Here is a 72089-nt window from a genome sequence, read left to right as displayed (position 1 = left end):
CTCCACACCCCTGACCATAGGGTCCTAATGCCCACTGCCAGGGCATGACAGAAGTCAGAGCTGAATCCATCAAAAGAGGGCACTAGCCTACGAACTACTTGCTCCCCCTTGTATCAGCGGTACAAAAGGGGGTGGTGATGGACGGAGCATCTGAATAAATCAAACACTCACACCCAGTCAAAAGATCTGGGTTTAATCCATCACCGTTCTTTAGCCCACTCTGCCACCCCAGTTAAAACATGGCTATATGCAAATTAGTCTGACCCTGTGCCTCATGGGAACAGTCGAGCTCGAACTGCCAAGCCATGTCTTCCCTGGACCGGAAACAAGTTTCCGAGGACCTGTTTATGGCATTCCAGCCGTCTTCAGCCCGGCTTGCTTGAATCCAATGGCAAAGTGAGCAAGGGACTCACGTCTGAGCATACCCTGCCACACTTATGGCGACCAAAACCGGTACAAAAGGGGATGGTGATGGACGGAGCATCTGAATCAATCAAACACTCACACCCAGTCAAAAGATCTGGGTTTAATCCATCACCGTTCTTTAGCCCACTCTGCCACCCCAGTTAAGACATGGCTATATGCAAATCAGTCTGACCCTGTGCCTCATGGGAACAGTCCAGCCCGAACTGCCAAGCCATGTCTTCCCTGGACCGGAAACAAGCTTCCGAGGACCGGTTTCTGGCATTCCAGCCGTCTTCAGCCCGGCTTGCTTGAATCCTGTGGCAAAGTGAGCAAGGGACTCACGTCTGAGCATACCCTGCCACACTTATGGCGGCCAAAAGCGGTACAAAAGGGGGTGGTGATGGACGGAGCAGCTGAATCAATCAAACACTCACACCCAGTCAAAAGATCTGGGTTTAATCCATCACCGTTCTTTAGCCCACTCTGCCACCCCAGTTAAGACATGGCTATATGCAATCAGTCTGACCCTGTGCCTCCTGCCCGAACTGCCAAGCCATGTCTTCCCTGGACCGGAAACAAGCTTCCGAGGACCAGTTTCTGGCATTCCAGCCGTCTTCAGCCCGGCTTGCTTAAATCTAGTGGCAAAGTGAGCAAGGGACTCACGTCTGAGCATATCGGGCTGGACTGTTCCCATGAGGCACAGGGTCAGACTGATTTGCATATAGACATGTCTTAACTGGGGTGGCAGAGTGGGCTAAAGAACGGTGATGGATTAAACCCAGATCTTTTGACTGGGTGTGAGTGTTTGATTGATTCAGATGCTCCGTCCATCACCACCCCCTTTTGTACCCTCCCTTGTATCGGCAGCACAATGTCCATCAAAACTGCTCACCCATACGGCTTCGCTCGCTGCTGTACCAAAAGCGGTGACAGCTATTGTTGCATCTGAAATGTTTGCCAAGTGGAAAGCTCTTTTCATCGGCGTTTCTGTTCATACTTCAACTCATACTAGGTTGTACAGAAATATTTCGCAACAGAACAAAAAAGGTTACTTTTTGAAGTCGCTGATTGCGGAGTTCCTGGAGAAATGTGCGCAGCTCACTTATTTTTAATTGCACTAGATGAGTGAGAGTACGTGATTCAAGAAAAACCACTTGAAACCCAGACAACGACCTATCCTTCGAAATAAGATACTAAAGGAACAGAATATAACTACTATAATGTCCACTAGGTGACACCAATGGCTCATGTACACGCTAAAAACAACGTTTCTAACTATTTTACCTCGTCATGTAAAACAAAAAAAAAAGCGCTCGCGCGGCAGCAGTGGGGAGCGATTCACTTGCGGGAGCGATGATTGTGACCAGATGGGCCGCGCGCTCCCACGAGTGGATCTCCTGACGTGAACGCGTTGCCATTGAAGGCAATGGCAACGCGTGCACGTGCTTGGCTGAAAAGCCTAAGCCCTTGGAATAGGTTGTTTTCCTTTGCAGCGCATGCGCTGCGAAGGCTCGACCTATAATTTCATGGATTTAGTGCCTTATTTATGGTAAGCGTAAAATTGCGATCCTGCAACCAGCTTCCAAACACACACAGCTGCACCCGAGTACTTCACAGGTCTTTAAAAGGCATTTTGTTTGTTAATGGGGATTTGCTGTTTTTCACCCCTTTGTAGAGCCCCTGCAGCTCCGCTCTGTCGTTTGCTTGAAGAATTAGCCACCCCCTCAAAATTTGGCTCTACTTGAGCCTCTGGGGAGGGTGTATGGCGTTATCCATACATATCTTTACTTAGACAGTGCCCCTACTTTGGATAGGCCACACCCCATTGAGAGGTTTGCCCTGCCCCTTTTAGAGCACCCCCAGTTCTTTTTTCCCACCTAAATCCCTGGGGGGAGGGGAGGTGTGGTGGTGGTGGTGGTGGTGGTGTGTGCACACAAGCGTGTGTGTGTGTGTGTGTGTAGCTCAAGGCACAAGGCAGGGTGCAATATATCTTAGTAGATATGGTACTGTTCTCTCGTCCTTGGATATAATGCAGTGCAGCAAGATTAGTCTTGCCCCAAATAATGTCATTTCACCTTTTATACTCAAAAGGTGAAGAGATATATAATCCTCAAGGGCCCGTCTACATCCGGAATCCATGTCATTTTAATTCCAGGGAATGTGATGTCAATTCGGACAGTTTTTAGCAAATCAGGGGCTGTCACTGGTGCTCAAGGCAGCTTATTATACTCAAATGAACATAGGACATAGGGGTGAGACATGGAGTCATATACTGGAAAAAAATCAAAGATCTTTTTGCAAACTGAGGATAAATGTCCTTTTTGGACATCAAAGAATAAGTCTACAGTGCCACAGTGGACAAAAACCGACAGAATGGAATGCAGCCCGGGTGATCCCCAGTGGGTCCCTCTCTTGCCACAGTAGAGGCCATAAGTGTGACGAATGTGTCCAGACGCAGGTGTCGGGTTCCCTCCGGCACAGGACTCAAGCTGTCCCTCTGTGGGAACCTGGATGCGGTCTGGGATTGCTTGCGTTCCCGTCTATAGGAGACATGGCTGCCAGTTCATACACTGAGCCTATTGGGGTAGGGCATGGGTACTCACAAACTTTCACTCGGGGGCCAAATTTACAGTGCGGTTTGTGTCCGAGGGCCGCACCGGTGGGGGAGGTGGGGTCAGTGGGGAAGGGTGCGGGGCTAGAGCAAAAAAAACCTGTGACCATGAGGTTGATCACAGGTCCCTGCAGTGGACGCCTCCGTCCACTGAGCCACCAGACCCGGCATACACACTTTTCTCTCTCTCTCTCTCTCTCTCTCTCTCTCTCTCTCTCTCTCTCTCTCTCTCTCTCTCTCTTCTTCTCTTTCTCTCTCTCCCTCCCTCTCTCTCCCTCTCTCTCTCTGTGTCTCTCTGTCTCCCTCTGTCTCACTCGCTCTGTCTGACTCTCTCACTCCCTCTCTCCATCTCTCCATCTGTCTCAGTCACTCTGACTGTCTCACACCCTCTCTTCCTCTGTCTCACTCACCCTGATTGTCTCACTCTCTCTCTCTCTGTCTTCCTCTCTCTCTGTTTGCTTCTCCCTCCCTCTATTTCCCTCTCCCTCACTCTATTTCCCTCTCTCTCCTTCCCTCTCCCTTATTCCCTCTGTCTCCCTCTCTCTCTCTCTGTTTACTTCTCCCTCACTCTATTTCCCTTTCCCTCACTTTATTTCACTCTCCCTCACTCTATTTCCTTCTCCCTCACTCTATTTCCCTCTCCCTCACTTGTATTTCCCTCTCTCTCCTTCCCTCTCCCTCCTTCCCTCTGTCTCCCTCTTTCTCCTTCCCTCTCCCTCATTCCCTCTGCCTCCCTCTCTCCTTCCCTCTCCTGAGGTCTCCCTCACTCTAAGTTCTCCCTCTCTCTCCTTCCCTCCCCCTCATGCTGAGCTCTCCCACTCTCTGAGGTCTCCCTCTCTCTCTTTCCCTCTCCCTCACTCTGAGATCTCCCTCCCTCTGTCTCCCTCACTCTGAGGTCTCCCTCTCTCTCTCCTTCCCTCCCCCTCACTCTACGTTCTCCCTCTCTCTGAGGTCTCCCTCTCTCTCCTTCTCCCTATCTCTCTCCTTCTGTCTTCTCTCTCCCTAGCTCTGTCTCCCTCACTCTGTCTCCCTCCCTTGCTCTACCTCCCTCGTTCTCCCTCCCTCCCTCGCTCTCCCTCCCTCGCTCTCCCTCCCTCCCTTGCTCTCCCTCCCTCGCTCCCCCTCCCTCCCTCCCTCGCTCTCCCTCCCTCTCTCTCGCTCTCCCTCCCTCTCTCTTGCTGTCCCTCGCTTGCTCTCCCTCCCTCCCTCGCTCTCCCTCCTTCACTCTCCCTCCTTCGCTCTCCCTCCCTCTCTTGCTCTCCCTCGCTTGATCTCCCTCCCTCGCTCTCCCTCCCTCGCTCTCCATCCCTCGCTCTCCCTCCCTTGCTCCCTCTCTCTCTCTCTCTCCCTCGCTTGCTCTCCCTCCCTCCCTCGCTCTCCCTCCCTCGCTCTCCCTCCCTCGCTCTCCCTCCCTCGCGCTCCATCTCTCTCCCTCCCTCGCTCTCCCTCTCCCTCCCTCACTCGCTCTCCCTCCCTCGCTCTCCCTCCCCCGTGCTCCCTCTCCCTCCCTCGCTCACCCTCGCGCTCCCTCTCCCTCCCTCGCTCTCCCTCGCTCCCTCTCTTGCTCCCCCTCCCTCTCCCTCGCTCTCCCTCCCTCGCGCTCCATCTCTCTCCCTCCCTTGCTCTCCCTCTCCCTCCCTCCCTCGCTCTCCCTCCCTCGCTCTCCCTCGCTCCCTTGCTTGCTCTCCCTCCCTCGCTCTCCCTCCCTCGTGCTCTCTCTCCCCCCTCGCTCCCTCTCTTGCTCTCCCTCCCTCCCTCGCTCTCCCTTTCTCTCCCTCCCTTGCTCTTCCTCGCTCTCCCTCCCTCTCCCTCCCTCCCTCTCCCTTCCTCTCGCTCCCTCTCCCTCCCTCCCTTGCTCTCCCTCTCCCTCCCTCCCTCGCTCTCCCTCTCCTCTCCCTCCCTCACTCTCCCTCGCTTGCGCTCCCTCACTCTCCCTCCCTCCCTTGCTCCCTCGCTCTCCCTCGCTTGCTCTCTCTTGTTCTCCCTCCCTCCTCCCTCGCGCTCCCTCTCCCTCCCTCTCCTTCCCTCCCTCTCCTTCCCTCGCACTCCCTCGCTTGCTCTCCCTTGCTCTCCCTCCTCCCTTGCTCCCTCGCTTGCTCTCTCACTCTCCCTCGCTCTCCCTCCCTCGCTCTCCCTCCCTCATGCTCCCTCTCCCTCCCTCCCTCGCTCTCTCTCGCTCTTCCTCCCTTGCTCTCTCTCGCTCTCCCTCCCTCCCTCTCCCTCGCTCCCTCTCTCGCTCTCCCTCCCTCACTCACTCTCCCTCCCTCCCTCTCCCTGCCTCGCGCTCCCTCTCCCTCCCTCTCCCTCCCTCGCTCTCCCTCGCTTGCTCTCCCTCACTTGCTCTCCCTCGCTCTCCCTCCCTCGCTTGCTCTCCCTCCCTCGCTTTCCCTCGCTCTCCTTCCCTCACGCTCCCTCGCTCTCCCTCACTCTCCCTCCCTCTCCCTCCCTCTCCCTCACTTGCTCTCCCTCCCTCCCTACCTCACTCTCCCTCCCTCACTCACTCTCTCTCCCTCGCTCACCCTCGCTTGCTCTCCCTCCCTCCTTCTCCATCCCTCGCTCTTCCTTCCTCGCTCCCTCTCTCTCTCTCTCCCTCGCTTGCTCTCCCTCCCTCCCTTGCTCTCCCTCCCTTGCTCTGCCTCCCTCGCTCTCCCCCCCTCGCTCCCTCTCTCTCGCTCTCCCTTGCTTGCTCATCCTCCCTCCCTTGCTCTCCCTCCCTCGCTCTCCCTCGCTCGTGCTCCCTCTCCCTCCCTCGCTCTCCCTCGCTCCCTCTCTTGCTCTCCCTCCCTCCCTCTCCCTCGCTCTCCCTCTCTCGCACTCCATCTCTCTCCCTCCCTCGCTCTCCCTCTCCCTCCCTCCCTCACTCTCCCTCCCTTGCTCTACCTTGCTCTCCCTCGCTCTCCCTCCCTCCCTCGCTGTCCTTCGCTCCCTTGCTTGCTCTCCCTCCCTCCCTCGCTCTCCCTCTCTCGTGCTCCCTCTCCCCTCTCCCCCCTCGCTCCCACTCTTGCTCTTCTTCCCTCCCTTGCTCTCTCTTGCTCTCTCTCCCTCGCGCTCCCTCTCCCTCCCTCGCTCTCTCTCTCCCTCCTCACTCTCCCCTCGCTTGCTCTCTCCCCCTCGCTTGCTCTCCCTCGCTCTCCCTCCCTCTCTTGCTCCCTTGCTCTCTCTCTCTCGCTCTCCCTCCCTCCTCCATCGCGCTCCCTCTCCCTCCCTCTCCTTCCCTCCCTCTCCTTCCCTCCCTCTCCCTCACTTGCTCTCCCTTGCTCTCCCTCCCTCCCTTGCTCCCTTGCTTGCTCTCTCTCACTCTCCCTCACTCTCCTTCCCTCCCTCCCTCACATTCCCTCCCTCACGCTCCCTCCCTTGTGTTCCTTCGCTCTCCCTCCCTCGTTCTCCCTCGCTCCCTCTCTTGCTCTCCCTCCCTCGCTCTCCCTCCCTTGCTCCCTCGCTCTCCCTCCCTCGCATTTAGGACTCCTAACTTCTGTTAATACCGAAATGAGTAAGTTCCTTCTGTGAATACCAAAATGAGTAAGTGCCTTCTGTGAATACCAAAATGGAGGTAAGTTTATGATTTTGTCTTAAGTTACTTCTGTGAATCAGACCCACAGTCTCAAAACCTTTTCCTCTGTTGCCAATGATGGGCTTCGGCACAAACAACACTCCCAGTTGCTGTGGAATTGTAAATTAGTTTCCCTTGAAGTATGCACCCAAATGTGAGAAATGGAGCGGTCATTATCCAGGGGCCGAAGGTCACAGATCATGCCCCACAGGGGTCAACCTTGTCTCCTCCTCTTCAGCATTTATAAAACCCCTTTAACTGACCCGTTCTGCTCCCGCCATTTCCACGTCTGCTCCTCGGCAGACACCACACAGCTCTACCGAAAAGCCAAGGTCCTTCCACCCAATTTGTAATTATAAACACAGGTGAGTATCCTTGGGTCTTGGTGGCTGGGTCTCACTCTTAACTCTTGCAATGTGTTTGCTGCGACAGGCGTCTCTTTCATATTGTCAACTGGATGTAAGAAGATGATTTCTGCTCTGGTATCACTTCCTGATTTATTATATTTGGCCTTGGGTTCTTTGTGAATTATTTAGAATTCAGTAGTATAGGGGTTGTTTGGGTGTTAGACTGGCTGTTGGATGCAATCATGTCCTTTCTTCAGTATTTCTTTTTCTGCTCTATCCAGAATGGAGGAGAGATGAACTCTCAACCTTGTCTTTGGAATGGCTGCTCTGCTTCTAATTCACACCCAAATGCCCCCCTGGTTTGTAGTGCTTTTGGTGTTTGGTTGGCGTGCTTCTTGTCTTGGTTTTTATGTGTTCCTATAAAAAATTAAGTCTATTTTTTAGGTCGAGCCTTTACCATTCCGCAGGAATGGGAAATGGGGAGAATTCAAGTCGGCTATTTTCTCGTCAAACCAAAGGGCTTTCAGCCCGCGGTTTTCATGCAGTGCCCGTCAACATGCACGCGCATCGCATGCAAGCCCAGCCCAGTCCTCCCCTCATTCACGCCCACCCACCAGGCTCTCCCGCCCCATCAGGCTTCTCTCCCAATCCGCATGCAAGCCCAGCCCAGTCCTCCCCTCATTCACGCCCACCCACCAGGCTCTCCCGCCCCCATCAGGCTTCTCTCCCAATCCGCATGCAAGCCCAGCCCAGTCCTCCCCTCCTTCACGCCCACCCACCAGGCTCTCCCGCCCCCATCAGGCTTCTCTCCCAATCCGCCTGCCTCCCCTCGCGCATTCACGCCTCCCACCAGGCTTTCCCGCCCCCATCCGGCGTTTCATTTTGTTTCTGGTGTGCCTTCGCCACAATTATACTTCTGTGCGACCGTCACTTATCTACGCATATATTTGAATGCACTCGAGTGACACATATCAGGTAATCAGCCTCCCTCCCACAGCTCGTGCGTGCGCTCTCACTCTCTAGCTCCGCTTTAGATTTCCCATTTACTTTCGCTTTCCTTGTTTCAGGAGCATCTTCCCATTAACTCTTCAACTTGTTAAAACATGGCACGATGCTTCTCCCTTAGTGTTTCACGTGATTATGTTGGTTGTTACCTCTTAAACATAAGTGCCTTATTGACCGACCTATAGCTTGGCTCTTTTCCCTTCCTTCTCTTAATAGTGTGCCTTCACCACAATTATATACTTCTGTGCAACCGTCACTTATCTACGCATATATTTGAATGCACTCGAGTGACACATATCAGGTAATCAGCCTCCCTCTCACAGGCAGCTCGTGCGTGCGCTCACTCTCCAGCTCCGCTTTAGATTTCCCATTTACTTTCGCTTTCCTTGTTTCAGGAGCATCTTCCCATTAACTCTTCAACTTGTTCTTGTTGCTTACATGTTTTGTGTGTTAATGACGCTCGCTCGCCAATGTCCCTTCCACCCTTCCTTTGATCTCGCTTTTCTTTGAACTTTCAGGCTCCTCTCCGCCCCCTTCCTTTAATGGCCCTCTCCCTCCCCCAGCAGAGAGCGCGCATCGCTTGTTAAACCCTGCCCTTGTAACTACGTTTGTGTTCTCGCACACTGCCCCTGCCATTCCAATTGAGGAACTATAAGCAAGCTAACGGTCCGATATCACTTCCTTGGATTCATAAAGCATCTAACATGCCTTTCTCTTGTGGAATGACCTCTATCACTGTCAGTCATCGGTTACCCTATCCCAACAGCACGTACTGCTTGTGTGCTTCTCGGCACTTTTGGCTCCCTGCCTCCCTCCCACAGCTTCCCCCAGCTCCCTTCTCCTCCCCCCTAATTGTTTGTTTTTTTCACGGTCGCCAGGCCGTGAGCTGCTTCAAAGTGATCCGCTCCGCCCCCTGCTGCACCCAGCGCTGGCCTCACTTCTCCCCCCCTAATTGCTAACCAGCCATGTCACACACCACCATTTGCTGTGCCTCGCATCTGCATCAGACCTTCTCTTTCCCCTCATTAACAGGCTTATCTCGCCTGCTTTCCTTGATTTGACCTCTGAAGTCCGTCCTCACTTGTCAAGGCTACGTGCCGATCCCCCATTCACGCAGACAGCTGCTGATAAAAAATGATGCACTAAAATTCATAAACAACACACTTTTCAGTCTTGGCAGTTCTAACACCCCAACGTTTGATCCAGTTTCGGCTGATGTTCATAAGGGCAACTGAAACTACAAGTTCCAGCATGCTTTGTGCAGTTGCCTGACAGACATGAGCTGGGTGAAAAAAAAATCCCCCTCGTGATTCATAGTGTTGTCAGCTATATCACTACAGAAAAAGTGAATTATTATCCCAGAGGCTTAGCTGGTAACAGTGCAGCAGGTGCAGCGGCACCGGACCTAGTGACCTTATGTTTAAAGCCATATGAGTTTTCCAAGGATGCTGAAGGGCAATGCTACCGGCTCTCACTGTACAGGGGCACCCGCCCCTTTAAGAGCGCAGGCCGTAGCAGCAGAGCGCATTGAAACTGATGAGACAAAGCTATGGCAACTCGGAGCCCAGCTCTCTCGTTAACAGCTGCAATCATTATATCATTTCAGGATAAAACCTCAACAACAACAAAAAACACAGTTTCTCTTTCTGTCTGCAGCAGCATCTGCTTTGCTTTGACCCCACCACTCCTGCTCCGTATTTCCCTTCTGTAGTAGGGTGTGTAAAAGGGCGTGTAAGCAGGCATGGGTGTCAGCATACTAGGTGAAAAAAAATTCTGAGGAGCAAAGGCTGCTAAACTGGGTTTTCTCTGCCCATCAAGCTCCCTCCCGTCCAGCATGTCCCCTTCACGAGCTGAGCTGAGATGAGCTGATGGACGGCCTGTTACTCAAACCAAGCAGCAACAAACCCCTCTGCTCACCCGGCTCCACAACCGGTGCACACTTCTGGGAAACTGCGGTAACCGAGGCAAGGAACTACCCGGGAGCTTCTAACACGGCGGGGGGTTGGAAATGATCACGATCTCAACACTGCGTCCACAGATTACTAACCAGTATATACAGTTATTAAAACGTCAATTAATGTGTTCTTCTGCTCATTGCCAGGCACCGTTCCATGGCAAAAAGGATTTCTACCACAAGACACGTGTTCCACCGCCAAGGATAATATTTTTATAGAAAACCAAGAGTGAGTGTAATATTACAGGTTTACCATTCTGTGGTAGTAAGAAGCTTAACCATGTGTATTAAATACAGCAAACAGCTACTACCGCCAGCGCCCAAGAGGGAACCAGTGTATACTGCACCATAAGGCATTGATTCACAAAGGTACTTACCTGAAATGCTCCCTCTCATATTTTTCTTCTGTGCACTGAAATGCAATGTTTGTGGGCACACGTTTATTGCGGTGTGGGAGGGGCAGTTTCGGTTTGTTGGGTATCTGCTCTCCCCCACACATCTCTGTTCCCTAGACCCCTCCCCGCTAAGCGTGCACCCACGGCCCCCCAGCTCCTCCCACAAGCCCCTTTGTGTAAGCAGGGGGAGCTTCTCACCTTGTTCGTAAAACCTGTTCTATAGATATGTGTAAATCAATACCCCTCCCCTCGGCCCCACTTCCGCTTACGGCCTGGAGGGCTGGGAGCCTTCCTTCATTCATTAACTCAAAAGTGCCCTCTTCCAGTGCCCCTTGCGTAAAAAAAGAAACCCGCTCCCTCCGCTTCGGGCATTCTTGAGGACAAGGAAGAGGCTGGCGACGCTGTACTTTTATTAAAACCCTCGCTCTGAACAAAAGCCTCGTAATTGACTTCTGGACTCTGCCGTTGATCTTTCCAGCCCTCCGAGAGCTGCTGCGCAGTGAGTCAACTCCTTTGCAATCTGCTGCTACTGGGGACAAATGCGCAGGTTACCAGCAGTTTAACAACAATCGTCCCGCCTGACATCCGGGCCGTGTTTATTTGCTGGGCACTGACATCACCTTAATGAGATCTCATTCATCAAGGTCTGCTGCTCTGCAAGACTGTTGTCGTGGAAGGGGATGGTGTGTGTGCCTCTAAGTATGTGTCAGTCTGTGTGTGTGTCTCTCTGACGTGCAATTGTGTGTCAGTGTTTGATTCTGCCCGCACGCCAAAGCTGGTCGGTCTTGCTTTAATATACTAATGCAGCCAAGATTTTTTTTTTTTAACATACAGTGGGCTTCTGGCCCAGCCCCTTGAGCTCCCTACTTCCGGTCAGCCCCCTTCAGCCATTGCTTTGTGATCATGTTGTAATGCGCCACAAGTGCCAACACCTAAAACGGCTGCATCACTCAGCGCAACCCCTGCATCACTCAGCGCAACCCCTGCATCACTCAGCGCAACCCCTGCATCACTCAGTGCAACCCCTGCATCACTCAGTGCAACCCCTGCATCACTCAGCGCAACCCCTGCAACACTCAGGGCAACCCCTGCATCACTCAGCGCAGCATCACTCAGCGCAACCCCTGCATCACTCAGCACAACCCCTGCATCAATCTCTGCAACCAATTAACAACAACTGGTTCAAATATGTTCTCTCAATGTTTCAAGCTTTATTACAAATGTCACAAAAAAAGTTAATATTTCATTTCTGTTCTTGGATTTTCATCACAATAAAATACACTGAACATAATCTTCACAAAAGTTATTTACAGAAGTTTAAGCTATTGCCATTATAAATTACAATCACTTTTATTTAAGTATTAATTATTTTAAAAAATTAAAAGCCATTGTAATTTGTAATATCAATACGTCCAAGTCACGTAAATACAAAACATGTTGCATTACAAATGCTATAGGTATCCCATTTGCAAACGTTATAACTATTGGCATTGAAAATGACAAAGCTATTAATTTAGCTATTTTCAAAACCAACACATAAATAAAAAAAAATGTCATTTACAAGACCAATAGCTCAAACTTTCCTACTGCGAGACCTATTGGCAACGCCAGTGCTTGTTGAGTTAGAGGCTCCTTCTACTACACTTCCCTTTTTGATGATAATGTTGATCTGTGGCCGTCACCACTGTATCCAGGAGGCCCCCGATCCACCAAAAATACTTGCCAAACTGAGCTCCTACTGTCTGGGGGTGCTGGCTGTGAACTGGGCGGAACTGCTCGATTTTGGGCCTAGCTAATGAGCAGCCTTACTAAGGGTGAAGCGTTAGACACTAAGGGGCAGATTTACAAGCCTCTTGCGCCACTTTTGCGTCACTTTTCCCATGTTAAAAGTGACGCAAAAGTGGCACAAGGGGCTTGTAAATCTGCCCCTAAATGCATAGCGCTCTGATGGAGCTCATAGCCTCCAGGGGGAGGCCATCCCTTGACTCCTGCGGCTCTCCTTACCTGATAGCGGGCTACATTCTGCAGGGGCCTGGCACTTACCCCTCCCTGCGCATAGCACTGCTCTGGTGGATGACAACTTGATGCACTCAACTGTCCTGAGACGCTGTGCCTCCTGGGGAGGCATCTTGGTGGCAGGGCCCAGACATCATTGAAGACCCATTGGTGGCCACAGAGGGCTGGAAGCGAGCTGCTAGTGGTGTGCCCTGACTTGTGACATCCTCATCTTCTGGCCTTTGCACCAGACCCCACTGACTGCACGTGCTGCCATTGGGCAAGCGGGTTGGTGGGCCTGATTGGACTCACACCAGAATTGGTGTTGGCTCCTATCTGAAGACCTAGCCGTGGAGCTGAGATTGTCTCTGGATATGGGGGAAGGGGCACCTCGGGCAAGCTGCTCGTGCTGCTGTGTGGCAAGCGGGCCTAAACCCAGCGGTCTTGTTTTCTGTCACCTCTTAATGGAAACAAACTGGGGGTGGGCCACGGTAAGACTCCTCCACCCACATCGGCTAAAGCCATATGGATCAATACACTGTCCCCCTTTGGATAATAGAGAGGCTGCAGAGACCTCTTCGTCCATGGCCACACCCCCTCTGTGGCGTATCTAAGCTTAATCCTTAAAGGCTGTTCAAAATTCGAGGGAGGCAGTGAAGCCTAAAGGTGATGGCCTCTGAATTGACTTCTCAATGCTCCAGCAGGTCTTAAGTAAAGTAGCAGGAAGAGTGACCGAAAACGAGAAGCAGATCTCTTCGACTGAAAATGAAGTCACCACACTCAAACGACAGGTATCGAAGTCAATTGTGACCCTTGATGCAAAGGTTGAAGACGCCAAAACTCGCTCAAGACATAACAATCTGCAACTAGTTGGACTTCCCGAGACCTTAGAGAGCTCCACCCTAGCCGAAACTCTGGAAGCCAGGTTCCAATCCTGGGTCCTGCAAACAAGCTCCCCAACATGTTTGTTACTGAGAGGGCACATCAGCCCCTTATTCAAAAGCCTCCAACCGGAGCTTCACCACAGCTGGTGATACTACGGATTCTCAATTTTTTACACCAAAATCCTGCATGAGGCCTGCAAACAGCTGGATATCCGGCACCTGATCGCCAGTGTAATGATCTTCCCAGATTACACTAAAGAGGCGCAACAACGGCGACAAGCCTTCAAGGAGGTGAAACAGAAACTTTGGGTCCTCATCCTCTGTTACATACTTCTGATCCCAGCACTCCTAACGTCTTTTTTTCAGTCTTCCACATACTTCTTTGATACTCCGGACCAGGCCTGGGAATGGAAAATGGTGAGCCGACAACTGCGGCCTGCTGAGCAAGGAGAACGCCGCAATACAGAGATATAGAGACCCCTCTACACCGCTCCTGCCGAGGATGACCGAGAAGAGGAGCTCCTGATCTCAAAGGGTGAGGACTGGCTGACAGGAGATGGGCACATCACAAGCCAATCCCCAGTCATCGAAGGTCAGGCAACGGTGGAACCAGATAAAATTCTCATTGACACTCCACGGGTCTTTTGTTCCCTATACAATGTGCCAAATGCCTAGCCATAATTGGCACAAGATATCTGCTGGGAGAACGAGATTCCATAAGGGTGTCGGACTAACCATAACTGCCTGGGGTGCTGGTGTGAGAAGCGGCCTAGGCCATATCCATCGAGAGGGGAGAGGAAAGAGACTCATATGTGACCCCAATTAGTAATGCTTGAATGTGCATTGAACCTTACAGTAAAATGTACATTCTAATCCTTGGGATGTTCTCAGCTAGGTTACCTTGCTTATTTTCTGAATGCTCTCACGCATAGTAACCGTCCCATGGTTGTGTGCATTGCCATTGAGTTCCTCGTGCCCACCAATGCTATTGTGTATGTCCTGAGAGTTGTCATTGGGGTCCCCGTACAGGAAAAAACTCATCAAGTGGTCTATCATCTTCACACCACCTACATAGAAAGATCCTTCTCCTACCTCGCTGCGAAGGCCTTGAACTCCACTACACCTCAGGCAATCACCATTTCTGCCGCAGTTCAGGAAGAACCTCAAAACCTGGCTCTTCGACTGAAATGCAGACCCATCCCAGCTCCTCATCCAGCGCCTTGAGACCCTCATGGGTGAGTATTCACGCTTTATAAGACACTGATTGCTTGACTGATTGACATACATGATCATGATACTCTCTGTTAGACCCTATCTAGAGATCTGCTGTCTTTCGCTGCATCAAACTGTGCAAACCGGGAGTGGCATGCTGCAGGAGACCCACCTACTGGGTACCCACTGCCCCTTCCTGGGACGCTTTGGATGCAACAGGGTCTTCCATTCCGGTTTCGATAGGGGCTCCAGGGAAGTGGCTCTTCTACTGCATAGGACCCTTCCACTGACAGTCAACACTATACATGGGGCTCCCCAGGGGAGATATGTGAGAGTCAAAGGTCGCATGGACGCTAGACAATACAACTTCATATCATGTTAAGCCCCCCCACAGCTGCTCAATCCAACCCTCCAGGCATTACGCACCTTATCAGTGACCCTTTCCCCAGGAACCACCCTGGTGGGAGGAGATTTTAATGCAGTTCCTTACCCCGACTGGGACACATCGGCTGCCCCCCGGCCTGGCCGTCAAACTCACTCAGCATGTCCATCGACCTGGGCTAGCTCATTGGGCCTCTGTGATGCATGGCGTTCTTGGCATCCAGTACTGCAGACTTACACACACCAATCCACGGCCCATAATGCAGAATCCCAGATCGACCTACTGCGGATGCCGACAATTGACCCTCCTCTGGGCATATCTGATCATGCCCCTGTACTAGCAGAATGCGGTGCCCATCCGCAGACTTTGAGCCCAATTTGGCAGTTCGGTGCATGGCATCTGAAAACTCCTGAATGTGCCTCTTTTGGGGAGGAGGAGCTACAAGCCTTCTTTTGGGCTAACCAGGGCAATGTGTTGTCAACGACAACTCTGTGGGCATCGAGCAAACCCTTCATGAGGGGACTGTTGAAAGGCTATGTGGAACATCAAGAGTCTGCAACAACAGCAAGTAACCAACCTTGAAACCCAAATCCTTACTTTGGAGCACTGCTCACAGCGACTCGACACAGAGGAGACTCGACATCTCCTGGAACAGGCGAGAGAGGAGCTGCGACAGGTCTCCTTTGAGGAGGCAAAGCAGTGCTGGAGGGCCTCGATCCAGAGAGTTTATTAATCCGGAGAAAAATCAGGCAAATTATTATTTCTGGTTGGCAACTTGCCATGTCTCTACCAGAGTGGTTTGAGCCATTAGATTTGGCTAGTCGGTCGCCAGGGCCCTCATGTGTGAGCCAGTCCCACTGTTCTGGATTGGGGCTCAGTTGCGGTCTAGCATGGGCGTATGGACAGGTGCCCTCTGCCATCGATGGGGCTCATGGCGGAGCCGCCGCAATGTGCTGGGAGCATAATTTGCTCTAAGGCGGAGGCAGGTTTTAAACAGACGTGCCCCCCACGCTTCCCCCATGGATAGGGAAGACAAAGATTGGAGCACTACACCGACATTGACTGAACACCTATTGGCACATCAGCCTGGGTTTGGAAGTCGGGGAGTGGTTTGATAGTTGGTCATCACATCTAATATTTGTTCAACCGTTGACGACTTCCATCATTGGCCTCAAAAAAGGCACAGGTGTGGCTTCTGTGGGGCACGAGCTATGGTCGACACCGCTAACTCTTACAAATACCTCTACAATATCTGACGTGGAATGTTGGGGTGTGGCAATGCAAGGCTCGCCTTAGAAGTTTGCTTCACAGTTCAACATCCTCAATAGATCCATAGGGTAGGAATGTAGTGGTTGGGGGTCCATTGGATGAGACCCCGTTATTACTGGTTACACATTATGGCCCTAATATGAATCAAGCCCCCTTTATGGGCATGCTCACACCCCCACTACCCAAGGACACATTTGGTGCTCCTCAGAAAGCTATTGGTGCTAGAAACCAAGAATAGCACCCTGGAAATTAACGCTGCCCTCAACTGGTTAGAACAGGGAAACTTGGATTACAAGGCAACTTTAACTAGGCCGTGCGCCCTCGATTACATAGGAAGGAGCCCCCGCAAGGTATGGCGGGGGACACGGCTGGGCATGGCTTCTGTGCTCAGACGCTGCAGGGACCGCAATAGCAGCAACACATGCCCCGAAGGGCGAGATACTGAACACTCAGGCAGAGATCAAAAAGATATTTTGCTCCCACTACAGTAGGCTCTATGCTGCTCCAGCAGGGGTGGGGGTTCCTTGCATTGAGGGGTACTTGGGCAACCGAGGTCTGCTGGAAGGGACCCCTCTTCAGCGATTTGAACTGGATGCCCCACTGGCAGTGGATGAGATGCATTCGGCTGTCCAACAAATGGAGAGGGGTAAGACCCCAGGCACAGGCTGCCTGTGGAGGTTTATACCATGTTTGAGGACTGGCTCCCAAGCTGATGCAGGTGTTTGAGGGGGGCTCCCTCACACACAGAAGACGGGACTTACTGTGCTCTCTGAACCCGATAGGGACCCTCTGTCGGTAGGGCCATATCATCCATTATCTCTATTGAACAAGATATTAGGTAAAATAAAAGTAATTTTTTTAAAAAAATTACAGACTTTTATATAGCGTGAACTTGACCCAAAGGTATTGGTTATCAGAGCGCATTACATAGCACTAGTTGCTTTACATGAGGACACATTCCTTTTTTTGCCAAGAATCACAGGATGTTCAGCGTCATTGCCGAGACTCAAACCCGGTTCCCCAGATTGGAGGTCGACTGCCCTAGCCGTTAGGCCAACTCCTCTCCCCATAATTGACTGGCTCCTAGCACACAAACTCTGGTGGAGCTAAAAATGAATTAATTCTGGGGCGGAATACATTCTTAAACCTATGTCGCAGAATCAGGACTATGGAAATTGGCCCGCTCCTCTGAGACTTCCCCCATAGGTAGTGGGTCATGGAAAAAAGCCTTTGACACACGGGGGTAGGCCAACCTTTTCACAGTGCTCCGCAGGCTGGGGTTGGGGCCAGTGTTTCCATCTTGGATAGAACTTCTTTAATCCTCCCGATGGTTAAAATCAATTCAAGTAGTGTCGGAACCCATTCATAGAGAGAGAGGTTCACACCAGGGATGTCCTCTCTCCCGCATTCTATTTGCGCTCGCCATGGAGTCCCTGGCATTTGTGTTGCATGCTAGGTGGCCAGATGGGCGAATACAGGTGGGTGGGAGGTGGCCTATAGTGTCCCTATATGCTGATAGTGCTTTGATTTACCTCCATGAGGATGGAGAACTATAGCCCATCTGATAGCCCTCCTAGAGGACTTTGGTAGTATGTCTGGATTTAAAGATCAACTTGGATAAGTGGAGATGTGTGAACCTGCGGCCAGGGCAGATGACTTCGCAGCACAGGGTTCACTGTTCGATCCTCGGCAGCAGCTCAGCTCAGCACCATGTGACTCTGGGCAATAGCTCACTTAATTTCCACGACGGCCCTCAGCGCCTTGCGACGCATAAGGGTGAATAGTTTGTGCTTTACATATACGGATTTACATTTAATTCATTTAGTTTCTCCCTAACCCCATTGACCCCCCCCCACCCCAGGATGTGTGACAGTGCCTCACACCCCCTCACTTGGCAATTTGGTACCATCAAATATCTCGGGGTCTACCTATCACATTGAAAGTGATCCGATAGCCGGTAATTTGGAACTACCTTATAGTGTGGACTGTGGTTATCTCCTGTGGGGTGGGTTGCAATCTCAGATGTCAGTACTCCCTCTGTTGCTTTATTGTTTTACTAGCAGTAGCCTTCCCTACATTGTCCGGGTATGAAATAGAATGTGTGTAATGTGTGTATTTGGCAAGGGCAATTTATTTTAAAATCTCGCGGTAGAACACATTTTTTGTTTAATTAGAATAGGGATGGAGAAGGCCCAGCTGCAGCCCTGCTTGATGTTAGCAGGCGCGTGTAATTGGTGTAGTGATCCGCCGCCTGAGCCCGGCTACAGCCCTGGTTGATGTTAGAAGGCGCGTGTAATGTCGTTGAATGAGAGAGTTATCAGCCGTGGGTAAATCTGTTTAATGAGAGAGTTGAGTGACAGCGAGTAGGAGAGGCTGCAGTAATTCTCCCCGCAGACACGCTCATTTGCTTGTTCCCCCACTTGAGGCCCAGATGCAGGCCTGTTTGATGTTAGCAAGCGCGTGTTCCCCGCTTGAGGCCCAGCTGTAGCCCTGGTTGATGTTATCAGGCGCGTATAATTAGTGTACTGATCCGCCGCCTCAGCCCGGCTACAGCCCTGGTTGATGGTAGCAGGCGCGTGCAATTTCGTTGAATGAGAGAGTTCAGTAACAGTGTCACACCCCCAGCACACGGCCACAGCAGACGATCTTCTGATTAATGTACGACTCACATGGCATGAAGGGCGGAACGTAGCACACGCCCCCAGCGTTTCTCACGCCCCCAGTGTGCCCCTTGATGCGGCGCAATTGCGTTCACATGGCATGAAGGCCGGACACACGCCCCCAGCGTTTCTCACGCCCCCAGCGTTTCTCACGCCCTGAGAGTGTCACGCCCCCAGCGTGCCCCTTGATGCTGCGCAGCAACGTAATTGGCGCTTGTATGTACGACTCACATGGCATGAAGGGTGGACACACGCCCCCAGCGTTTATCACGCCCCCAGCACACGCCCACAGCCCACGATGTGATGGCCGTACCACACGCCCCCAGCGTTAGTCACGCCCACAGCACAACACAGACACGCCCACAAGGGACTACTTTGCTGGCACTGTTGTTTTACCTTTTAAATGTATAGAGGAGTTGGCCTAACGGCTAAGGCGCTCGACCACGGATCTGGGTTCGAGTCTTGGTAACGACGCCAAACATCCTGTGATTCTGGGCAAATCACTTAATCTCCCCGTGCCTAACAAAAATGAAAGTGTGTCCTCATGTAACGTAACTGGTGCTATGTAAAACGCTCTGATACCTGATTCAGTTTGGGTCAAGTTCGGGCTATATAAAACTCTGCAAAAAAAATATATATATGGTGGCCGTCTGCATAGCCTATGTCCTTCTGCTGCAACTGCCCTTTCCATCGCTGTATTGGGTGTTGTGATTGGTGCTGTGGTTACTGAGATTACCCGCCTCAAAGGTTTGGGCTCTCTCTTTATAATATTAGTATGGATCAGTGATCTCTGTGGCGTTGGGCCAGAGGTTTCTTCAGGGATCTTCAATCTTGTTTAATAACCCTGATATGGGGTGCAGGTAGCTATAACGCAGCCATTTCCAAATTGTACGCTCGCCTGCGGAGGGCTGGTTAGGAGTCCGACCTATGAACACTAATATATTTCAGCCCTACTTCCAGTCGCTGCGGGCATGACTCGGGGGGGGTGGGGAGTCGTGTGGGGGATTCGAGGGGGGGAATTGTTTTTATTTTTAAAAACCTACCTTCCTGGGTCCCGCGACATCTCAGTCCACGCCAGGTCCCGTGGAACACGAAGCAGGCACCCTCCCTCCCCTTCCCTAAGCCAATCACAACGCTGCAATGGCAGTGTTTTGATCGGTGGGGACAGTGACCAACTGGGCGCCTATGGGGAGGCCATTGTCTCCATGTAAGCTCCATTGAGCCTACATGGAGAAAAGGGAGACTGCACATGACTGGTTCCAAACAGTTAGGGCCCACAGCATTGGGCTAGCAACTCCTCCCCTGACCTCCAGCAGACCCGCCCACCCACCCATCCATCCCCAACCAAACCCTTCTGCTTTCTCGCAGTGCGAGAAGCAGAAACATAAAATGGTAGTTTTACCATTTTATGTTTCTGCTTCTCGTACTGTGAGAATGCAGTGGGGCGACGCTCCTCCGCCCTAATGGAGGAGCCGCCCCTGCCTACTTCAGTGGCTGGCACAGTGCTTGGTTGGTGATTGCCTTCAGGTGTTAGGGAATTCATTTCCTGGCCCATGCGCAAGAGATATATTAGTGTGGCTACTGGAATCGACTTCAACAATGGCCCATAACATAGAGAACATGTTCATGTGTGTGGCGTGAAGGTGCTGGAGGACGCGTCTACACCCGAGGGGCAGGTAGGTTCTGTACTTCCAACAGCTCCCACTATGGGTGGTACCTGGGTTTAGAGAACTTGGGTCACTATACAATGTCCATCCTTGGACAGAAGTGAGGCTCCTCACTTGGGGGAGGCTTGTTTACAGACAGGTTGCTTAGATCTTTCAAGGAGCCTTTCTCCTTCACTCTGCCTGAGACTTCCCCCTACTGCAGACCCTGCTAGCACATGGGTGGACCAGGAAGACAGTAACTTGCCTCTGTAGTGCAAGACAACACAGGGGAGGGCTGTGCCTTCCTGCAGCAAAGGAAACATTGGAGGCTGATAAAGGACACAAATTGATGGAAGCCCAATCGTTGAAAGTATCTCTCTCAACACACTTCTTAAATATGTGAATTTCAACTACCTACACCACACCTGCCTGTCTACTGTGTGGGTAGCCCCCTTGTTACCGGGTGTAAACCATACGTAATCGAGATGCGCTGAGGTGGACGCTGACTTTCACCACGTGGTGTATCTGTGTCTGACCATTGCAGCGTACTGCGATGCAGTGTTGACATATTTGTCAGATATTGTGGGAAGGCAGATACCTCAAACGGTCACACACTGCTTGTTAAGACTGATGAACTGTTAAAAAGCACCAAAAGGATGCAGATTCCTGGAACTCACCTTTAATCTGGCCAAACAGTGCATAGCTGGTTCCCCTTGGCCCTCCCTACTGACAAGTTGGTTTAGAGACCTAAGAAAGGGACTGGATGTTGTAATTGGGTCTGACTTCATTACACCTGTGGGTCCCCTCCTCAATGTGTGTTCTCGTCAAAGGTGGGAGGCGGATTACCCCCTCGTCTCACCTGTCTGGTGTCCCTGTGGTTGGTGCTGGTTGTCCTAAGTCAATATGTTTAATGTACTGTTTGTTACATCTGTAAACTCCAGTGTACCGCTGACTGTAATCCAAGAAAGTGGGCTGTTACCCCTGTGTTGAAGAGATAGGTTGCAGTGGGAAGACAAAGTCATGTTGGTGGAAACCAAAAAAGAAATACCAGGAAAAAGGAAGCAGAAGACCCAGCTGTGAGGTTATTTCTGTGAGCGGCGTCACTGGTTTGATATCTAATGCGAAGTAGGAGACTGTGGAGCATATGTACAGGCCCCTATGGCCACGGGAATGTCACTTTGTACGACGTTGTGGTAGCGATAGGGGCCTCGCCTTATTTACAAGCCCTATCGCCACTGGAATGTCACTTTGTACAACGTTGTGGTGGCGATAGGGGCCTCGCCTTATTTACAAGCCCCTATGGCCACGGGAATGTCACTTTGTACGACGTTGTGGTCGCGATAGGAGCCTCGCCTTATTTACAAGCCCTATCGCCACTGGAATGTCACTTTTTACAACGTTGTGGTGGCGATAGGGGCATTGCCTTATTTACAAGCCACTATCGCCACTGGAATGTCACTTTTTACAATGTTGTGGTGGCGATAGGGGCATTACCTTATTTACAAGCCCCTATCGCCACTGGAATGTCACTTTTTACAACGTTGTGATGGCGATAGGGGCATTGCCTTATTTACAAGGCAGCGTTAAGCCACTTAACGTGGCTTAACACTGCCTTGTAAATAAGGCCCCTTTTCACGCTATCGTTAGTGTCAAAGGGTTGGGCAGTGGGTGTTGGGGGGGGCGCTCCACTGCAACACCCATTGATTTTGACGTGCCCCCTATTTACAAGGGCAGCGTAAATAGGAGGCAGCACCAAAATTAAGACCAGGGAAAACCTGGCCTTAAGTTGGCGAAATGAGGAGAAATGCATTGTTTCTCCTCGTTTTTGCTTTTTCCACGTGAGCTGCCTTGTGCAGCACACATGGAAAAAGCTAAAAGCCATGGATTGTTTTATGTACAGGAAGGTCCCCCTTTCCAGCACATAAACAATCTTAAAACAAAATAACATTTTAAGCCTTCCATGTGTGCTGCATTAAGCAGCTGACATGGAAGTGAAAAATGGCATTTAAAGATTGTTTATGTGCATGGAGGGGGCCCATCCTGTACATAAACAATCTTTCCCCGACACGGGGACACCCTGGCATTATGGTGCAAGGGTGCCTGCGTAGGCGCTACACTGCTAAGTTTAGCGCCAGCGCAGGGGGAAACCAAAGGCTGCACCCTATTGTTGTAAATATGATGCAGCCTTGTATTTCTGAAGTGGCAGAGTGAGGTGTTAAGCCATGACGGCTAACTCCGCACTCCGCCACTTCCTTGAACATATGCCCCTGTGTGTTGAGTCTGGCTAGGGTCAAGGATTGGGTGAAGTAGACTATGTTTACCTGGGTTGTAGGACTGTAGGTACCAGTCTAGCTCTCACTGCTCCTCCTGTCATCCCATGATGCTGCCTTATAGTTTTAAATTCTGTTTCTCAATGAATTTCTGAAGCGATTTCACTGGGATTTTACTACATTGCTTGTCTTTGTCCTCTATCCTATCTACTGTGGAAATGAATTGAGTTTGTATCTTAATATGCTTATTATGTAATAATTGTGTGTATATTTTATGTGGACCTCATTATAGATTCAAATTATTTATAAATATATTGAATTGAATTGAATTGTGTTTGCTAAGTTGAAAGCTCCCTTGAGATCTCTGACACTGAGGACATTTCTAAGAAGGAGATGGTTTGATTGGTTTATTTATTTTGTGCTGAATATAGTGCCTCAACATGTCCACAGAAGAGGCACCAAGGCACTTTACATGGTAATGGAAATACAATCAGAGTAAAAACAATATAAAGAATGACAGACACAGTCATGGAAAAACAGCCAGAGGGAAACTGAGGAACTGACAGTGACTCAATCTAAGACATAATACAATGAAAGAGGGGCTAAATATACACTCCTAAGAACTGCAGTGGGACTGTTTGTGGGTCTTGACATAGAAAAGACATCAAGAAATAGTTCTTTAACCCCTTCGCTGCTGCACACTGGAGCTGTGCTTATGACAAAGTTGAGCTCGTTATGAACAATGGGAAAACAAAGGATCCAGCACCGGGGGGAAAAGTCATAGCAGCCAAGGTGTTAAAAGTGCTCCTCGAGTGAAGAGGGTTTAGTCTGGAAGAGTCTTGAGATATTTTTTAAAGAGAGTAAGTGAAGAAGAAAGCTTGATCTGAGTTAGTCGGGCAAGCCCAATGTTGGGGGCATTGGCCTAGAAGGATAACTCCATTCAGTTTGTAGAAGTGATTTGCTCTTCGAACCTCTCCCACAACAATTTCTGCATTATATATTTGGGATTATCCAGGTGGAGGGCTCGAAAGGTGAGGCCAGCCGTTTTGAATGTGTATCTGGATTCCAGAGGTCGGCCGTTGACCAAAGAAAGAACAGGAGTTTGCGAACAACTTCTCTGAGTTGAATACATGTCGAGCTTGGAGAGGTCCAGGAATTGATTTGTGAAGACAGTGGTGTAACGAAGCGTGAGCCCCGCCCGGAATCAGTCAAGAGCTCTCAGGCCTGGGTACTGTGCTGAGGGGGACCCTGGAGCTTGCGGCCCCCTTTATGCCACTGTTTGAAGACGAGTGAGTACACTTCCATAGTCAATTTAAGAAATAGCCATAACATTCAGTGGCACATTTTTGATCAGCTTTAGAAGAAAATAAGGTGCCCTGGTATCCCGCATTGGCCAGGACACTGCTGGTCTTGCGTCATCTGTCCTGGCAGATTTAACTAAATTCAGCACATGTCGTAGAATTTAGAGCCTGTCGGCTGAATATAAAGTAAGCCAAGCTTTTATGCATTACAAGGAAGGGACAGTTGCCATCCTAATCAAAAATCAACTTTGTTGACACATTTGATACTATTTATAAAGTTTTCTGTTAATTTGTTTCCCTTAGTGCCTCATTGTCTTTGTTTTCTATGTTAGTGAGTGTTGTCTTATATAATTTTGTGAAATTTTAGTCCTACTTCTATGTTTGTGAAATGTCCCAGTTTTTGGTTTTCAAAATCTGATCACTGTAAAAGGAAATGATTTCAACCCAAATCAATGTAAGTTGATAGTGTGCTGGTTCTACTGTCAGCGTTGGCTTCATTCCAGGCTCTTTTCCTTTTGTTTTCTGAAGGACCTGCCCTGGTGTCTGCTGGGGGGTTCGGTCACTGTAGACCGGGCGGATGAACCATCACCACCCTTCGAGGACTGAGCCCCGCGAGTTGGTGGATCCAATGGTGGAGATGGGACGTAGGTCATGGACGAAGACCTAAACGGGGCGGCTAAACGGTCACAGAGGAGTGGGTGGAATAACTGGCTGCATAATTTGTTGTAGTCTGGCTGTGGGCTTTTTGGAAGTTAGTTATTGATTTTTCTATGGTTAGATAATGGCTGCCTTGTGGCTGCGTGGTATGACATATACATTCTTGCTGGGATATTCCACTAATGGAAGAGCCATGAATCCATGCCGCTGTGCTATGATGAGGTACTCTGGGGGTGCATCTCACTTTGGTTCTGGACACTACCAAAAGAGCGGATGTCATCACAAAGGCTAAGGTCCACTTCTCTTTCAGATTCCACAGTCCAGCCATAGTTCCTTTTGGCCTGACAATATCGGGTGACTGTTACCCTGATCCTAGCTCTACGCACAAGGCTTTCCATGAATGCTCTGCGAATGTATCTCTCTGGAACACACTCCTCTACGGGGAACAGCACCTGAGTGATGGACGAGCTCTCGCGCGGCGGCCGACGCCCATTGATCTGAATCTGGTAGTTGTAATAGCGGATTCCCCCAGAGTTCACAAACCCCTGCAGATCCAGGCGCAGGTTAGTCGTTCCTATGATATTGGATGTTGGCTGGGATCGAAGGCAGCCATTGTCCCAACGCGCGATCACCTGGAAAGCAGCCTCATCATAGAAACGCCTTTCGTCAGCCAAATCTGTGGTGGGTTCAGCTTGGTACTGGGTCCGAACCCTGTTGCTGTGATCAATTCTCTCACAAACAATCTCATCAAACTGATTCACCATTAATTGCCGTCCCACATGCTCCAACGTGCATTCATTGTTTCTTAGAGGTCCGCAGTAGTCCCAGTAAACCCCACTGTAGCACCAGTAATAGTTGTACCCATGCGTGCCGCAGGGGTGGTCCGCATTACACTGTGTGTTTCTACATGTGACATCTGAGAGTGGGGAGCAGTAGTCCCAACCTGATGTAGTGTGGCACCAGAAATAATCTGTGTCCCCTTCTCTACCACACTCATCCTGACAGATGATGTAATAATAGGAAGTCACGTGGGATACCACTTTCATCTCAACTCGCCCACAGTAGCCCCAGCTTCCATCTTCTGTGTAACACCAGGAGTAGGAGTAGCCATGGCGTCCACAGGGATGGTCCGCTTTGCACCGCCGGCCGTAATAGTCACGGTTGGCTGCGGGTGAACAGTAATCCCACCCATTCCTTGTAATGCACCAGTAGTATGAGGCTCCTTGGCTGCAGTCCTGGCACTGGTCGTCATAATAGGAGGAAAAATGGTCATAGTCCACTCCATGGACTCCAGCTTCTGGCAGTTTCAGGCAAAACATTGCAGCCAATGACAGACAGAGCACGTCATCGAGTCGACACCGCATCCTGCAGAGACTGTAACAGAGAAAGAGTAAAAAGACTTATTTATTTTAAATGCATTTTATTCTTTTTAGGTCAGCAGTATAAAGCACAAGTTAACATAAGGCTCATGGACACGCCCAAACTGTGTTAAATGCACAGAATCAGGCATACTTTGTGCTGTTATTCTATAGTTTACACATATAACAATCGTATGCACGTATTTTTTGACTAATAATTGCCCTAATGTGCTCACGTCCACCCTGCATATCTAGGGACAAAATATCAACAGGTAAGTGGACATAGAGAAGTATAGATTTAGTATTCCTAACTCCACATCTATATACCTTGAAGATATATATATTGCCAAGGTGCATATGTAGGGAGCTAGTGTAGTAGCTTGAGGTTGTTCAAGGGTCTTATTTATTATAAAGGAAGACCCATGTAGTAGCTTGGGTTTGTTTAAGAATCCTATCTTCTAGAATGTGTGTGACTGCATTCTCTGCTGAGTGTTCTCTTTGTGGCAGTTGCCAGATTCACATTGTAGCTACAGTTGCCCTGCTCTGATGGTCCAGCTAATCTACAATAAATCAACGAACTGGCTTTGATCTTGTCTCCTCATTATTCAACTATTACAGCTAGGTATAGAAAGTCCAGGTTTCCTTAGCTCTCGATATTCTGGTTTCGATATTCAGGGAGCACACCAGCGAAATCCACTAACATCAGAATATTCAGTCTCAGCCAATGTTTGTACCATGTACTCTCTGAATGGTCCCCAAATGTCCCTTGACGTAGCGCTTCAGGGTTCAGGAAGGACCTCAAGACCTGGCTCTTCGACTGATCCAGAGCTGACAGTTGAGAGTACATCTCACATGGCTCTTTAACCACTTGGAAGCCCTGCTTGTAGTCTACCGGAGAGTCCAATATAAAGGCACTGTCATATGTAGGTCTTTTTGGAGTTTTCCTTCTATTTTTGGCATTCTACGTTGCTGGGGCCAACATTGGGAAGCGGAAAGTAGCAGAGTCGGGCCCAACATGTTGTCGGGCTGCGCCTTGGATGGGTTCGTTAAGAGAGCAGTGGGCCTAGTTAATAAAGAACGGCGGCTTCACTAACTCTTTCCTACTCCGTGTCTGTACTTTGCGAGACCAGGGGACCACGATCAGTCCATAGCTAGGGTACTCTCTCAGAGACGATCCATCTAGCTCCCCTTCGAAAGTTGAGTCGAGCCACCCTTACAGTGTGGGTGGCCACCGTTTCCGACCAGACAGAAGAAGGGTTAGCGAACACAGTGAACACACCGAGCCTCCCATTGGGTCAGGGAGGCCCTGCAACACTTAAAGGCCCATGGAACAAAAGGAAATGAGCGGCTCCAACCCTCAAATCTAAACAAGCATTTATGGGAGTTTGAGCTATTGGCATTGTAAATGACAGTGCCTTTTATTTATGTGTTGTTTTTTAAACAGTTAAATAAAAGGCATTGTCATTTACAATGCCAATAGCTTAAACTCTCGCAAATGCGAGACATATTGCATTGCAAATGTGTTTGGTGCCCTTGCTATACATTGCTATTAATATTGATAGAAACAATGTTTTCTCCAAATAACAATTTTTCCCTGCATATTTGGATCACGATTTTTTCCACAGAGCGGGGCCTCTTTGGCAAATGCTGGTGCCAAGAGAGGTGAGGTCTAGTCCTTGTGGTGCACTGGTAAGCATTCTTTCACTTTTACCATTGCAATCCTACTAACTAAATGTGGGTTTTAGGTTGAAAGTCAAGAGATGTAGTTTTTTCCTCACTTTTTTTTCAGATGTCGGATACATCATGTAAAGCAAAGTGTTCCCTTGAGAAATGGTAACCGGAAGAGCCGGTAAGTCAGTTAAAAATCATAACAAAATACAAGTAAATATAAAGAATTCTTACAATTTATTAAAGTTACAAATGTTAAAAGAAGAGTGGTCCCAGTGGAACCCACTTAACACAAATAAAACATTAAAAGAGATTTTTTACTTTTTTGACTTTCAATTTTGCCAGCAAGATTGAGTCACAGAGACAGAAAAGACAGTAAGACATAAAATTAGTACAATACTTTTTGTATATTCGGACTCTATTGGTCACATCTAAGCTATGTGCACTTGTAATATAGTATATCAGCAAAAGATGTGGAGATCCTGAATTATACTGAGTGAAGCGTCAACGCGTTTCGGTGGTTTTCCCAAGTTTTGTCCACCTTTATCAAGACACCTTAAATTTTCTGTCGAGGTATTGGGGTCAGTATAATTACCCATCATGTACACAGGGAGGATTTGAGATTAGATCACATATGGTAAAACATTGACAAAAAGTATGTATAAGAATTTATATATTACAGTGACAAAGCTTTTGAGCACTAAGGTCCTGAAGAAAGCTAGGGAGATTTGCCCCAGAAGCTGAAACATGTCGACCAGATGAGCAGTGACGAATTCTAACTGCTCATGAATCTTTTTCACTGTTTTTAGACAGAAATACAACTTTGAGATTGCAATCAAGAGAAACACTGTTACTCTAACAGCCAGATTCATCAACCAAAATTGCGATTGCAATAGCTGCGAATCAGCTATTGCGATCGCAATTTCAAGAAAAGCAATTCATCATTGGGAAAAGTCCAAAATTGCGAAATCGCAACATAAAAATTGCGAAATCGCTAAATATTTCGCAGAACCTTGGAAGAACCCCTTTAGCGAATCGGAAATTGCGAGAATCCATGGATTCTGCAACATATTTTGCGAACTCACTAAATAATCGCAAACGCAATTCATGAAAAATCGCAAATTGCGAAAAACCCGAAAATCGCTATTAGCGACGCGCAATTTAAGGAAAACCCAAACCAGGTGGTAACCATGAAGGAATAAAAAATAAATAAAATTAAACTAGCCACAGGTGCAGGCCTGACCAAACACACTTAAGGATACTCAGCTGGAGCATGAGGACTCTCACAATGCCAGGACTAGCGGCGAAGGCTCCAGGCTGCAGCAAGGAACCGACGCAGGATACAAGAGCGAATATTCTGCCAGCGGATCACCCTACTGGGCCAAACTGCGGAGCAAATCTACTCCAAGTACCGCCTGAATGGGGCAATGATCACTAAGCTGATCCGGGACCTAGACCCCCTAATGCAGCACCCAACAAGGAGGACCAATGCCGTGCCCACCCATGTACAGGTCTTGTGCAGCCTGCACCTCCTGGCCTCCGGAAGCTTTCAGGGGGTGGTTGCCGTTGCAGGGGGGATCTCCCAGAGCACCATGTCCCGCTGCCTAAGGAGTTTCCTGGAGGCAATGCTGACCCGGCTAAACCTATTACATCACATTCCCAACCACCCAACAGGACTTGAATCAAACCAAGCTTGATTTCTACAACATTGCACAATTCCCCCATGTAATTGGATGTATTGACTGTACCCCATCCACATCTGCCCACCTGCACAAACAGAATACATGTACCGGAACCGCAAGTCCTACCACTCCCTGAATATCCAGATGGTGTGCAACGCTAAGACAATCATCACGGACATAGTGGCACAATACCCGGGGAGCACGCATGACTCCTTCATATTCCGGGACAGCGGCATGCACACATGACTGGCCAGGGGAGACTTTGGCGAAGGACACCTTCTAGCTAAGTACACATGCCACAAAATAGTACATTGTCACCATGTAGCTGCGCATAACAGGCACTCACCCTCTGCTCCTTTCATTCAGGTGACACCGTCTACGGTCTCCGTGAGTACCTCCTCACCCAATACCTCAACCCTGCCACACCACAGCAGCCGTGTTACAATGCTGCACACATCCGCACTAGAAATTGCATTGAGGGCACATTTGGGCTTTTGAAGAGCCGCTTCCGCATACTGCACAAGACTGGTGGGGCCCTCAAATACGAGCCTGAGGTCTGCTGTCGCATCGTGGCCGTGTGTGCAATACTCCACAACATTGCTACCAAGCGAAGGTTACCTGTAGAGATATCTGGCAGTGAGTCGGAAGGGGACAACCGCCCACCTGCACATGCGCGTCATGCACGCGGGGAGAATCCAGCTGAAGGATATAGACGCCGCAACCAAATCACAAATAACTGTTTCTAGTGCACCCACTCCCCTCACCCAACACTTCACTCATGCATGCATGACAATTGAAATAATGACATGAGTCAGATGTACTGGTACTGAATAAATATTATTGTTGCATTCACAATAATATTGCATTATGCATTATTTCCAACAGTTAGATTAGAGGTGTATTGAGTCATACATCCCCCTTTTTTTTTTAGGAGGGCATGCTTGTCTCATCAGCATGGCCCTGCATGGTGAGAAAAATTGTCAGTGGCGCCTCTGGGCCGACGTTCCAAGTCGCCTCTCCACCTCTTCCTCAGCATTCGCCCGTGAGGCTGCAGTGGGCCTGGTGCTGCGGCGGGGAACTGTCACCAGTGGCAACGAAAGGCTGCTGTGGCTTGAGTTTCCCTCACTAGCGTCATCCCCCCCACCTGCCTGGCCGTGGCCAGTTGCCTGTAGACCCTGCACTGCAGTGGTGACCTGCTCCAGTGCCCTAGCAACATCCTGTCAGCATTGGACCTTTTTGATCTGCATGGCCAACGAGCATCGTGAAAGTTGTGATGTGGCGTTGCCTATGATATGGTTTGAGCGTGTGTACGCAGAGAGGCGTGTCAGCAGCTGGCGGTGGCGGCGCCGGTTGACGTCCCGCTGTGTCAACATGGCCTGTGTGTTTTCCTCCACTGCAGTGGTCATCCTCTCCATCCTGTCAGACAGCTGGCCCACACTCCTCGCTGTCTTGTGCAGCTGCCGGTGAATGGCTGCAAGATGACATGCCTGCTTCTGGTGAATGTGCAGCATGCGGCACTCTATAGACAGGCCAGGTACACGCACATTCACCCCCCTCCTGCCGGCGCGTGGTGTAGTATTGCGTGGCTCCCTAACCAATCCGCTGGACTGTGGTGTCACAGTGGCTGTGTGCGGTGTTGTTTTCCTTGCTGCAGCTAGTGTTGCCAATGCCACTGGCATGGGTGTCACAGGTGGCGGCTGTGGTGCGCCTGTTGTTGCTGAGGTGGCAGGTGGTGGTAATGCTGCTGGTACAGGGGCTTGCCCTGATGGTCCAGGTTGAGGGGATGGATGGACGTCTCCCTTAGAATCCTCTGGATTCTCATCTATTTGCAGGCCCTCACTGTCACTGCTGGGTTCTTCAGCGCCACCTGTGATGTAAAGTGGACGTTGATTAATGACATGTATCTTGCACATGGAAGGTTGCTACATGCATGCAGGCTAGCATTCCCTGACTGCCTGTTGGCTTGACTCTCAAAGGACATGTCTGGCTGTATGGGGCTGAATGGAAATTGTGGTCAGACTACATGTCCCACAATGCAATAGGGCTTTTCTGTTGTGCATGGGCTGCATGACTGGGGTTTCTGATGGGTAGCTCTGGGGTCATGGCCATTATTAGGGGACAGGGTCGCAGTCGCATCGCACTTACCTTGGGTTTCTTTGGTGGGTCGGGAGGAGTCCAGCCTGGTTACCCCAACGCATGCCTCGGGATTCAAGGTGTCCTCCACAAGGTCCTCCAATGGGGTGTTGGATGGGACTGTGGGCTCTCCTCCTCCTGTTGCGACACGCTCCCCCAGTCACTCCCACGGAAGTGAGTTTGGCGCGGTTGCGCAGCCAAATCCGTCTTTTGTCCGCCTCTGGCACCCTCCTTGAGTCCTTCCGAAAGAGCTGGTCGTGGTCCTTACTCACTCCCTCAATAAGGTATTCCAGTTCTTGTTCTGAAAACTTTATTTTACGTTTCCTTCCTGAGGAACTGCTCCCTGCTGCTTCCTGAGACATTTTCTGCAGTGGGGTGCCTCCTGATTGTGAGCTGGAGGTGGTCTGGGGTGGAGCTTTGGCCAGTGCTGCTTCCAAATCAGGCTCAGTATGCAGAATGAGTAAGGGAACTGCCTGCTTTCTGGTTGTGATGTCATCACTGTGCTCGAAATGCGACTTCCCGTTTTTGCGATCTCGCTATTAGCGAGATCGCAATTTGCAATTTCGGTAATAGCGAGATCGCAATTTCAACATGGAAAATGACCGATTCTGCGATTTTTCTGCGATTTTGGCAAAATCGCAATCGGCAATTGTGGCCGATTGCGGTTCGCATTTTTTAATCGCAATCTTTCATGAATCCCATTCTGCGAAATCTAAATTGCGATTCGGTATTTCTCGCAATTTAGAAATCGCAGAATTGGGTTTTCATGAATCTGGGGGTAAGTCTCTGTTGTGCATCCTATTTTAAACACACTCTTTTTCTGCTACTTTTCACAGCACCGTTTAGAAAAGAGCCTTTTTCCCTCTTACACTATTCTCCTGTAAGAACCCTACAAGAGGATACAACTTATTCATTTTGTCCCCCTCCTGGATGGAGGAAGGACGAAGAAAAGTTGTTTGGCATCCCAGATGATGACACTGGGCATGTAATGTGTAATGATGGGACAACAATTATCATAGAGGGATTATTTTTGTTCCTTTTCAGGTCACCCTAGTGATGGCCTTCTATCCTACATCTTGACTCTGTCTTCCATACAAACCCCCACTTCTTGTTTTTTGTATTTCTGTTTCTGAGCACTCAAGGCTTGTAGTGTCTTTTTCTTTTTGTATCTAAAGAAACTTTTTCCTCATAGACATTGGATTACTCTGTTGTTGATATTGTCTAATGTCCCCTGCCTAGCCGAGGAGGAGAGGAATCCTTTGTGCAACAAAGGAACAAATTGTTGCACTGGTTGTGCACCCAGGCGGGAATCTTATATCAAGATGCCGGCTGTATAGTGATGGTGAAGAGAGTCATGTGGGTGGGGCCATTACCTAAATCATATTAGGGCAATTCTGTGGTTGTAAATTTTAGGGGGTTTACTGCTCACTATCCCACCCTCCAGACCCGAATCAGTAAGATTCCAGCATCCCTCTTCACTGGCACCTGAGAGGTAGGTGTGGCCAATTCAGCATCACTCAGAGAATTTCCATCAAAACAGGGTGCAGAGAGTAGGGTCTGGCCATTGGGGAAATATTGTGTCACCTAAATTTGTCTTTTCTTTAACCGAGGTGGACTGAAGCACTTCTGTCCAGAGTGTCAGAGGTGGTGTGTCCAGCTTGGAGAAGTGACTGTGGCGGAATGGGGAGTTATGGGTTTCCAGTGTTGGCTGTTGATGCACAGCTGAGGGATCCAGACCTCACAGACCTTTTGACCAGCCCCAGACCAGATTGCCGAACTACAGTAGGAGGAACCTCAAGATCAGTCTGGACTGTTTAATTCTGGATGCAAATATGTTTAATGACTTGAGTTGGAATGTTGCTGGGCTTTCGCAGTAGATCCAATTTACCTAATTGGCTAGAATTTATAACTGGTTTTAATATTTTTTGCCTTCAGGAAACTTGGGACGTGGAACCAATCCATTTTAGTGGGTACAAAACGTTTAATTTATCAGCAGTTCCTTCGAATCACGGCAGAGTTAAGGGGGGTATATGCGTATATATGTGCGTATATATGTGTCAAATGATTTGACTTTCTCGACAGTAATCACAAAACATCACAAAATATCCAAACAATTTCTATCAAATTGTTTCTATCAAACTCCCAGGTTCTACTTCTTTGATTATAATTAACTTTTACAATAATGCATGTGACTCCGATATATTGTATATTTTGGATCAACTTAATGCTGACCTTGCAGTAATACTAAACAAGGGAAATGGGGACACATTGTTGATTTGGGTGGGGGATTTTAATATCAAATTGTGTAAATTGTTATTGAGCAAAGTCTGTGGCCTTATCTCTCCAACAAAAGATGACCTCACACGCTTCTCACACTCTGATTATGGTGAAAAACTAAACTATCTCCTTTTTAAACACAACCTAGGTTTCAGTAACGAATTTGGGATCAGTCCAACTACGGTACCATGTACCTACAATTGAGGTATGGGCCAAAGTGTTATTGATTTTATTCTGTTCTCTACCGCTACTCGGGTCTGGTAACAGATTTTAAAATTCATGGCTCGAGGAGGAGCTTAGCGCGCATCCAAGATGGTCGCGTGAGCTGTGAGATCCTGAGACCCTTGCTGCCTCCACCGACTATCCTGGCACTAATCCTGGTTTAGACGACGGGTTCTTCTTGCCGCGACTCTCCTGATCTGGAAGACCCTTTTCAGAATTTGATTTGGACGCCGGATGCCCGACTTGCTCCTTCTGGAGCCCCGAGGCCTACATCGTGGCTTATCCCGGACCTTGGGCATTGGGAGCACCCCGAAAGTAGTTGAACAACAACGGCCTGTGGCATGAGACGGTTGCCCGGGACCTACTTTCGGTTTCGTTTCTCCTTGGCCGCGAGGATTGGAGATAGCTGATTTCGAGCCTGCTGGCGACTACAGCTCCCTGCTTGATCCCCACTACACCCTGTGTTTTAACACCTTGTGGAGTTTTCCTTCGAGGGAGCCATTTACACCAGATCTCGAAAGCCCCGGCGGGGCGGGCTTCTCACTATGGCGGCTAAGTCTGAGGGTGACAAACGGTCTCTCAAGACTGCAAATCGTGGTGGCGGGACCTAAGCTTCCATTATGGACAGATTTGCACAGAACAAGGGCTCGACGAGTGGGACAGGAAAAACCTCGGAGGGCATGGGTAGTGGCACCCCGGAGTCGGAAGAACCGACCCTACGAGACATCATGGGCGCCATCGCCAGCATACAATCGTCGATGGGCCAACAATATGAGACCTTGGCTGCCAAGATCGACACAGTGGCGGTGGACGTGGGCCTGATCAGGGCAGATCTGGGAAAAACCAACGAGAGGGTGAAGTCGTTGGACATTAAAACTGCCAGCCTCACATCGGATGTATCCGAGCTCCAGACCGAGGTCCGCACCCTTCGATCCTCTAGCGAACGGTTTTCTCGCCGCCTCGAGGATTTTGAAGGTTGTGCTAGGCGAAATAACATACGCATTATCGGAGTTCCGGAGACATCGGCTGATCAATCAACGGACCTTCTTGTGGAGGACCTGATCGTTAATCATCTTGCCCCTAAAGGCTTGAGCAAGCTTTTTGCTGTGGAACGCGCCCATAGGATTCCGGGCCTCAGGCGAGCACAGGGGCGGCCCTCGGCTCATCATTGCGCGGCTCTTCAATTATAGAGACAGACGCCATCTTGCATGCTTTGAGGACCAACGGCCCCACCAGGTTTGAGAATACCTCCGTTAACTTTTACCCTGACGTTACTCCCCTGGTGCAGAAGCAGAGACTGGCGTTCTCCAGGGTGAAACGTAGACTACGGGATTTGGGCATGAAGTATGCCATGCTTTTCCCCGCTCGACTGCGCATTGAACACAATGAACGGGTGCTCTTCTTCGATATGCCTGAGGTGGCCAGTGACTGGTTGGACACTTTATCTACACCTAGAGACAATGATGACCACACTGGTGGTGCTGAAGGTGGCCAACGGGACCAGGAGGAGTAGAGGCACCGGCGTATGCTCCGTTGTACTGTGTTACGATATTTTGTTCTCCTTCTTTGGGTCGATGACTTTTATAATTTGGACCCTGGGCGGCGGGGTGTTCGGGACTTCTCCTCCTCCGGGGTGTTTTTCCTTTTCATCTGTAGTTTAGTTCTTGGGGTAGGGCGACAGGCACACTGCTGAATGGGGTGGTTTCTTGGTTCCTCGCAGGGGTGCAGGGTGGGAGGTTGTTGTTCTGGGGCTTGGGGGGAGGGGGGTTGGGTTTTCCTTTTTTTGTTAATACTGCATTTGGGGCTACGCATTGTTGCTTTTTTTGTGTTTCCTTCGTGGGGTTTGGTGGACCTGATTTCTTACCTCTGGGATGGGGGGTAGGGGGCTACGGGTCTTGAGCTGGAATGTCAATGGCTTGGGGGACAAGATAAAGCGGGGAATTGTACTTCAATATGTGAAACGTCATTCTACCGACATCATACTCTTGCAGGAAACGCACCTGGTTGGGAATACGTTTCGTGCTATGAATCGGAGGGGCTACAGGTTGGTGGCACACTCAGGGTTTACTTCGGGCTCCAGAGGAGCTGGTATTATGCTTCGTAGTTCCCTTCCCTTCGAGATAGACGACACGATCTTGGATGACAGGGGTCAATACGCCGCAATTGTAGGGAGGTGGGAGGGAAGAACTGTAATTGTCCCCCCTGGCCTGCAGGCTACCACGTTTGTTGACTTGGGTAAATTGTTGCTGGGGCTTCTAGTGATGGGAGGAGACTTTAACTCTGTGATGGATGGTTCGCTGGATCGACACCCTCCCAGGGTGCTCACACCATCCCAATCTGGTCTTAGTGGGTTGCTAGATACATTTGGTATGGTAGATTGTTGGCGGATGCTGCATCCGGGTCAGGCCCAATATACCTTTCACTCTGGGGCGCATGGGAGTCTGGCTAGGCTTGATTATCTTCTTGTACCCGCTGCCCAGGCCACAACGGTGCGAGAAGCCCGACACTTGCCCAGAGGCATTTCGGACCACTCCCCGCTGTGGGTTCATATTGATCTCCATCTGAATGCCGGGTGCCGAATCGCCCCAATCAATCCCTGGCATCTCCGGACTCCAGAGACTAGAGCGGGGTTGGTTAAAGCCGTGGACCTTTACTTTGCGGAGAATGTGGGATCTGTTTCGTCCTCAGCGTCCCTCTGGGAAGCCTTTAAATCTGTGATACGGGGCCAGGCGCTATCGCTTATCGCTAGCTCTAAGAGGCGACACTATGAGGAGGTTGAACGGCTGGAGGCCGAGGTGGTCACTCTAGAGAGAGGACTTGAAACTGGAGTCACGCAGGAGAAGTTGCATGTTCTGCAGTTAAAACAGTCTGACTATAAGGCCTTGGTCACGAATGCTGCGAAAGCCATGAGTCGGGAGCAAATGGGCCGTCTGTATGATGTGGGCGATAAAGCCGGGAAGTTGATAGCGTGGTTGGACAAACGAGAGAGATTGAGTCGTGTGGTTCCTGTGATTGAGCGTGTGGATGGGGTACGTGTGACGGATCCACTGGCGATAGTGGAGGAGTTTGCCTCCCACTTTCGAAAGGTGTATGCTCCGGTCTCGGACCGGCCAGAAGAGGATTCCCGTTTTTTTGCTCGAGATTTCGCCCCTCCTTGTCTGTCTGAATCTGATAGGGAGCTAATAGAGGTGGATTTTTCCACGGATGAGGTAGCGCTCGCTATTCGCTCCATTCGCTCAGGTAAAGCTACGGGACCAAACGGCTTGCCCATCGAGCTGTACAAGTTGTGCCCAGACAAAATGGCGTTGTATCTTCGCGCAATGTTTTTGGAGTCTAGAGAGAGAGGCCGGCTTCCCCGAGATCAACGACTCGCCTCCATTGTGGTAATTCCCAAGGAGGGTAAACCACGTGAGTTCTGTACCTCGTACAGGCCTATTTCTCTCCTAAATGTCGAACCCAAGGTTTTGGTGAAGGTGTTGGCCAACCGATTGATAACCGTGATAAGTGATCTGGTGCACCCGAACCAATCCGGTTTTATTCCTGCCCGTAACACTGCGCTTAATCTACGTTGCCTTCATGGCGTGCTGGCGAGGGCGGATACACTGCGTGAGACGGCCATTTTGGTCTCGTTAGATGCCACTATGGCGTTTGACACTGTGGAATGGCCGTACTTATGGGCGGCTTTGGCTAAGTTCGGCTTTGGGCCAGTGTTCATTGGTTGGGTCCGTTTGCTGTATGAGGAACGGTATACAACGGTTACCACGCATTTGTTACAACGCGGTACCGTTACCACGCTACTTTTACCACGCAAGTCGTTACAACGACATGCGCTGGGGGGCGCTCCAGGATAGTAAATACTTTAATTTACTATCCAACTCCTTTCCCTAGAGTCCACGGGGACTGGAGTTGGAATAGTAAATTAAATAATTTACTATCCAGCGCCCCTCCACGCAAAGTCGTTGTAACGACTTGCGTGGTAAAAGTAGCGTGGTAACGGTACGCGTTGTAAAAGTACGCGTGGTACCGTCATACATCCATGAGGAACCCTTGGCCCAGGTGGTCATTAACGGTAGAGTGTCGGCTCCCTTCGCTTTGGGACGGGGTACGCGGCAGGGATGTCCCCTTTCCCCGTTGCTTTTTGCGCTGGCTCTGGAGCCTTTGGCAGCCTGGTTGAGATGGGAGCCTTCCCTTAAGGGCATCAGGTGGGCCCCCGGTTTTGAAGATCGCATCTCGCTCTATGCGGATGATATTCTTCTTTACCTTACTTCCCCGCGGAAATCCTTGGGAGTACTATTTGATGTCCTTAGCTCCTTTGGCAGGAACTCGGGATTAGTCATCAATTGGGCCAAGTCCTGTGTATACTCGCTTACGGATGATGTCCTGCTGGTACCACGTAATTGTCCAATACAGATCTCGTCCTCAGTATTTAAGTATTTAGGTATTTACATTTCACGTGACCCGACGACTAGATACCGGCTCAATTTGCTTCCCCCGCTCGCTCGGCTATGAGCAGATGTAAAGGCGTGGAGCAGGCTGCCTCTGTCCCTAGTGGGTAGGGCAGCCTTATTCAAGATGATGTCTCTTCCCAGGTTTCTGTATGCTCTCCAGAACACGTTAGACCTAGTGCCCTCCAGCTACTTTCATGAGATAGAAAGCTTGCAAAGGAAACTGGTGTGGGCCGGCCGTCCCCGGATTGCCTTGGCCAAGCTTACGCTACCATGGTACGATGGCGGAATTGCATTACCGGATATCCGACGGTATTACTGGGCCTCACAACTGAGCCCGGTTAACCATGCTATGTATGGTCCGGCTGCTAATCCGGCCTTTGCCAAGGATAAATGGTTGCTCCCGGGCGGAGACTACAATTGGGCACTTTATTCTAAACGTTCTGATGTGGCCCTGACAGGACCTACAAAGGTCGCGGTACGGGTTTGGTACAATGCCACCGCTGCTACTGGTTGGTCGGATACCCTCACTCGGGCGACTCCACTCTATGCGTCTGAAAAGTTGGGTAAATTGTGGACGACTAAGGGGTTCGATAAATGGGACCTTATTGGAATTAGTGTGGTTGGTGATCTCTTGCGGAAGGACGAGATTAAATCTTTTGAGGAGCTGCGACGGGAATTTCAACTCGGACCTCGCGAATACTTTCGTTATCTGCAAGTTCGACACGCCCTTTCTTCTGTGATGGTGCCTGGTACGTCCGTCCCGGACTCCTCGCCTCGTGAGGATAGAGTACTAGATGGACATATCCCGGACAGTACGATTTCGCTAATATATAAGAAATTAATAAACCATCGGATGGACCATCTTGTACAGCTTCGCACGTCTTGGACCGGCGATGGAGTGGAGCTTGACGATGAGGACTGGCAGGCGGCGATATCCTCTCCAAAGGAGGTGGCGATCTCGGCTCGTCTGAGACTGGTGCAATTAAAAATCTTACACCGAGTGTACATGACGGGTCCTCGATTGTTGCGGATGGGGTTTGTTTCGGATGCTCTGTGTAAACGTAGCTGTGGTATGGTGGGCACATTCCTCCATATCATATGGGAATGTCCTGCGGTTGCCTCATTCTGGACTCGTGTGCATGGTGTTATGTCTGAGGTGACGGGTGTCTCGCTTCTGCCTGAGGCCCTGAGATGTCTGCTGAATGTATGGGAGCCCAACGATTATAATGTTGCCCAAACGCAGTGGGCCACCTTGGGCAATATGATTGCTAAACGTGACATTGTGCAATTGTGGGGGTCGGCAAAGCCACCGAGTCTGTCTGCCTGGTCTAGGAACATGGATTGGTGCATGTTCCGTGAAAAAACAGAATATATTGCCAGGGGCAGGCCCAAAAAGTGGGGTAAAGTATGGGGTCAGTGGAATCAATACCGTGGTGAGATCTGCACCCCTCCCTTTGAGCCGCCACCGGAACGTCTCCAGTCCCCTTAGCATGACATTCCCTCTTTTCCAGGTTCTATTTGCATATTGTTGCCTACTACCTGTTCCCTCTTTCATTCCATTCCGGACATTCAGTTTGTTGACAATATATCACTGCAGACACGGTGCCCCTCTCCAGAAGGATTCACCAAGATTGTTCCCTTTTTATTTTGAGCCCTCGCAGTAGTTTTCTTATGTTTGTTGGTTGGGGGGTTGTTTTTCAAAAAAGATAAAACCAAAACCTTCTCTTTTCCTTTACATGTACATATGGCTGGACATGGGTCTCCGCTTGCCGCCGGGCCCTATGGGTTGTCGGCTGAAGGGCTGTGTACCTCTCATCCTGTAGTGTATTGGGACAGTTGCCAGCCGACCCACATTGGCTGTATGTTTGCTTGTGTATCTTCATGTCTCTTTCAATAAAGGTTTTTATTAAAAAAAAAATCATGACTTAGCAATGAATGATCATTTCCCTCAGAGCATCATGATAAACTCTGGTAGCCTAATAAAACAAGGGGCTTGTCATCCTACAATGTCTGTAGAGAATATAGAATTATCAAGTACAAACGGTTATCCATTAAGGAGGTCCATGGTCTATCCCAATGGTTATTTAAAGAATTTAATCTACCAACAAAAAATGCCTTTGATGTGTGTCTGGATGATTCATCAGAGCCTGCTGCCAGTATAGAATCATTCGATAAAATCACTAAAGCAATTAAGGCAGGCCTATCGGAACACCACAAGGGTAGCAAAGTAAACAGGAAACCCTGGTTTGATCATGCTTGTTCAGAGGCACATAAAAACTTAAAACTGGATTTAAAGAGTACACCTAGGAATCCGTTGGAGGTTCAGCCTCAGAGACCGCTGGACAAGCTTGCAATAGTAAATCGCAAAAGGAGCTTAAAAACGGAGGCTTGGGACAAACTGTATGAGGCCAGTTGCATTAATGACCTTACAGCATTCTGGCGTGTAGTTTATTCACCTTTTCTTAGTAAGGATAACAGGCCTAAAGCAGAGGTGGCTGTGAATGAAGAGGACTGGGTATCTCATTTCTCTAAACTATACTCAGACCCTACAAAGTGTTCTGGTAATAAGATAAAAGAGGCCCCATTGATGGATAGTACTTCTCCCGGTGAGGAACGTGATTGTCCAGATCTCAATTTCTCTTTGGAAGAAGTTACCCTGGCCTTGAGCTCAAGTAAGGGGGGTAAAGCCCCGGGGCCTGATGGGGCTCCCATTGACTTGTTTAAAGCTAATTTGGAGCTTTGGGGCCCTCTTTGGACCATTATCTTTAAATCATGTCAGAGTATAGAGTTTCCTTCCTCATGGTCAGAGCCCCATATAGTAGCAATATATAAAAAAGGAGACCGTGATTCACCTGCTAATTATAGGCCCATCTCCTTGCTAGATTCTCTGGTTAAGGTTGTGGGCCGTATATTTTAAGAAGACTGCAAAGTTGGGGGGATGCTAACAACATATTTTCTGACCTACAATATGGCTTCTGAAAATGGTTTAACGGTTTAACGACTAGTGCAAAATGGCAAAGACACACCTCTTGCAAGCAACAATAAGCATTGGAAGTGCAATAGCTCTCGCCTTTGTTTGAGTTGGAGCTATTGGCATTGTAGATGTATGGACTGTTTTTTTAGGGCTCGACCTCTGCCAATTCGCTTGCGCATTACAGATGTCGAGACATGTTGGGGCTTAACGAGAGCTTAACCAAACGGGCGATTTGATGCTGTGCCCGTGAAAAAAGCACATGCATGCATCAAAGCCACCAGCCTCCCTCCCACAAGCTTCCCGAGCGTGCGCTCTGGCATTTATCCTCCCCTAATTATTTACTGCCCACGGCCGGCCAGCACATCAAAGGCTGCTGCTCCCCGTGCGTCTTGTCACCCTTACTCTCCCCTATTCTTCCCTTCTTGCCTCCCCCCCCCCCCCACCACTGCAATGCCGAGGGCTTGTTTCACGTGTTGGCTTTGGTTGCACATCCTATTTTACATTTGTACAGTGTTGACTTCGCTGTCTATAGATTTAGCATTGCTTCGTGTAGTTGTTTGGCTCCATACACATGGAGATTCTCCGTTGTCGTGGATTTTGCTTGGCCTACGGATGTGCCTACATAAGTCTTGTATAGCTCAGTCTTGTTATCGGGCTGTGTTTATAGATTTTGTTTGGCTTAATATGCATTTGTAGTTTCTTCTGACTGTACAAGTTTTACGTATTTCTCCTTCTCCTAGGTGGATTTTGACCTTTACCCAATGCCTGCACAAATAGTTTAGCTTTAATGTGTGATTCGACTTTGTGCGTTAGAAGTGTGAGTTAAGCCTAGACGGCGATTGCAAAATCTCTTGTTACGAGAAAAAAATCTTAAAGGGGTTAGAGCCCTGGCATTATTTACCTTTACTTACTACTAGTTGTTTCCCACGTTACTCGTGTTTCCTTTCTTCCTGTTGGTCAGTGCCTCCTCCCTCCAGCTTCCTGCTTGGCTTCACGTCTTTGTTCTTGCTGTGGCGCCTGGCTCAAGTAATGTTTTCGGCATCCAGTGTCCTTCCACTGGCCTTGCACTTGTAATATCCATGTTTTTTTTTTTTACTGTCCAGCATCCACATTCTATTTTGTTGCTTGCCTGTCCCTACCACAACCTCACGTCTTTCGCTGCATGCTTCTTCCCCTTCGTTGCTGGCCTGTCTCTCACTACCTAGATCCTATAACTGCATGCCCCTTCCCCACCCCATTGCTAATTGCCTCCCTCAATCATAGCTTGTTTTATATAGCGCAGAGTCCACTGGAAGGACTTGGAGTGATTTAGATGAGCATCAGGTAAATCAGGCTCCATTTGCTGAATTCTAGACTTCCTCCTCCATTGCCCAGAGGCGCTGACAACCCTCCGCCATAGCCTGCTCTTTACACTCACCATGACTCATGAGCACGCTGTGCCTCTAATTCGAGGGGAGGAGGCTGACACCCTGTCCCCAGCAGGCCGCCTCCTCGCCAGACTGCGCTACTGTAGCTGCCGCTTGTTTTCACATGTTAGAAATGCTGCAAACAAACAGGACGTGTTTATCCGATATTTTACTTCCTGAGGCGTAAAATCTTCTGCGCAGAAACGCTTCTAATATTCTCACCAAACAATAGTGAGTAAAGATACTCCACTGCCCACAACAGAATAACTGAAATGAGGGATGCGTGGCCCCTCTTATCTCTCCACTCTCCTTACTCTCACCACTCTCCCCTCCCTCTCTCACCTCCCTCTCACATCAATCTCCCCTCTCCTCACTATCCTCACTATCCCCACTCTCCTCTCACCACTCTCCTCTCACCACTATTCCCTCTCACCACTCTCCCCTCTCTCCCCCTCACTCCCCTCTCCTCTCCCTCTCCACTCTCCTCACTCTCCCCTCTCCTCACTCTCCAATCACTCTCTCCCCTCCCTCTCTTTCCCCTCTCTCCCCACTCCCCTCCATCCTCAATACCCGCTCTCTTCACTCTCCCCTCTCCTCACTCAACCCTCTCCTCACTCAACCCTCTCCTCACTCTCCCCTCTCCTTACTCTCCTCTCTCCCCTATCTTATTCTCTCTCACCTCTCTTCTCCTATCTACTCTCTACCCTCTTACCTCTCTCCTCTCGTCCCGCTCCCCTCAGCACCACCACAGCATCACTCAGGGGCACCACAACATCACTATGCACCACTACAGCATCACTGAACGCCACAGCATTACTCATCGCCACCACAGCATCACTCAGCACCACCCCAGCATCACTCAGCACCACTCACCATCACCACATCATCACTCAGCATCACCCCAGCATCACTCAGCACCACCACAGCACCACTCATCATCACCACATCATCACTCAGCGCTACCCCAGCATCACTCAGCAACACCACATTATCACTCAGCACCATCACATTATCACTCAGCGCCACCCCAGCATCACTCAGCGCAACTACAGCATCACTCAGCACCACCATAGCATCACTCAACGCCACCACAGCACCACTCAGCACCACCACAGCACCACTCAGCACCACCACAGCATCACTCAGCGCAACCACAGCATCACACAGCTCAACCACAGCATCACTCAGCGCAACCACAGCATCACTCAGCGCAACCACAACATCACTCAGCGCAACCACAGCATCACTCAGCGCAACCACAGCATCACTCAGCGCAACCAGAGCATCACTGGTTCAAATATGTTCTTTCAATGTTTCAAGCTGTTTTCAAGCTTTCACGCTTTATTACAAATCACAAAAAGATGTTAATATTTCACTTCCGTTCTTGGATTTTCGTGACAATAAAAAACACTGAACATAATCTTCACAAAAGTTATTTACAAAAGTTTAAGCTATTGCCATTACAAATTAAATAAATTATTTAAGTATTAATTATTTAAAAAAATTAAAAGCCATTGTTATTTGTAATATCAATACTTCTAAGTCACGTAAATACAAAACATGTTGCATTACAAATGCTATAGGTGTCACATTTGCGAAAGTTATAACTATTGGCATTGTAAATGACAAAGCTATTAATTTAGCTATTTTCAAAAATAACACATAAATAAAAAAAAATTCATGTATAAGACCAATAGCTCAAACTTTCCTAATGCGAGCCCTATTGCATTTCCAATGCTTGTACTTACATGTTATGAAGTCTATGTATGTGGTGTGTTGCAGAATTATGTGGGTTGGACTGGATTATTTAGTTGCGCAATTGTGCCGAGTGGAATTATGTGGTGTAGTGTGGAGTGGAATTGTGTATTGGAATTATGTGGCATGGTGTGTTGTGGAAATTATGTGGAAAGTAATTATGTGGTATTGAGTGCATTGGAATTATGTGGGGTGGGATTGTGTATTTTGGAGTGCAATTATGTGGAATGGTATTTTGTGTTGTGGAGTGGTGTGCAGTGGAGTTTAATGATGATGTGGTGTGCTGTTGAGGGTTGCCTTCCATGGCACACCAACACCTATAAATAATATTTTTTAAATTGCCGAATACATGATGTAAACGGACAAACATTAATTCACTTTGTATTGATATGCCCTCCCCACCTTAATAAAACAAAGAACTCTGCTGTGTTGTACTTTGTACAACATGCTTAATACTCAGCGAGTCACGTAGCGCCTCTGGAAAGGAAGCTCAATGTATTAGCTCAGCATTTAAAAATGGGGAGCGGATGTGACATAATGGCCAGAGCAACCGACTTTGGAACTGAGGAACCAGGTTTAAGTTTCGGCATTAGCTGAACATCCTGTGATTGTGGGCAAATCACTTGATCTCCCCGGGCCCACTAAAAATTAATGAGCTCTTGTGTAATGTAACTGGTGCTCATGTAAAGTGCTCCAATACCTTCAAGTCGACTTCGCGCTATATATAACTGCAAAAAAAAAAGGAAAACGGGATGCATTTAAAAAAAGAAAAATTAAACTTTTCAGTTTCATTTTTTAAGGGTAGGCAGTGGTCCCTGGGACCACTGCCTGCTCTTAAAAAATATTTTCGCACCCATTCACAAAGGGGAAGGGCTCCCCTGGGTATCCCATCCTGTTGCGAGTGGCTTACCACCCTTTTGAAAAGGTGGTAAACTGCGAGTGCTTGGCGACCGGAAATGCTGTTGCAAAACAATCATACATTGCAGTCTGACCTGCTATTAGGAAGGTACGCCATAGACGCACCCCTTCCTATTAGCAAGTAGCAAACCATATTTTGCCAGTCACTAATAGGTTAGCAACCCGCAAAATATGGTTTGTACATGAAGCTGACCAATTTTGCGGTCGCAAGCGGGCTGAATTCCCGATTGTCCCGAAATGTACTTCTTTTCGGTATCACAAAGGTAAGTTACTACTATTAAAGTTAGACTTTTGGTCTAAGTTTACCTTTGTGAATACTGACAAGTGGTAAAGTTAGACTTGTGGTCTAAGTTTAACTTTGTGAATTCCGAAAAGTAATAAAGTTAGACTTTTGGTCTAAGTTTACCTTTGTGAATACCGAAAAGTAATAAAATTAGACTTTTGGTCTAAGTTTATCTTTGTGAATACCGAAAAGTAGTAAACTTACTCAAAAGGGTGAGTTTACCTTTGTGAATCAGGCCCTAGATGTCTAACGTGCGTTGCATATAGACGGTAGTCTGTGTGCTTCCGATCCCCCTCCTCCATTTTCCGTGCGCTTCCCCATTGTCTATCACATGGCCTCTTCCCCACCGTGTCTTTCTCTCAACCTTCCTCTATGTTGCCTCATCTCCCAAGTTGGAGCTGGCTGGAAGGACACCAGCTTAATTGTGACCTCCCCATGACTCCTCAACATCTGCGCTGAGCAGGAGAGGAGAAGGGCGGGACATCTGTGACATAAAACTGTTCAGGTATAAATATGAATAAAGGGGGTGTTTTTCCCCTGGAGTTCCTGGTGACATCCTAAATCACTCACGGTTTGGGATCTATAATTCCGTATGTCATGAATGATAAGTTACAATCAACCAATGGATGCTGAATAGGATGAATGTCAAGTATCCATCAACCAATGGCTGAGGAAGAGGATGAATGACAAGTTACAGTCAACCAATGGCTGAGGAATAGGATGAATTACAAGCTACAATCAACCAATGGCTGCTGAATAGGATGAATTACAAGCTACAATCAACCAATGGATACTGAAAAGGATGAATGACAAGTTACAATAAACCAATGGATGCTGAATAGGATGAATTACAAGCTACAATCAACCAATGGATACTGAAAAGGATGAATGACAAGTATCAATCAACCAATGGCTGCTGAATAGGATGAATTACAATTTACAATCAACGAATGGATACTGAAAAGGATGAATGACAAGTATCAATCAACCAATGACTGATGAATAGGATGAATGACAAGTTACAATCAACCAATGGGAATGGCTACTGAAAAGGATGAATGACAAGTTACAATAAACCAATGGATGCTGAATAGGATGAATGACAAGTATCAATCAACCAATGGCTGCTGAATAGGATGAATGACAAGTTACAATCAACCAATAGCATATGAATAGGATGAATGATAAGTTACAATCAACAAATGGCAGATGAATAGGATGAATGATAATTTACAATCAACCAATGGCAGATGAATAGGATGAATGACAAGTTGCAAGAAACCAAATGGCTGCTGTATAGGATAAATGACATTTGCAACAACCAGTGGCAGAGCTCGAGCCCCCTCTGTAAAGAGGTTACATTGGTTCTGTGAGAAGTTCTCTTTGCCAAGACTTAAAAGATGAAATTATTAAATATCTTTATAATTACCAACCCTTCAGTATCCTTAACCGACCGGAGCTGAACAACCTAGGTCACTAGTGCCTGGTGATATTTAAGAAAGTGTGATCACGCAAACAATTAAACTGCAATTGGCTAAAAAGCAGGTAGCCCACAGCGGTTTCACACGAGCCACGGGTTGGGGGTCTTCACTTTGCATGTATGCCTCCGGCTGCCCTTGACTTGGCCCCCATCTCGGAGGCGGGTATTTGCCAACTCTAACACTGTAACTTTTGACCCCCCCGGCCCCCACTGTAGCCCTGAGAGGGGGTCACCTTCCTGCCAGAGGAAAGGCTATTCATCTCCTGCATACTTGCAGTGCAGGGTTGCCTGCTGCGGTGCCGGGAAGCAGCTGCGTTTGTTGAGAGCGCTACAAAAAACAAATCCCCTCTAAATGAAGATCACTCCCAGGTCACAAACTTTTGTTTTGCAGTTTGAATGAAACTCCTTGGTGTGAGTTCAACCTGTGCCTTTTTTTCTTTAATAAGTGCTGAAGCCTAAAGTGTTCCTTAGAAGCCGCCGATTGTGATGGTTTGTGAATACCGAGGCTGCCTGGTCTTGATTTCACCTCCTGGGCCTTACTTAGGAGGTCTTGGTGCAGGGCAGCGCCGCAAGGAATCCCGCTGCGCTGCCCGACGTCAAGACAAAAGGGCAGGAGTGCGCTGTTCTATGTGATACGGCACATTCCTGAACTTTCCCCAGCGCGGGTGCGCGCACCTGCACCTACGCGCCAACACAGGCACACGTGCACCATGGGGGAAGGGCGCCTGCGTTGCGGGGCTCATTGATTATGTGCAGAAAGGGACCCTTTCCTGCACAAAATCAATCAGTTCAGGCGCTGTCCTCTTTCTGTGTGCTTCGGAGTGCAGCACACATAGAAAAAGGACAAAACTAGGAGAAATTAAAACATTTCTCCTCGTTGCGCCTCCCTAATGCCCCCCCTGGGGTGGCGCCGTTAGATTCTGACGCATTCCCAGGGTTACAAAACCTTCTACATCTGGGACTGTGTCCAGTTCCATGGGTGTTGCGTGGGAACGCCCACAGCAAAGCCTGAGGAACAACACGTTCACGCAGTGTTCTGCGCAAAAGTTGCAAATATTTACAAGGTTGCGAAACGCCACGTAAAGTGGCTTTAAGTGGCCTTGTAAATATGCCGGGGAACATTGCGCCACCAAAACGTCAATATGGTGAAGTTCCGGCGGCGCAAAAGTGCTCATAAATGAGGCCCCCTGCCTCTTTCTTGCACTACCGGCACTTCCTGCCCCTTCGTCTCACTCTCGCAGGTTATTTTCCATCTCTGCTCTCTCCCTTTGTCAACGTTTATAGCTTTTATAATACTCCTCCATTTGTGTTTCCCTATCACATGTGGGAAAGAGGGCCTGCCCCAGTGATTATTCGTAACTGCATTTTGTAGTGTGCGGAATTCGATTTTCAAGTGTCTTAAAGAAATGTCCTTTATAAAAAGACTAGCGCTTGACTAGACAATCACTTGTCGCGTTGCTGGGTAACTTGAGCGATGAGCTCGGTGCACCCCTACACGACCTCAATGAGCATTCTGTACCTGTGAGCCATCGGTACCACTGAAAATCAAGTGCTGAAGAAGTTGTACTTGGCCCGGTTTGCAGAGCCATAGTAGGACGGACACTGGGACATCAGAGGCAAATGACCCTAGCCCCCACTATGGATGCCCCATAGCGCCTCCTTGCCCTTCGCCCCCAAAACTCAGTCTGACATACATAGAAAATTCATTCCAAGTTGACCACCACATGAATCTGTGCCCGCACAGCAGCTATCATTGTTATGTTATGTTATCTTATGTTATGTTATGTTATAAGATTTGTAAAGCACATGGCTGCCCCAGTTATGGGGCGTCCCAGCGCTACAAACCCAGATATAACGTAGCCGGGTGGTAAAGACAGAAGGCAAGGACTAGCCCTGGAAGAGCCAGGTTTTTATGGCCTTTCTAAAAGTCAGATGATTCTGAATACTGCTGCTCGTCGCAGATAGTGAGTTCCAGAGTGCTGATGCCAATGCCCGAAAGGAGCTCATGATTTTTTGACTCGGGGGATGCATGCTAAATGGTTGGAGAATTTTGTGGGCAAAGCATAAAGTCTTGAAATGAACTCTCTTGTCATTGGCTACCAGAGTAATCCAGGCATGAGCTTTGATACAGAGCAAAATGTAGGGATCATTAAAATATGTCTACCATACAAGCAGTGGCCATCTTTAAATGTTCTTTCTTAGAATAAAAATAATAATTCAAATATGGCCTCCATACATGCCCACACAAACGCAGCAAGCATGATTTTAGTTTATTCTTAATTTACCATTTCAAGATGGCTAACAACCATCTCAGAATGGTTGTTCCACAGTCTGGCAGTGGAAGCACCAATCCTCTCACAGAAGAAGCGCTGTTTGCACAGGGCTAAGCATTTGCACTTCTTCACTCAGTTTACCTCAAAAACTGCGATCAGGAAGACTGGGTGACCTCTCGCGGCACAGGTTGTCCCTGAGATGCTGTCATTGCACAGTCAGCTTTTTCCGTGTGTTCCACTCACCAGATGTGGAACTATGCTTCTCTTCCTGGACAGTCTCTCCTCCTAGCAGGGTAGTTACTCTCCTTCCCGCTTAAACGAAGCAGGGACAGGCAAAAACGCGGGCCCTGTCCAGGAACTTCCAGTAGCCACACTCCTTTCAGACACAGAAAATAGGTTTGGTCAGGACTATTAATTCACAAGCGTTGGTAATTTGCCACCACCACTTTGTGTCAACACAGAACATTCTGGACTTTGTCAGGAGCAGGCCTAGGGCCTCAGCACACTTGCTAGATTAGTATGGTAACTGGACTGGTAGAGATCAAAATACTAGATTGATTCACATGCAGGTAGGTTTCAGGACACATGCCCACATACCACACAGGGGATATTCCCTTCCCAAGAATGACTCATATGGAACTGGCACTGTCTGTGCCCTACTGGCCTCTTCAGAGGTACTCCTGGCATGAGGCTGACTCTGCCCTAATTGATCAGCTCTTCAGAGGTAAAAGCCTGTGTGGCGCACTCCCACTGCCAGGGTACTCAGTGGCATCTGGTATTAGTGGGAATAATGCTTGCCGCCCTCCCATCCCGAGGGGAGGAGACTAAACACAGAGCAGCTGTAAAGTAATAGCTACTTGCTGCTGTCAACGACTCTGTGGTTTTCTATGGAGGGTGGGGGGGTTGGACTTGGACCTGGTGCGCATGTCCTAGCTGGGGGAGGTCTCCTTTGGCCTGGAGGCACAAGCTAGACCAGTGGCATCACTGTGGAAAGCATGTGTAGGGGTTCAATTAACCCTGGGTGGTGTTTGCGGAGTTCCATACAACAGAACTCCGCAAAATGCAAAAAAGAAACTGCTGCGCTACTCAAACCTCCGCGAGCAGAGGAATGCATTAGATAAATGCAGTTTGCAGTGATTTTCAGTGCCAGGTGCTTGTCCGCACTGTGCAATCATCATGAATGGCACCATGCACAGCGCAAGCAGGCACTGCTTCCTTTCTGCCGCTCGAGTAGATTTTTACTCGAGCTGCAGCTTTCTCAACGCAAATGGACGGTTTCTCAGCTCGAGAAGTCGAGAGCATACGAGACCACTCGCAATGAGAAATCTGAGCGTCCGCGTTGAGAAATCTCGCCGGGAGGTGGATTTTTCTCGCTCGCCCTTGCCAACTTGACTTTGACGAATGCGAGTGAGGAAAAAAACTCTGCAACGCTACGCGAAGTAGAGTTTTTCCGAACTCAGCGAGCTCTGCGTAACGCGGAGTGCGGAAAAATCTGCAAACTCCACGAAGAGAGCGGAGTTCACCGCCCAGACTTTGTGGGGTGTTTATGTGGACTTAATGGGGCTCAATTCATTTAAATGGCCGGGGCAGGGTAGGCCAATGTATACAATGTAGGAGTGGGTGGAACCATTTTAGGACATCATTAGGGGGGAGGTAAGCTGAAGTCTGTAAGAAGAGTCCAATAATTCAACTAAATTGAGCAAACTTAATGACTGAGTAAGTGTCAAGTGCCTGTGTTTTCACTTCTACAGCTCAGTGTCCTGCTTTGCGAAAGTGGTAAGTAAGACTCTTGCAGAGAGGTACGCGGAGAGTTGTTGGTAACGATAAGTGTCAATGATTAACCTGTATTACATATACTGTTCTGAGACATCTTATCAAGCTTCTATATTTGTTCTCCCCAAGGTTGATCCAAAAGTCGTGCAGATATTGTTGCTCTCTTGAGTCAAGGACAAAGGGAGAAATATGTGCAAATAGTGTCCAGATTTGTAGTATACCAGAAAAATGTCAAAAAGCATTCCATTTACTGAGTATGTATGCCTAGTTTATGCTGTGCATAATTGGTACTTATTTAGGTCCTAATTGATTCAGATCGATTGGTGCAAAGAGTTCTAGAATGTTTTATCCCCACTCTGACATGTTTTGATTTTAAAGACAGGTAGACGCAGAGGCATGATAGATGTTTGCGGTTGCGTAATTCTGATATCTGGCCCTGTTTTTTAGAATTAGCTTTGTTATAGAAGGCATGCCTTTTCAAGAAATACACACACACCTACAGAGATTTAATGCATAGAGTACAACATACAGGAACTGAGTTTACCTTGCATGAACCTTGTGCCTTCATAAAATATCCTCACACAGGGCTTTAAGTCGTCTGGGTCCCTTCGGGTCTCAGTCCCAGTAGTAAATAAAACAGGCATTAAAACTGCTCCCTGTTGGGCCATATATATTTATGTCCATAACAGTAATGGTAAAAACACTGATGGATGTCTGAAAAAATCATGTTAAAAACGTTAAGGTCATGCATGTCGGAGGTTTATAGTGCCTGATTCAGAGTTCGATGGATAGGTGACGGCTATCCTGTCCGCCATTCTACAACCGCTGTCCATCACTTATGTGACGGAGTAACTCGTCTGCCGAACTCTAAACCAGTCCCTTAGTTCCTGTTTATATTTCACATATTTTACATAATCTTGCATTCCCTAAGAGTGTCAACCATTTCCGGAATGTTGCATGTCTGTCTTTTTTTCGTAAAGCTTATTTCTCTTTCATAATGGATACTTTGAACTGAGTCGCACCAGGTGTTTATAACAGCCCCATGACTAAAAGCTCCGGGGTTGAGGCTAAGGGCAGCATGAGTTTCTCACAGTGACTGTCAGTGGAGCAAAACGGTGTTCAAACTACATGGCCATCCAATCCTTGGCCTCTCAGCAGAGCAAACAAAGCAATTGTCACGTATTCCAGTTGCAATTGAAATTCTGTGTAAAGAGGGCACACTATAGTCAAAATATTGACAAGATAAAAGTAATTGAAAATGCAGTGCTTACGTGTGAGTGAGTGCATTGTATGTCTGGGGGCTGTGAAGTGAAGTGGATGTGAGGAAGTGTATTTGAGGGAAAAGAGGGCCATGAAAAGGAAAGAGATGAGGTGTTAAGATATGCAGATTGACACGATGTGGCAGGGAAAAGGGCATGCATTTCCGACATAAAGTCCAGATAACAGGTGTGATTAAGACACCTCGAAGACCAATACTCCTACCACAGGCGTCAGTAAGATTTAATTCACAGTATCACAATTGAAACATTTTCAATGTTAATTATGTTCAACAAAATCCATGTTGCTTCAAAATCCATGTTGCTTCTTTTTTATCTTAAACAGATAAAAATAATTGACAAAGCCTACAGTCCTGCATTTTTTGACGGTATCTCAGTTATTGTGTTGTAAATCTGTAAGCAACAACAAAAATCTCGGTGAGAAACTAAAATAACAGTTGGATGGCAAACTATGGGAATCATAGCAATGTAGTTTCTATGTTTAAACCACACCGCATTTAGAAATGATTCACTTTTTTCATCCCACTTAAAGCCCTGTCTGCACATACTTCTATGTGACTGCTTGGAGCGAGCAGCTGTGGGTGACCCCTCAAGCCTGGTTAGAATATTTTCTTCCAAGGTTAATGGGGCACGCAGAGCAAGACTCAGGCCTGAAGTTGTTGCAATGTACAATTTGCACAGTACAGTAACTGCTGAACATATTTAATGCAGTAAGATATGGGGCAGTTTTTAATGTGTTTAAATAGTTCAAGACAGCATGTTCACAGTTGCTTTATAAACCTTTGTCCTTTCTCACTAAATAGTTTATTAAAATGTACTTTACAATGCACCATTCCTCACACTGTTTTCAGAATTTTGTCGAAGGAGAAGTCCCTGAGACCCCCTTTTTTCAGCCGGGCTCGCTGGCTTCGCTCGTGCGTAAAACTCATCTACAATTGTAAGCCTCACCACTTACAAATGTCACCGTCCGCCACTGTTCATTTACCACTATTTGCCTACTGCGCTCTCTCTAATCACATCAAAAGGCAGATTTTTTTAGCAGTGCCAGATACTAGCTGTCTGATCAAAGAAAAACTGTAGATTCCTGAACATGTTTTCTTAGCTCAGTAAACTAAAAATACAGGTGCATTAAAAACACAGAAAAGAGAATGTCACTCATTAATTGGACTAAACTTGCTGCTGCACCACCTGGCCATTTGCCTGCGCCCAATGACAGGGATCACTGACACAAAAATGTGGCAAACAATGTCATTAACAGAAATATTGTGCCAAAAATATTGTTTACCACAATATCCTGCTCTTATGCTTTTAACGCTCAACACAACTATATTGGAATACATTTTTTTATTGACACTATTATTGTCAAAAAATATACAAAATATTGATTTTTTCTCATATATAGTTTAAAATATTAAGGGCCCTATCATGATGTAAGTCAGAAATCTTCAGACCACAGGTCGGAGGCTTTCCAACTAACATCATTCAGTTCAAATCCAAAAGCCTTATTATGACGAAGGCTGTCGGATTTGAAACCGACCAGTCAGACCAACTGGCTTCCGATGGGCTCAAGGATCCCGTCAGCCAGTCGGAGGCCGCTCATAACCCCCTATGTACGGCGTTTACGCCGTGGGGATTATGATGTTAGTTTCTGACAGGCTTTTCATGCAGGCTTTCTGACATGAAAAACCTGTCAGAAAGGGGGCCCTAGTAGGGCCCCCTTACCACAGCACCTTCGATTGTGGGTTTGGGGGGCACCTATGGTGCCCCCTGTCAATCCTTGCACTGAGTGGCAGGCACCTCGAAGTACCTGCCATGTGTTGCAGGGATTAACAAAACTCAAATTTTTCTATCGGTGCTTGTGCTACGGCCGGGGGAGGTAGGCCTTGCAGTAGTGAAAAAGGAATTTAAGAGTTTTTCACTACTAGGACATGTACAACATAAAAGTGCATTCCTTGCATTTCAAATACATGGCACCTTGTCCTCTGTACTGTGTGGGCCCTACCCTACGGGTGGTTTACGTGTATTACAAGGAAGGCTTAGTCTGGGAAAAGGTTTATTTTACTAGGTCGAAATGGCACTTTAAAACTGCACACAGAGGCTCCAATGGCAGGCCTGAGACAGGCTTTAAAAGGATACTCAAGTGGATGGCACAATTAGTCCTGCAAGCCTACTAGTAGCATTTAATTTACCAGTATCTGGGTTGCATGTAGCACCACTTTACCAGGAACTTATAATGAGAATAAATGTGTCACTGGGAGTAAGTCAATGCTGCCATGTCTGAGGGAGGGAGCACAAGCACTTTAGCAGTGGTTAACAGTGGTAAAGTGCACAGAGGCATAAACCAAAAACAGGTCCAGAAAACAGAACATGCAGAGAGGGCCAAGTCCAACTCTACCCCCATTCAGCCAAGAGCCAGAGTAAACTAATCCTGACCTTGTTTGGCACCCCTTCTTCGGCAATAGAACATGGACCAATGTCCTCTTATGCAGGGGCTCCTTTCAGTTCTATGACCCTCTGAACCCAGTAGGATCCATCTGTCAGGGCAACAACGCTCAACATCCTGTGATTCTGGGAAAATCACCTAATCTCCCCGTGCCTAACAAAAATGAATGGGTCTTTGTGCAACGAAACTGGTGCAATGTAAAGCGCTCTGATACCTGATATCTTCGGGTCTAGTTTGCGCTCCATAAAACGCTTTAAAAAACACACTTTCCCTATCTCACATCTACCAGAGTTTAACATCCTAGGTCACTAGTGCGTAATCCCCATTGGCTAAAAAGCAGATAGTGCACAGAGGTTTCACACAAGCCATGGGGAGAGGCAGTTTGTATCTTTGCCTCGAGCTGTCCTTCACTTGGCCCCCACCTTGGAGTTACTTGCCAGCTCTGACACTGTAACTTTTTCACCCCTTCACCGCCACCCAGAGCTTTAAGTGGGCCGGGTCTCACGGAGTCTGAGCACCGGCAGTGTTTTTTAAAGAGACCTCGAAACGGGGCTCTATCAGGCTCTCTAACGGGTGTTTAACGGCGGTCCATTTTTTTTCGAGCGTTGTAGGGGAAGGGAAATCCTTTAAAGAGAGTCATTTTCTCTCTGGATTTCCATTCTCTTTTCTGAACTCAGGAGCAGAAACATTGTCGTGGTGTTACCAGGGCTTTATGTGGAAGCTTTTTCAATATTATATACAAGCCATACTTGCTTCTTATTTATCTTATGCAACTAACAACCATTGACAAAGCCAATAGTCCTGACTTGTTGTAGGTATCAACTCCCACCTCCTGCTACATATGCAACCCCTCTCTGGTGCATTGTGACCACCCTGCAGATATCTCTCCAGCAAGTGCATGAACCAGCAGAGCTACCTTGCTGCTTCGGTGCTGAGCCCACAGAAATCTCTGCAGCAGCCCCAATGTTTTTGCACAAATCAGCTATTCGGAAAAGATTTACTATCGCATTTGTCCGTGTGGCCAATTTCTTTGAGAGCTGACTTTTTTGGGACAAATAAAAATGGGGTTGGGTGTTTTAGCCTCGCACCCTTTCTATTGACACTCTCTCAACAGGGGGGCCTCATAATTTGGCTATATTTTCCATTTTCAGCCCTGGGTGGATGAGTCTTGCACCTGTGTCTTTTCTTCTATAATACAGACCCCCCCTAGCGCCCAGTGCACCCACCTGTTCTGTGCAGAAGGGTACAGGATCGGCCTCTGTGTTGTGGGGTCCCCTCTGTTCCCAGCCTGCTCCTAAAGCTGTCTGTGGCCCCACAGCCTGCCCTCTCTTGTCTTAAGCGCACCTCAACGCCCCCGCCCCCTGCGCCCACCCCACCCTCCAAAATCTCTCTGCAGTTCCTACAAACCAGGCCATTGCCAGGAAATCAAGGTGCCCTGGCGGAGGCCGGGCACGGGAGGCCAGTCCCGTGCCACCAGGAGCCAAACTTGAAGCTTGAGGGCGCCTGCGCCGAGAGCCACTTCAGAAGGTAAACAAGAAGTCCAGAGCTGATAGCAAACTGCAGGGCCAGCCCCAGCCAGGCGCACCCACCAGTTTTGCTTTATCAACCTCAGAGTTGGATTGAGATGAAAAATCTTCCCATGCATGCTAAAAAAAAGTGGCCCACATTTGCATATTGCCAGTCCTCAAAACACTGCTTCTGAAACGTTTTAACAAGCATTTGCAATGCAATAGGCCTCGCATTTTCGCGAGTTTGAGCTATTGGGATTGTAAATGACAATGCCTTTTATTTTTGTTTTCGATTTAAAAAATGAATAAAAGGCATTGTCATTTACAATATCAATAGCTTAAACGCGCATAAATGCGAGACCTATTGCATTGCAACACCATAATGTGGCTATTTGGAAAAAAGAAAAGAAAAGATGACAATAAATCTGTGCGCAAAACTCAGCCTGTAACATTGAATGGAATCGGTAGTTTAAAACTACGCTTTCTAGGTTGTGTTGACAGTGCAGCATTGAATCGGCATCTGTCCAGCGAACACCACAGCCGTCCCTATAGTGTGGTGTTTGAAGAGTCTGTCAGTAACCTGCACCATTCACCCTGTACTTCGGCCGAGATTTACAAGCCTCTTGCGCCACGGTTGAGTCATTTTTAACATGGAAAAAGTGACGCAAAAGTGGCGCAAGGGGCATGTAAATCTGCCCCTATGTTTCTAGTAACGCAGGTTTTAAAGTCTTGCTGTGTTCCTCAGTTGCATGTAAACAAATCATGCCCCGCGGGGGAATGGTTCAGTGTTGGGATACTGGCGCTCACAGCCCATCTTAAACACGGCTGCAACTGCACATGTTCAGGAGGGCGTTGGCTACGTCCATTGCTAAGGGTAGCTAGGAGATATCCAATAGTAGCCGTGAAACCACAGTGACCTCGGATGCTTGCAAAACTCTTGTCTTGCAATTCAACGCTCTACCTTCGCTGGGCGCCCCGGCTCAAAGACTCCTTTAAACAAGCACTGCCGCTTAAGTGAGCGGACTGCGCTGAAAAATAATTAAATAAACAAGTGCGACCACTAAAGTGAGCGGACTGCACTGCAATTTGATCAAATGATCACATGCAGCCGCTAAAGTGAAAGCAGTTCGCGCCGCATGCAAATTAATTAAGTAAAGAAGCGCGGCCGCTAATGTGAAAGCGGGCCGCGCAGCAAATGAAAAAACATTAAACAAAATAGTGCTCACAGCCAAGATAAAGCAGACCGTGTAAAACCAACAGTAAAAAATCCAGTCGTTATGGGAGGTAACAAATGGAGTCAAGGCGGTACCCAGGAGGGACTAAAAAGCCTCATAATAAATCAGAAGCCAGAATTTAGGACAAATACGCCAGCCAATTAAAAATATAGGCGGGGAGTGGGCGAGACTTCCACTGCATAGTGTACTTCAGCATGCCTCGCAAAGCGAGCAGCGCATGCCCTCTGCTGCTAGGCTCACCCTAAAAAGAAGGGGGGGGGTCTCTCACAGAGACATGTTTTCTTAACTTTACTTAGATTTAAAAAAATGCATGGATTAGTTCACACGTGAAACTCACCTGAAAACAAGTGAGGCCACTTTTGCTAAGGCCCCCTGCCCCAGCTCAATATGCATACATTATTGGGCCGGCCCGGTGAGAGAAAGGGAGTGACACCTCTGCCCGTTGGTAAAAGGGAGGTAATAGACACCCATGGACCTCCGGAAAGGCCACTCAGGCACCCACTGAGTCACTGCGGCATCTGAAAAACACAGACACACCCCAAATCGGGCCCCCAGGCTGCCAAAAAAAACAGCCCACAGCTGGAACTCTGCTACCTGCCCCTCTACCATTGCCCGAGTGCCCGCCTTACCAATCCGACCCTGAACTTCGGACCCTCGGACTCAGCCATAGCCCCATCTGGGCACGGCATCCTGGACATTGCCCCTCCCCTCCTTAATAAAGGGGCTATGATGTCACAAGGAGGGACTTGAGTTGGCTAGAATACATAGCAGTGCTGGGATTGGAAACAGGTTACTATGGGAACCCATCAAATAGTGGTCAGTGTGTAGGAAAGGGGGTGGTGTCATGAGCGGCGGGGTCATCCAAGCTGAGTCTGACAGCCAACTTACACATTTATTTAAAAAAATCTGCTGCAAAGAAATGGACAAGAAGGACAAATATGACAGAGGAGTCAGATGTTCGCCTCTTATTCGGCCAGCATCTTATTTCTAGTCCTTTTATGGAAGATGCATTCCATTTAGTGAACTTTAAATAATTCAGCTCACTTCATTTGATCGGACTTTGCATTTCCATGCTATGAGTATGTTCTTTTTCAATTAAAACACACACCACTATTATTTCTATTCGGGCATGAGGATTTACAAACATTTTCCCAGAGGCCTAAAAGTTTAGTCTGTGATGTGATGGAGGGCCGCATTGATGCCAGCGGGGTGGCAGGCGGGGCGGGGGTCTGGGTGGAAGGGTATGGGTGGGAATTGGCTGTAAGGTGGGTGATGGGGAAGGGATGCATATACATGTAGGGGCATATTTATAAGTCACCTTGCTGTGCTGCACGACAGGGAAAGGGCAAGAATGAACCATATTTAAAAAGAATACAGCGCATTCCTCCCTTAGTCCCTGCGCTGGTGCCGCTTTGGCTGCCTGGCACCAAAGCAGGGGCCCTGGTAAGGAGGATTGTTTTTGTTCAGGATGGAGCACCTTCGTGTATGAAAGCAATCGCCGAGGTTTTTTCCTCATTCGATGCGTGCGGAAGTAATGTCGAGAAATACAAATATTTCTCCTTCTTATGCCTCCCCGGGTAAAGGTGCAGCATTTCGGTGCATTCCAAGGTGCATTCCAAGGTCTACCACTTTAGGTAACTCTGGGAATCCATAAAAATCCATGGACGTTGCGCGGAAACATACACACAACACCCATGGAACGCCTCCCTGGGACAGAATAATACAACGCAGGGATTCGAGCTGCGTGGCATTACTCCAGATTTATGATGTCACTAACGGCCAAGCAAGGTGGTCTTGCCTTGCTTCATAAATCGCATTTTGGGACAGCATTGTGCATGCAGCACATTGCGTGGTGCAAGAGTGGTACGACCCCAGTTATAATTATGTAATGTATGTGTCTTGCAAAAGGGGGTGGTGATGGACGTAGCATCTGAATCGCTTTTGGCCGCCATAAGTGTGGCAGGGTATGATCAGACGTGAGTCCCTTGCTCACTTTGCCACTGAAGACGGCTGGAATGCCAGAAACCGGTCCTCGGAAGCTTGTTTCCGGTCAAGGGAAGACATGGCTTGGCAGTTCGGGCTGGACTGTTCCCATGAGGCACAGGGTCAGACTGATTTGCATATAGCCATGTCTGAACTGGGGTGGCAGAGTGGGCTAAAGAACGGTGATGGATCAAACCCAGATCTTTTGACTGGGTGTGAGTGTTTGATTGATTCAGATGCTCCGTCCATCACCACTCCCTTTTGTACCACCATGTATGTGTCCTGTAAAGCGCACTGCTGCCCTGAGGCGTTGTGGCGCTGTAGACCGCTGGGGAACCTGTCCTGGCTTTCCCTGTGAGATGGTCCCTTCTGGGTATCTCCAAGGTGGAGCAAGGCATCCCCGACGAATCCCCGGCGAATGTGGGGGGCTGTTGTGGAGATGAGGCAAGCTAATGCCCAGAGTTGCCGAGTGTGATCCCTGGTTAGAGTAGGCACCGAGGCGAGAATTATCGAGTCCGCTGACCCTGGTCCACGACCCTGCCGCGTCGGGAATTGAACCCTGGTCCCGGGCCGTTCTCTGCTTCCGGGTCTGCCGCCTCTAACCAGTGAGCCACTCCAGTTAGAATTATGCATCCTAGTGGCTGAATTGCACAATGGAAAACCAGAAAACCTGGGATTAATCCCGACTTTCCCACTTTACCTAGCTCTGTGATCCTAGGCGACTTTTCTATTTCACTTTCCCTCCTTTTTCTTCATTATCACTTATAAGAGTATGTCGAAATACATGTTTTAAGGATACGCGCTGTACAAAACCTTCTCCTCTGTTTGAATTAATAAACTATGTTGTTCATGTATAATAGGAACCCTGGCCACCTAAGGAGTGCACATAACTGACTTGCCTCATTAGTTCACATTGGCATTGTTGCCAGGGTGGGGAGGTAGAATTAATATTTCAAAATTCATGCTTTAAAGCTATCTTTTCCAAATTAATATTTTTGCTTACATTCAACGCGCCATGCACACTTTCACTTTTCAATAATAATAATAATAATAATAATAAAGTAGTTTATAAAGCGCCTGGTGACGCCATCCCGGTATGTCCCCGCGCTGTGGAGATAAGATTCGTACAGCAGCCGTGGTAACCTCCCCCGCCCAAGCAGTGTTTTAAAGATTGTACAAATAGGTTTTTAAGAGACTTCTGAACTTGGCCTCCGATCCTTCCAATCTGAGGCCAACCGGGAGTCTATTCCAGTTGCGAGCCGCTACCACTCTAAACGAGCGGCCTCCCAGTTTGGCTCTTTTTACGCGGGGAATCTTCAGTTGGCCCGTTCCTTCTAAGTAACGCTCTGCTAGGCTCATATATGTGTACCAGGTCTTGGAGATAAGATGGAGCTTTATGTCAAATTATCCTGTGGCATATTAGGAGCGCTTTATACATAACTCTTTTTCTGACCGGCAGCCAGTGTAGAGCCGCAAGAGCAGGTTTGGATGCTGCTCTTTTTGGGAGTCTCAGGACCAGACGAGTGGCCGTATTTTGAAGGACTTGCAGGCGCCCGATGCTTTTTTCTGTGGTGCCTAAAAACAAGACATTTCCGTAGTCCATACGGGATGTCACCAATGCTTGAGTCATGGTGGGTCTAGCATCCAGCGGAAGTAAATCTAAGGTGTGGTTGAGAGTTTTTAACACCACAAAACACTTTCCCACTAGGCGGCGAATGTGGCCTTTGTAAGATAGCGTGGGATCAACCCATATCCCCAGATTCTTAGCCTCCTTACAGGGAATGGGCGTTGGACCCAGGCATGATGGCCACCAATCCGCAGTCCAATTCAAGTTGTTCCCACCAATCACCATTACCTCCGTCTTGGAGCCGTTAAGCTTCAGACAGTGCGAGTTCATCCATCCTGCCAAAACCTGCATACAGGCCTTGAAATTAGATGCCGCCGTTGATGGTGCTTGGGACAGAGAGATCAGCAGCTGGGTGTTGTCGGCTTAGGAGACTACTCCACTCCATACGCTTGCACCACTTCTGCCAGGGTGGCCATACATAGATTAAACAAAGTTGGGCTCAAGGCAGAGCCCTGAGGCACCCCCTGTACTAAAGCTATCGCTGATGATTTAAAGGAGCCTCTTTGGACCTGAAAACTTCGGCCTGTGAGGAAAGATTTCAACCATCCTCGCGCGGAATCAGTGACACCTGCTTTGTTTAGACACTGCAACAAGATGGAATGAGCTACAGTGTCAAGCAGCCAAGACAATGGCGGCCACTTCTTTCCAATGCCATAGGCCTTTCATTTAAATGCGAGACCTAATGCATTGAAAATATTTTTTGGGTAGCCAGGAGAGATTAAGTAATCTGTGTTTTACTAGAATCACAGAATGTTGAGCCGACGCTGAGGCTCGAACCTGGTTCCCGAGCTCCAAAGCCAGCAGCTCTGGCCTTAAGGCCATGTCCTCTGCCCTTAGTAGAAAAAATACCAGAAATATACTCACTCTGAAATTAAATTACACATTTTGCTTATTATTATCATTATTATGTTTCTTATATAGCGCCGGAATCGACCCCCGAAGGGGTATCTCGGCGCTTGCCTTGGGAACCCGTCCTGGCTTTTCCCTGTGAGATAGCCCCTACAGGGCATCCCCAAGGTGAAAGCCAGGCACCCCGCCGCGGGGGCCGTTGTGGAGATTAAGCAAGCTTAATGCCCAGAGGTGCAGAGTGTGAACCCATGATTAGGTCAGGCACCGAAGCGAGAATTATCAACTCCATGGACATTTGAGCTCAAGACCCTGCCGCGTCGGGAATTGAACCCTGGTCCCGGGTCTGACCTCTGCTTCAGGGTCTGCCTGCTCTAACCAGTGAGCCACACTTCTCCACCGCTTCGTTCCTAAACTCAGTTATTGTTATTGAGGAAAAAATATATTTGATTTTTAAAAGTATTCAAGTGAACAAAAAAAACGTTTCATGTTGAGGTTACATTTTTGTGTTTTCATAACACATGGGCTATTTCTCAACAGTGGAGAGAACACAGACAAGCACAAACCTCATGCACTATATCATAATTTTAAACTATCCCGACATTTATACACTTATCTTATCATCGCGACACCAACTAGATTCTAAATACAAATTTGAATTTTAAGAGCGTTTACCTTAATGTCTTCGACGTGTTTGCCTGTAAATATATTTGCACAGTTTGTGCTTTATACAGAGTACTGACAACATTTCATTGTTGGCAGTAAAGTCCCCTTTTAAGTAGTAGCTGTGCTACGTTTATGACGTCACTTCATGAATGGGCGGGGGAGGGGGAGATTGCTTCTGTGGCTCTCAACCATTTGTCTTTGCTAATTAGACCCTCACTGTGTTTTTAGGTCGAACCTAGCGCAGCACGCATGCGCTGCCTTATGGGAGGCTTCTTGCGAGCACTTCAAATTTCCCCAAAACTTATCTGTGTGGGTCTGGAACTCCCACACATTCTATTGGCCTTTGCATGTGGCTTTCAATAATGAAAGCACGCAAATGTCCAAAGGCTGGCGCATGTCCGTTCTTCTTTGGCAAATGTTCACTCCCAGTGCGTTTTGCTTGTGGGAGCGAGCAGCGGCACGCATGTTACAGTCGTTGGCTTTACTCCCCCCGTCCCCATTGCTTAAAGGGGGAGGGATGCACGACAGACTTCGTGTGCACAACGCTTCTTGCCTGCATCTGCGGACACAACAACTCATCTATGAACATTTCCCACCAGAACACCACACACACACTTGTGCACGGTTACAACACACTTGTGTTACAACTTGACTCATGTTACAACTTGACTCGTGGTCTGATGTACGCGCACATCTGAAGAAGCAGATTTAGCTATGCAGGAACCTTCCTCTCCCCCCTCGAGCAGCATTTGTGAGGACCCCAGACATGCGCATTCCAACCCTCCCCTCACCCATGGCCCCAATTCACACCTCGATAGCTGCCCACCATGAGGATTTACTGTAATATTTGAAGAGTGGGTCGCATTCATTTAGATGGGTAGGAGTGCTATCAGTTTACCAGGAAGAGGTTAGCTTGTAATGCTTCTGCACTTATACGAGACACATGCTGTTTTTTTTTGCTTGTTTTTTGCTTGCATGCCACGCAACGGTGCTAATGAAGATCGTCGGTTTCTGGAAAGTACAGCAGAAGGTGGCCACCACCATCTGAGGATGCATGTAGATCACATACATGGCCCTCATTTGGGTCTGTTTAGGTAAAAGGGTGCGTTGTATGCCCGGTGATTTTAGTAGGGCCAATAGTGAGGAATGAATGGAACGCAATTGGTGGAAGAGTATGTTGTTTTTTCAGTGCACAGGCATGGCACAGACGGAGTCACGTGAGCCAGCCTATGGTGTTTAGACGGCTACCCGAATTTGTCACCATCTTAAAAGGGAGAATTACGTTATTTAATATGAATACGTGTATTAGATCAAATCTAATGCTGGCATAATTGCAGTAATATGGAGCTGAGGCTTCAAATACTTGTGAGAATAATGTCCGTGTGAGAGTGAGTGAATAACTGTGTTATGTATTAGTGCTGCAAATGGCATACCGGTTCGCTTCTTGGGTAATCATAACAATTAGTGAAGGGCTCAGTGGGTCCAGACTCCAGTGCGCTTTCTCTTAAGCATCATAGTAAGCACACTGTTTAGCCTCGCACACTGTGTTAAAAAAAAAAAACACTCAAACCTGGTTTCCCAATTTCAAAGTTGGCAGCTCTAGATGATACGCCACATCCTCTCTCTTCCTCAACTGGCATTTTTTTTATCACCATCTCCATGAAGCTGCCTGCACCTCTTATTCACCCCTCCCAAATCCCTGTTTTCATTTTCCACCCTGTCTCTATTCCACCTTCCCTCGTGTCTGTTTCTTCTCCCCCTCCCATCCACTTGTCCCCTGTTCTTGTTATTATTTGTGTTGGAGTTTTTATATAGCGCCTATCCCGCTTTTCAGCCATACCCTAGCGCTATACCTTCGATTTTAATACTATTGTATGGAATTGAAAATGATGTATGCTGTGTCAGCTGTTAAGTGCCAAAGGGTAGTTTGCATTGGCCCTTTTTATACTCGATTAAAAGGCGAAAAAGCATATATATGGAGCAAGGGGCAAATATGTTAGGGTGCTTTGTCACAAAATAACTTATAAAGTCATTTGTGTTGTGCTTTTTACACCTTCAGAATGCGTCAGTGCGAAGTAAATCAGTTTTGACGACTTGATCCCACGCCATACTGCCACCCTCAGACCCCCGAAGCTGCAACCTTGATATCAGGCCCAAGGACTCACCAGGGCCCCAAATCTGATTCATGAAGCCACGCAAAGCCACCCTGAATACGGTGGCGCAGCTCAAAAGGCTGCGTCGCCGTACTCTGCGCTCCGGCGGCGTTCCATGGGTGTTGCGGTGAGTGTTTCCAAGCAACTGACATGCGTTTTGACACTGCACCAGATTTGCAAAATGGAGGGGAAGCGCCAAATCCTTACACCTCCTGAGGCGAAGTGTAACAGAGGGAAACATCTCTATGTTGTCCTCTTTCAGTGTGTGTGTTATCCTGTAGCACACATAGAAAGAAGATAACATCTCTGAGAATTGTTTCTGTGAAGAAAGGTGCCCTTTCCTGCACAAAAACAATCCTGCATGCAACGGAGACACCCTTGCATCATGGCGCAAGGCTGCGTTGGGGCTAGGCAGCCGAAACGGCACCAGAACAGGGAGAAAGAAAAGGACAGACATGCACCATATTGCATAAATACGGTGCACTCCTCCCCCTTCACTTTGGGGTAAGGCAGAGCACTCAGTTAATTTGCTGCGCTATTCACGCCAAAATCCCATAAATGAGGGCCTACGAGCTGAGGGTAGTTAAAGTCTGGCCCAGCTGCGAGGTTACTCTTGCGAGCAGCATCATTGGATCAATATCTATTGCAGCGTATGAGACTGTGGGGCCGACTCACAGAACTAACTTGAGACAAAATCCTAAACTTACAACTTTTGGTATTCACAGAAGTTAGAATTTTGTCTTAAGTTTGTCTTAAGACAAACTTAAGACAGACTTAAGAGAAACTTAAGACAGACTTAAGACAGACTTAAGACAAACTTAAGACAAAATCCTAACTTAAGTCTGACTTAAGTCGGTCTTAAGTCTGTCTTAAGTCTGTCTTAAGTCTGTCTTAAGTTTCTCTTAAGACAAACTTAAGACAAAATCCTAACTTCTGTGAATACCAAAAGTAGTAAGTTTAGGATTTTGTCTTAAGTTAGTTTTGTGAATCGGGCCCCTACTGTTGAGTCTGGCCGTGGCCATAGTGAAGTAGACTATGTTTAGCTGGTTTGTATGAATGTAGACACCAGTCTAGCTATCAGGGTTCCTCCTATCATGGTATGTGTTTGCAAAGTTAAAAGCTCCTTTTAGATCTTTGGCTTTGAGGACATTTCTAGGAAGGAGGTGGTTTGGTTGGTTTATTTATTTAGTTTTGAATATAGTGCTATAACATATCTACAGAAGACACATCACAGCGCTTCACATGGTAATGGAAATACAAATAGAGTAAAAACATTATAAAGAATGACAGACACAATCTTGGAAAACAACCATGGTACATAGCAAGATTGAAACTGATGAAGTGACAATGACTCATAAACTAAACCATAATCTAATGAAAGAGGGTGTAATATACATTTTAAAGAACTGTCAGTGGGACAGTTTGCTCTGCAGGTCGTGGTATAGGGAATACACCAACAAGTAGTTCTTCAAAAGTGTTCCTCGATTTAAGAGTGTTTTAGTCTCAAAAAGTCCTGAGATATTTTTTAAATGAGTACGTGAAGAAGAAAGCTTGATGTGAGTTAGTCGGTAAAGCCCAATCTTTGGGGAGGTGGCAGAGAAGGATAACTCCATTCGTAAAACTTCTGGGGCCCCATTTATGAGAAATGACGCATCGCTGCATGAAAGCAGCGATGCGTCACTTCTCAGTGCGCACTCTTTGCGTCATGATTGATGCGTCATATTTATAATATGACGCATCATGTCGCAAGGAGTTACAGATATGTCAGTATTTCTGATGTATCTGTAGGCGCAAAACTAACGCATTGCTGGAGTGTCTCACAAAAGTGACGCAACTCCAGCAATGTGTACTTTCACATGGGCAAGTCCCATGTTGTTAGTGCCTGCATCAGTCTTACGCCTGCCATGAAGCAGGCGTAAGATTTTGACGCATTAGCGGCCAAGAAATGGCGCAGTGAAATATTATAGATTTCACTGCGTCAAAACGCCCCCCTTGCATACATTAAACTTGGCGCAGGGGTTTACAAAGTGACGCATCTACCTAGATACGTCACTTTGTAAATATGGCGCAACAAGGCGCATTTTTTACGCCACTGGTGCGTCACAAAAAGAGACGCACTGGCGGTGTGAAAGTGACGCACAGCCTCATAAATGAGGTCCCTAGGATTTTCCAGGTGGAGGCCTCAATAGGTAAGGCAAGCCATCTCAGATGTGCATATGGATTCCAGAGGTAGGCATTTGTGAGAAGCAAGAACAGGACTTTGTGGTGGAACCCCTTGGAATTGGAGACATCTCGAGCATCAACGTTGAAGATAGTTTTGAGAGGGACAAGAATGGATTAGTGAAAACTAGTAAGTGCACTTCCATAGTCAATGAAAGAAATAGCCATAGCCATATTAATATTATTATAGCTTTTCAGAGGCCAATTTTAAATCAGCTTTAGACGGAAATAGGGTGCCCCGGTATCCCGCAATGGCCAGGACACTGCTGGGATTTCATCATCTGTCCTGGCTGATTTGACTAAATTCAGTCATGTCCTAGTATTTAGAGCCAGTCAGCTGAATAGATAGGAAGCCAAGCTTTTATGTGTTCCAAAGAAAGAGTAGTTACCCTGCTAGTCAGAAATCAGATGATACTATTTGTAAAGGTTGCAGTTCATTTATTTCCCTTAGTACCTCATTGAATCTGTTTTCTATGTTAGTGAGTGTTGTGTTAAATCATTCTGTGCCCCTTTGTGGATGTGAAATGTTAGTCCTACTTCTATGTTTGTGAAATGTCAAAAGTTTTTGGTTTTCAAAATCTGATCACCCTAGAATGATAATATGATATGAATTTTTATTTTAGTTAATTAAAACCTTAACAATTGTAAGCATAGATAAAAAGAGTACAATAAAATATATTTGTACTTTTAAAACAAAATTTCACATTTTAAACTTTGCACCCGCAGTAATTACAATCAATGGTATTCATATACATCCAATAAAGTTTGAAACCTGAACAATAATATTTCTTAATAATTAAAAAAAAATGTTCACGTTCTACAGTATACACCCTTGATCCTCTTGTTGGAAAATGTTCCTGTGTAATGATCCTGATTCTAAGTAATAAACCCTATATCGTCTTTAGAAAAGTCAAAATAAACTTCAATCGTGATTCGCAGTGATCTAAAACTTGATCCACAATTAATTTAGTTTCCAAATTCAGCAAAACACATTTTACTTTATGAAAAAGATTCATAGCAATAGGATAATATAATGATTGGATAAATTAACTGATCATTTGTTCCGCTGTAAACATAAGACCTCTGGAAACAAGATTCACTGTAGTATACATTTTTTTTCTTTTTTTCCCGAACATTAAAACCATAATGTTACACCTTCATTTTAAAGGATATTATCAGTGCTCATATTGAATTTCGTTTTTCAAAGCTTGGTCGTGAAGGTTGAGAAATTTTATCAGGTCGCAGTTCATTTGAGGACCCTACATTGAAATTATTCACGCCTCGAATCAGTTGGAGTTGATAGTGTGAGCTCTTCTGGTTCTACTGTCAGCATTGGCTTAATTCCAAAGTCTTCTCCTGTTTTCTGAAGGACCTGCTCCGGTGTCTGCTGGCTGAACTCTGGAGGGTAGATCTATCTCTGCTGTTCAGGCAGAGTTTCCTAACATATTAAGATTAACAAAACTCTCAATCCTGCCCCCCTATCCATGATGGTTGTGTACACTGCTTCCTCCAAAGATCAAGGGGGTGGGTCGGTCACTGTAGACCGTGCGGATGAACCATCACCACCCTTCGAGGACTGAGCCCCGAAAGTTGGTGGATCCAATGGTGGAGCTGGGACGTTTGTCATGGACGAAGTCCTAAACGGGGCGGCTAAACGGTCACAGAGGAGTGGGTGGAATAACTGGCTGCATAATTTGTTGTGGTTTGTCTGTGGGCTTTTTGTAAGTTAGTTATTGATTTTTCTATGGTTAGATAATGGCTGACTTGTGGCTGCATGGTATTACACATACATTCTTGCTGGGACATTCCACTAATGGAAGAGCCATGAATCCATGCTGCTGTGCTATGACGAGATACTCTGGGGGTGCATCTCACCTAGGTTCTGGACACTTCCAAAATAGTGCATGTCATCACAAAGGCTTTGGTGCACTTCTCTCTCAGATTCCACAGTCCAACCATAGTCCCTTTTGGCCTGACAAAATTGGTTGATTGTTATCTTGATTCTAGCTCTTCGCACAAGGCTTTCCATGAATGCTCTGCGAATGTATCTGTCTGGAATATTCGCCTCCACAGGGAACAGCACCTGCGCGATGGACGAGCTCTGGCCCGGCGGCCGAAGCCCATTGATCTGAATCTGGTAGTTGTAATGGCTGATGCCCCCAGGTTTCGGAAACCCCTGCAGATCCAGGCGCAGGTTTTTGGAGTGTATGATATTGGATGTCTGCTTGTTTCGTAGGCAACCACTGTTCCAATGCGCAACCACCTGGAAAGCTGCCTCATCATAGGAATATCCCACATCAGTTAAATCATTGGTGGCTTCAGCATGAAATTGCATCCGAACCCTGTTGCCTTTATCAATTTTCTCACAAGCGATTTCATTAGATGGATTCATCAATAGAAGCCACCCTACAGGCTCCAACATGCATTCGTTGGCTCTTAGAGGTCCGCAGTAGTCCCAGGAATCCCCCGTATGGCACCAGTAATACTTGTACCCGTACGTGCCGCAGGGGTGTTCTACATTGCACATCGTATTCCTGGTTGTGACTCCAGACAGTGGGGAGCAGTAGTCCCACCCTGATGAGGTGTGGCACCAGAAATAACCTGTGTCCCCTTCTCTACCACACTCATCCCGACAGACACTTTGATAGTTGGAAGTGACGTGGCATAGAACTTTCATCTCCACTCGCCCACAGTAGCCCCAGCTTCCATCTTCTGTGTAACACCAGGAGTAGGATTCTCCATGGAGTTCACAGGGATGATCCGCTTTGCACCGCCGGCCCTTATAGTCCCAGCCTGATGTAGGGGAGCAGTAGTCCCACCCATCCCGTGTATTGCACCAGAAGTGTGATGAGGATCCTATACCGCAGTCCTTGCACTGTACGTCATAAGAGGAGGAAAAATAGTCCCAATACATGCCATTGACTCCAGCTTCTGGGAGATTAAGGCAAATCATTGCAGCAAACGTCAGCAGGAACATGTCACTTAGCCGCCACCCCATCTTGTAGTGTAGGCTGTAAAAGAGACAAAAACAAAACATATGAAGCCAGGGGCGATCCTTATTTATTCAGAAAAAATGCCATTAAGGTATAATATAACAATAATGTTATTCTTAAAGTATTTGTTAACAATTATCCTGTGAGAACATAATTACACACCTATGTAAAATGAGCAAAAATACTATAAAAGAACCTAAACAATAAAAAAATTATTAACATTAGAACACAGAAGGCATTCTAGATGGGAGGAGGACGAGAGAACTAGGACATCGCCTCAACTGTAATGACTAGGACAAGGAAGAGGAACGCTGGGGAAATGCAATATTCAGATCTGTTAGCATCATATGCGCAGTAATATTGTGAGCTTGAACCTAGGTTGATATTATGTATTATTGATCAACTGTATTGAAAAAAGAAATAACATAAAAAATAAAGCAACGCATGTCTACCATGAAGACAAACCTTGTGGGATGTTTCCGAGTTATGTGCACTTGTGTCAGTGCTGGGGCACCTTCAAAGCAAATGGCAGTGATGATATACTCAAGCTTTAATTCCCTTGCATGTGAATAATAAGCAATCTCCTATTAGGAGAATACTGTACGCTTACGCGCTTTTGGCAGGAGGGGAGACAGAAATAAGTAAGTCACTGTGTTGAAATTGCCATAAAACTGTGAATTTTAATTAAATGACTAAAGCAAGAACAGCCAGTTTTAAACTAAGTTAAAAGAAAATGCCTGTAGCTAACCGCAGGGAAAACGAATGAAATGTAAAAGACGGAACAAAAGATCATGGGTGGCACAGACACTTAAAAACTTAAAACAAGTCCATGAATAGCCACGTTTGATCCATGCAAATCTCAAATTTGAAGAGGCAACCTGGTAAATAAAGAACGGCCGGCTACCTGAGGTTTGTGTGCGCTACATTAAGCAAAGAAGCTGTGAGGAGTGGGAGGTGATGTGGGCTACAGGGAGATTAAGAGAAGTGAAATCAGGACTGTGTGCCGGCAAGCAGAGGGCTAACGAAAAGTAGCTCCTAAGGAAGGGAGGGGTTGTGAGGGGGGAGGCACAGGGAGATTAAGTGAAGCACAGGTCAGGGCCAGTCGTGACACATGAGCGCCCTCAGCCCTCACTCGGAGTAGCTACTCCACTCAGTTCAAAGAACCTGTTTGCCTGGACAGTAGCCGGAAGAATTAGAAAAAAGTTTTAGATTTTTGGTGCTGAGGAGCTTACATAAAAAACTCTCTCAACTTCAGCGGGCTGTGTTGTCGGGGATTTAAATATGAGTAAAAGCAGTGATATATTCAAATATTTGAAGTCACTCCACGGACTGGTTAGTGGATGCATAGGCATAAGCAGGCGCACTCACAGACTAGCGCCTGCACAGGAGGCAAGTTAGAAAAATAAATGCAAAAACCAGTGTTTGGACGCATAGCACAAAGTCAAAACCTACCAGCGACTGGTTTACGTGAGCGTGCAACCAAGCTCACACATGTTGCCCCCTGCCCCCCTCAGAAGTATTCTCGAGCCTCATACATTGCGTCATAGACTGCGCATGCCTTGGGAAAAGAGGGGGAAGGGCAAAGTTCAAGCAGCAGCTGTTTTCAAGCACTTATGCTTGTGCTGGCTGCGGGATGAGCAGCGGCGCACGGGCCATCTGTTTTCAATTAGCACACACACTGCTGCTCACTTCCGCAAGGTGGATGCCAACACAAGCACGAGTGCTTGAAAAGAGCTGACCGATTTCTAAAGGTCATCTCCTAGAGCAGCGCATGTGCGCTGACTAGGCGAGTCCTTAAAAAGAGGAGAAATAAAGCATTTCTCCTTGTGTCGCCACCTTAAGACCAGGATTTGTCTGGTCTTAAGTTCGGCGCTGCCACCTATTATCGCCAAATTTGATAATAGGTGGCAGCGTCGACTCCAATGGGTGTTGCGGTGGAACGCCT

General features: G+C 47.8%; 2 protein-coding genes across 2 annotated transcripts; both read right to left on the bottom strand.

The window, feature by feature from the left end:
* Positions 1–22979: 22979 nt before the first annotated feature.
* On the bottom strand, positions 22980–56257 carry LOC147665010 (uncharacterized). The gene is made up of 2 exons (XM_086949816.1): positions 56140–56257; positions 22980–25917 (listed from the first exon to the last, which is right to left on the bottom strand). The coding sequence occupies exon 2, from the start codon at positions 25905–25907 to the stop codon at positions 24756–24758; it is 1152 nt and encodes a 383-aa protein (XP_086805942.1). The 5' UTR covers positions 25908–25917; positions 56140–56257; the 3' UTR covers positions 22980–24755.
* Positions 56258–67769: 11512 nt separating this feature from the next.
* LOC147665009 (uncharacterized) lies at positions 67770–70149 on the bottom strand. Its single transcript, XM_086949822.1, has one exon. The coding sequence runs from the start codon at positions 70147–70149 to the stop codon at positions 68995–68997; it is 1155 nt and encodes a 384-aa protein (XP_086805948.1). The 3' UTR covers positions 67770–68994.
* Positions 70150–72089: the final 1940 nt, after the last annotated feature.

Source organism: Lissotriton vulgaris, unplaced genomic scaffold, assembly GCF_964263255.1.
Source record: "Lissotriton vulgaris unplaced genomic scaffold, aLisVul1.2 SCAFFOLD_2061, whole genome shotgun sequence".
Lineage (NCBI taxonomy): Eukaryota > Metazoa > Chordata > Amphibia > Caudata > Salamandridae > Lissotriton > Lissotriton vulgaris.
This window is presented reverse-complemented; position numbering and strand designations above follow the sequence as displayed.

Excerpts from the sequence above, each read along its gene's own strand:
- LOC147665010 (XM_086949816.1), bottom strand. The coding sequence starts at position 25,907 with ATGCGGTGTCGACTCGATGACGTGCTCTGTCTGTCATTGGCTGCAATG.
- LOC147665009 (XM_086949822.1), bottom strand. The coding sequence starts at position 70,149 with ATGGGGTGGCGGCTAAGTGACATGTTCCTGCTGACGTTTGCTGCAATG.